Here is a 72089-nt window from a genome sequence, read left to right as displayed (position 1 = left end):
GAGGGGCCGGTGCAGGCGCATTCTGGGAGAAGACACAGAAGAGGATCGCGCCGGCTTCAGCTGCCCACAAGAGATGGAAACGCTGTGGAAGAAATTTTATAAGTGAGTATTTCTTCTTGCAGGTAAGTGTGAACCGGGACAGATCAGAGGCTATCCATTGTGTAATGTACTAGCCCTGACTGTCCCGGGGGTATGTTCATTGAAAAAATGATTCTGTGCCCGGAATTCTGCTTTAATGACCAGGCCCTATTTTGAGATTCGGCTGTGCGTTACTTTAATAGACAATTGCGCGGTTGTGTGACGCTGTACTCAAATAAAATTGACGTCCTTTTTTTTTCCCTACATATAGACCTTTCTTTTGGTGGTATTTGATCACCTGTGTGTTTTTTTTTTTTTTTTGGCTCTATAAATAAGAGTGACAATTTTGAAGAAAATTACAATATTTTTTACATTCTGTTATATGAAATTGCCCAAAAAAAAATGTAAAAATCAAATTTTTTTTTAAACATTTTAGGCCAATTTGTTTTCTGCTACATATTTTTGGTATTATTTGCACAAAAGTCATTGCGTCTACTAACTACGGAAAGATTTATGTAATTTTTTTTTTTTTTTTTTTTTTGCGGGATTGCGGCGGACAGATCAGACCCCTAACTGACATTTTTGAGACTTTTGGGGGTACCAGTGACATTACTACAGTAATCAGTGCTAAAAATATGCACTGTTACTGTAAAAATGACACTGGCAGGGAATGGGTTAACAGTATGTGTGATAAAGGGGTTAAATGTGTCCCTAGGGGCATGATTCTAACTGTCAGGGGGCGTGGCTTGTGAAGTAATCAGAGACATGCGATCCTATATAGCAGGATCACAAAGCCTCTGTGAATACTTCAGGGAGAATGACAGACGGCTGTGTTTACATCAGCCGTCTGTCCTTCTCTCTCTGCTGCGGGAGATCGTCGGTCACACGCATTGGCTCCCCAGCTACCGAGCGGGAGTACGCCGCCGGCAGCGCGCGCTCGCCCCCTAGAGTCTCCTGAGCGAGCGATGTAGTATAACGTCGCTTTGCCCAGGAGCGTCTGCCTGCCACAGTAAAAATGCGGTGGGCGGTCGTTAAGTGGTTAACCAGTGCTCGTGCGGACACTGATAGAAGTCACAAAACTGCTATGAAAATGTATATAGCAGTTTAGATTTGCTAAAATAATTGCATATCTGTGTACTGTGGGAGGCCAGGTATAGTAAATGCAGGGTCCTGGGTTTAGTAACACTAGCTGTCGGTGTGCTGATCCAGGCGATTCACAGCGTGGCTTAGGGCTCTTTCACACGGCCGCTCCGCTGCGGGACTTTTTTTTTTTTTTCACGGAGCGGATGACATTTGTGTCATCCGCTCCGTATGTCCGCATATCATCCCATCCGTTTGCGGATGATATACGGACATAATGTAAGTCTATGGGCATTGCGGATGACACCGCTGACATCCGATTTTTCCTTCCTTTCCGTTTTTTGAACGGAGGAAAAATAGGGTTCTGTTGCGTTCCAAAAAACGGAACAGAAAGGAAGAAAATCTGATGTCAGCGGATGGTATTCCACTGACATCTGTAATTCCATTGACTTACATTATGTCCGCAAATCATCTGCAAAAAAATAGGATGATTTGCGGACATACGGAGCGGCCGTGTGAAAGAGCCCTTAATGCCTGTACAATTGGTGCCTCTCCTAGACATGCAAAGATCACCTACCTTCCGTCCCTCCTTGGTTTTGTCTGAGAAGTAAGGTTGGAATAGTCTGTGTGGTGCGTCATCTCTGAGAATGAGACTTGTAGCGTTAGAATGGAACTTTCAGATCCGTGTAATAACTGGTACTCTGACCTTGACAGTCCTCCCCTGTGAAGTTACTGTCTGGTAAAGCAAAACTACTGAAGATGCCAGCGGTATTCCTCTGTAAACGTTCACGGCTTCTGACTTTGTTTTACATTTTTTAGCTGTGTTCTTTTATCCAGTAACCTAGAGTTGTCTCTGTATAATTTAAACAGAATTTTTACTCTTACAAACTTCTTCATTCATTTAACTTCCGGCCGGTGTCTGGTTTTTAGTAACTTACTCTTTTTTTGCCTTTGAGCTGTGGTATGACTAATGACTTACTGCATTCACTAGTGTGTGCGTGCTGTTAGCTGGCTGCTTTATGGAACAGCGTCTTGGTAGCTTGGCAACAGGGTAGAAGGCGTGATGTCATAGTACCTTGGAAACAATGCTTTATAAATCCTTACAATCGTTAGACATCCGACTGTAGTTCTAACTAGTAATTGCATATTTTTGTTTTTATGTCTGAGAATGCCATTCAGGCTTGATCTTGCTGACAGTGTTCCCGTTTTCCTGTTTTTACCTCAGTTCTGGCAAGATTTTTGCATGCTCTGCTGTTTTATTGCAAAAATCTTTTAGTCCTCATAGAAAAAAAAATGGCTTTCTGGTAATAGGCATCAAAGGCTGAGTTATGACGCTTCAGATTCTATTTTTATACTTGATTGGGACAAGACAAACCCAATATGGCTATAAAATCCTGCAGAATCCTAAACCTTGAAATCCTTGCGTATGATTACTGAAAGAACATGTTCCTAGATTTTCTCCAAGTAAAAAGAAAATGGCTGAAGAGAACCTGTACTGTGTGGTTCCTAGACAAAATACAGGTTTACTTCACCAATACTCTTCTGAAGAGCCCATTCACACTGCGGCGACTTGTCAGCCTGACAAGTCGCGGTCGGTCGCTCGCCATTGAGTAGTACAGGACCCGTTCTAATAGGAGCGACACAAGTCGCTCCGACTTAGAAAAAGGGTCCTGTACTACATCGGGGCGACCTCAGAGCGACTTGCATAGACTTCCATTATGTGAAGTCCTTGCATAGACTTCCATTATGTGAAGTCCCTGCAAGTCGTGCCGAAGTCGCAGTGCATGTGACTTCACAGGTCGCCCCCCAAAGTCATGTCTCCTCAGTGTGAACCGGTGTAACGTTAGAATTCCATTCCCCGTGAAGAAACCATACCCTCGTCACTTCTGGTCTGAAACAGCTGAGCAGCGCAGCAGTGCGCATGCTCAGAGCCCCGGATACGCAATTGAACATCAAAGAATCAGAGAAGTGCGCATGCTCGGTGGGCATGAAATTATCACGGCACTGTGTCTTATACTTGCGGCGGGTACATTAAAACACTTCGGCTGCAACATCAATCATCTCCTCTGCTATCGCTGTAACTTCCCTCATCTCCGGTAATAAATATAAAAGCGGCGGCGGGTGTATGAGATGTACATGACGGCGATTGCAGCTCCGTGATCCGCTTTTATATTTATTACCGTAGATGAGGGAAGTGACAGGGGGAAGAGCGGAGATTTATGTTGCAGAGGAGATGTTTTAATGTAAGCGCCGCAAGTTTAACTACCGTGAGAAATCCATACCCTCCGTAGGTGCACCGGAAGTGACGAGGGTATGGATTTCTCACGGGTATGGTTTTTTCACGGAACACCGGCTCTAAAGCACAGCTTTACTCAAACAAAAAAATAGTGGGCAGGCTTATTTTGTCATACTTACCTAGGTGGATGCAGCATCATTCCAATTAGTATCTGTCCCCCGCTTGCTCTAACACAGAACCGAGCCATCAGAAACCACCGATCGCTTGGGTCTCAGAGCTTCCTGAGCAGAGAGCTGGTGATAGTCAGTGCAGCAGAAAAATTACATAGATTGCAAAAGTTTATAACTGAAACTAAAAAAAAGAGACTTTAGTTTTTAAAAATGTATTTTTTAAAGGCAAAAAAAAAAAACCCATTAGTGAATGAATACCATTAAAAGAGAGCTCTAGCTGTCTCAAAAGATAAAAAATTTTATATGGGTATGTTGGTGCATGACACAATTTATCATTTTAAAGTGTGACAGCACTGAAAGCTTAACCACTTCCCAACCGTTGTATAGTAAAATGAGGGGCGCAAAGTGGTTGTCCCATTCCCAGCCAGGTGTCGTATGACGTCCAGTGGGATAGGCAGTTCTGCGCGGCAATCACTGGTGCGGTGTGTCACTCTTGACACACCGCATCTCCTATCCCAGTAAAGAGCCTATGACGTAGGCCAGGAATTCCCAAACTACGGCCCTGCAGTTGTTCAGGAACTATAATTCCCATCATGCCTAGTCATGTCTGTGAATGTCAGAGTTTTACAATGCCTTGTGGGATGTGTAGTTCTGCAACAGCTGGAGGGCTGAAGTTTGGGAATCCCTGATGTAGGCTAGTATTTACCATGTCATCAGCTGGTCACATAGTAAATGGGAAGTGCCGTTGATCAGCTTTCCTCAGTTCGCACCTAACAGGTGCGAGTAGATTAGAGCCAATCGGCGGCTCTCATGACGGGGGGGGGGGGGGGGTGTCTGTGCTGGTAATCAGAGCATTAATTATCAGTGCAGACTCTTGGGGGATGCCACCAGGGCTTGCCCACCCATGGCCACCAGGGATGCTAATCAGTGCTCAGTGAACTTGTTAGTGCTCTCCCCATCAGTGCTGCATATTAGTGCCTGCCAGTGCGGCCTCGTCAGTGCAGGAAAAAACATATTTATTTACAAAATTTTATAACCTAAACAAACTTTTTTTTTTTTTTTTCAAACTTTTCGGTCTTTTTTTATTTGTTTAGCAAAAAAAGAAAAAACCTTGCGGTGATCAAATACCAACAAAAAGCTCAATTTTTGTGGGGGGGAAAAATGACATAAATTTGGTTTAGGTACAGTGTTGCATGACCGTGCAATTGTCATTCAAAAGAAACAGTGCTGAAAACTGACCTGGGTGGGAAGGGGGTGTAACTGCCCTGTATGGAAGTGGTTAAAATTGACCTGGGCGGGAAGGGGGTATAACTGCCCTGTATGGAAGTGGTTAAAATTGACCTCGGCTGGAAGGGGAGTGTAACTGCCCTGTATGGAAGTGGTTAAAATTGACCTCGGCTGGAAGGGGGTGTAACTGCCCTGTATGGAAGTGGTTAAAATTGACCTCGGCTGGAAGGGGGTGTAACTGCCCTGTATGCAAGTGGTTAAAATTGACCTGGGCAGGAAGGGGGTGACAGTGCCCTGTTGGTTACTGTAACCATTAAGATGCATGTGATCATCCCATTTGTAAAAGAAAAACCGTTTTTAGTTAAGTAAATTCTATCATTAGGCATAGTAAATACCAACTTGCGTACAAGTCCCCCTGGTTCTCTTCTGTAAATAAGAAGTTTCACCGCTGCAGTGTAGATCCACCTCTGCCCCTGGATAGTTGTCAGGGCCCCACTTATGAACCCAGTGGGGAAGTGTCCATGTCACCAGGTCGGTCTGTGGGCCTGCGTACATGCTGCAGTAAAGAAGCACAAAGACTTGGAACCCTGTATGTTTAACTACAGATTTTGGTATGGATTTGAGATCCTTTGAACAGAGCTATAAATAAGCCTCAACAGTTCATTTTCTATTTGTTTTTTTACAAGTTTTTTTTTTTTTTTCATTGCCTACAATCTAAAGTCACAGAACTGCAACATTTTGTGAATTTTAAAAGGAAAACTATTTTTGTGGGATGTGGAGAATAGAACAGACAATTGTCTGTTCCAAGTAGATAACAGCCCTGTTCTTTGATTATCTGACTTGCTGAAGGGATGCTTGTGTTGACTAAAAGTAACTTGTGGATCTGCATATTTTAAGAATGTTTTTTCCTTTCTAGTACCAATAATAGTATACGTTCCACTTTCAGACATTCTTCTAAATCTCCCTGCTCTGAACTACGTTCTGCATTCAGATTGTGCTTCAGAGGCTGACAGGCCGTGAGGAAGTAATGCAATGATTACAATGTCACAAACCTTTCTTTTTCGTTTTGGATAGAGTAAGGGAGGGTTAAAACAACTGCCATTTTTTTGCCATCTGTTTCCCATTGGGGGGGACTTCCCTTCAATTCCTGTATGTAGCCACAACTGGAAGTGGGAGGAAAGGAAGTCACCAAAACAAGTGTCCCCATTGGACCCCCGCTAATACTCTACAAATCAACCTAGGATTTGGGGTTTTCTTTGACAATCATTTTCGATAACTCTAAGCAGGATGACTAGAGGGTGAATCCCCCTGATAGAGCCCTGACAGCAAAAAAAAAACCCTAACGGGTGCTCTAATCACTCTCCATTCTACCCAAAACTTAACAATTTGCCTTTAGTGGCACTTTAATACAAGCTGAGTTCTGTTCAGCTTTTTGTGTGATCTGTCCAGCACCAAGTGGCCTCTGTAATAAGAGTACAGCCTAAGCTGTGCGGATCACAGGAGTGCAGTTAATTCTGCACTCCTGTGACGCGGGTTGAAGTTAGAGCCAGTCCAGGCTCAAAAGATCGCAACCATAAGGCACCTGGCTCAGCCTCTCAGAGCCAGAGCTGGCTGCTCCTGCCCCTGCACAGTCCAGCAATCCAGTGAGCGAGGGGTGCAGAGCATAGAGTGGGTGAATGACAATGGGTGTTTGATCACTCAGTTTTTGGTGTTAGAGCCGGCGGGGGATGGAGGCAGCATTGGGCCTATGCTAAATCCACCTATGTAAATGTTTCCAATAAAAGCATCCCATTCATCTTTTAAGGGCTTGTTCACACCAGCAGCTGCATTTTTTTTGCTGTGGCTGCTAGTGCTGTGAAAGGAGTGGTTGGCGCTGGTCTGTTTTTTATTTTATTTATTTATTTTTTTTGCTCCATTCAGAGAGCAAATACTCGGGTCGGGATTTGAGGTCTTAAAAGGAAATGCATAACGAACGTAATTGTGGCTTTGTAAGTACCCTGAAAATTCAGTGAATGAAAACAAAGCTTCCTTTGGCTAAGGTGTGCATATCATGTCACAATCTCCACCTCTTCCATCAGAGGAAGCTTTGTCTGTATTCATAGAATGCAAAGCTCCCTATGAATGCCTGAGCAGTGCTCAGCCTGACTGCCTTGTTCTGTGAGAACAGGAAATCCCAGTCCTGCTGCCAGATCATAGCACCACATACTGTCACTGAGGTTGCATGCAGTTTATACAGCGTACACAGCCACTGCATCTGTTAGCAAAGTTAATGGTTGAGACCAGCTTGATCCAAACTGTAAAAAAAAAAAAGCTGGAGATCTGTTTTAAATTCTTCATGAGATGTTGCAAGAGCTTAAGTTGGCAAAGCCTAGGCACTCTTTGGTGTCTGCCAAACCTGCCCACACCTGGCTTTGATCACAGTTCAGACTCGTGCACACGAACAAATAGTCGTATGACCATGGAGCATAAACTACGTCTGTATTTGCAGCGCATGGAAGCCTTAAGGATTGGGCACTAAGACACTTTGGACACTTCTAACAATATAGCCCAAAGCACTGTAGTAACAGAATATGCCAGGGGTCCTCAAACTATGGCCCTCCAGTTGTTCAGGAACTACAATTCCCATCATGCCCATGTCATGTCTGTGAATGTCAGTTTTACAATGCCTCATGAGATGTGTAGTTCGGCAACATCTGGAGGGCCATAGTTTGAAGATCCCTGGAATATGCAGTAAGCGAGTATACCCCAGTAAGTGTCAGTGTTTGCATTTTGCCCACATATGGGCATAACTTCCTCAATGCTAAAGTTTTACACTCAGGAAATTACACCTGTACCTGTGCGCATAAAAACTCAGGTATTGGTTTTTACAGGTGTAGACCTGCGTACATGGTATTGTCCACACCGATTTTCTGTCAGCTTTACTTGGTCTTAACTGTAATGTGTCTTGCAGGGTTTCTATTTTTCAGTGATGTTGCACTGACCTTAAATTGACCACCCGGCTGGAAGTACATTTCTGGAAGGACACGGAGTAGACTGGTATTTTTGCTTGTGCTTGGTAGAGGTGTTTGAATACTGCTGCACCCATGTGTTTTGTGCATGCTTTCTTCACCGTACATTTTACTACGGGTCAGCTGGATCATGTACGCCGTCCAGCCTGTTCCAGGTTAGGGGTGTGCTCCGGGCACAGGATTTTGGATCCAGGTAACTGGCCGCCAATGCTATGTGATCACATGATCACAATGTCAACAAACCTGTTAATGAATTTCCTGTTTAATGATGATGTGATTTGCCCAAAGCTATCACGTGGTACCTGGGCTATTCACAGCACCCTGTACCATGTGATAAGCTGTAGATGATCACTATTATCACAGCTGTCAATGTAACCTGTTCATGACAGTTGAAGACATTGCTGTTAAAATGATTATCATTGTAACATCAGTGTGTGCATGTGGGGGGGGGGGGGGGGGGGTTGAGATACCATGATCACCCCCGATAACACCTGCCCCCAGTAGTACACTGAACTACTGAGTATGTTAAGTTTAACAAAACATGTAACTGGTCTGGCAGTGATCAGGGATACTGACAGCATGTCATGATGCTGTACTGCACTGGTGATAGTGAAATTAATGATTTTAATCCTTCATTTTTCAAAAAAATGACCATGCCTCAGTATTTGTGCTGTCCTGGCATTTTAGGGGCCTCAAGAAAGAGGCCACCAGTGGTCCATTTTGAACTTGTATTTAACCTAGTTTGTAGACACTAACTTTCACACAAACCAATTAATATATACTTATTGGGTCTTTTTTTGTACCAAAGACCTGCAGCAGACAATATTTTGGCCTAAATTTTATAAAGACATTTTTTTTCTCTTGTAACAAAGTAGAATATACAGGTGCATCTCATAAATATTCAAGTAGCATCAAAAAGTTAATTTTATTTCAGTGTCTGAATTCAAAAAGTGAAACTTGTATATATTTTATATAGATGCGTTACACACAGAATGAGATATTTTAGGCATTTTTTTTTAATTTTGATGGCTAATGCTTACAGCTAGTAAAAACCCAAAATTTGGTTTCTCCGAAAACCAGATTACATTAGACCAGTGGTCCACAACTCATGTCCTCAGGACCCACGAACAGGCCAGATTTTAGGTATTACCTTGGGGAGATGCAGACTAGAGTACTGCAATCACTGAGCAGCAAATTATATCACCTGGGATGTATTTCAGTTATCTTGCAAACCTGGCCTGTTGGTCCTGAGGACAGGAGTTGAGAACCACTGCATTAGACCAATAAGGAAAAAAAAGGATTTTTAATACAGAAATGTCTTACAGGAAAAAAAAGGATTAATAAAGAAATGTCTTACAGAAAAGTGTCCATGTACAGTATAGTATGCACTCAATACTTGGTTGGGGCTCCTTGTACGTGAATTGATGCAGCGTGGTATGGAGTCTATCAGCGTGTGGCACTGCTGAGTTGTTATGGAAGCCCAAGTTGTTTAGTGGCTTTCAGCTCATCTGCATTATTGGGTCTGGTGTCATCTTCCTCTTTCTAAGTACGTTGATACCATGATCATTAAACCAGGTATTGGTACTTCTGGTAGAGTGGGCAGGTGCCGGTGCCAAGTCCTGCTGGAAAATGAAATCCACATCTCCATAAAGCTGGTCAGCAGAGGGAAGCATGAAGTACTCTAGAATTTCCTGGTAGAGGGTTGCGCTGACTTTGGACATAAAACACAGTGGACCAACACCAGCAGAAGACATGGCTCCCTAAAGCATCACGGACTGTGACAAATGTTGCATTTAATTTAGAAATCAAGATCCCAGAGTCTGGAGGAAGAGTGGAGAGGTGCAGAATCCAAGTTGCATGAGGTCCAGTATGAAGTTTCCACTCGGTGATCAATTGGGGAGCCATGTCATCTTATGGTGTAGGTCCACTGTGTTTGATCAAACTTGCCTGACCTAAACCCCATATAGAATCTGTTGGGTGTTGTCCAGAGGAAGATGAGACACACCAGACCCAACAATGCAAAATTTTCTTTGTGTAAAGTATTGCATGATGGCACAATTACCAGTTAGAAGAGCAGTGCTGAAAAGCAAAAAAATGACCTGGTCATGAAGGGGTTAAAATCTTCCGGCGCTGAGGTGGTTAGGGTGGTGACAAAAATTGGTAAGGTAACAGTTGTGTGTAGTATAGTGTCCTCCCCTCACCCATCTAAACATCATGCAAATGTAATATCAGATTGGTTCATCTGTTTTGAAATGTGGAAACTAGCTATTCAACTTCCTGTACGCAATGTTTTCTAGCATGTTGGTGTTCAGCCAAATGATTGAATTAGAATCTCTTCTCCGTTTGTATCACAAGTGGTACTGTGGTTTGGCCCGATGAGGCTTTGTTACTATTCCAGAGGCTTGATGAAATTTGCATGGCAGTTGTCTGTGCTCTGTTCTGAATAGAATTTTTACACTACTGAGAGTGGACCTTTGTCACCACCTAGGCACGTGTTTTCTCCTACTAAATTTAACCACAAAATATTGCTCATTCTTTTTTCCCTGATATTTTGTAGTTGTGTAAACCTTATCTTTAGTATCCCTATAAAGAAAAATGATGCAATAGAAGGCCTCCCCTGCTAACAGGGAGTTGTGCTAATTTTACTTTTATAACATCTGATGAGACCAGGCTTGTGGTCTGCATCTGGAAAAGCTTGTCCTTGATATAGGACAGAATTGAAACCTGAGAATCTTTATCTCCTTTGTTAGGGCAAGGATATTCTTTCAAATCCAGATGGCAGTATGTAACTTTTTAACCACTTCAGTACTGGACACTTGTCTTTAACCCCCTTCATGCTCAGACCAAGTTTCAGCTTTCAGCTCTGTTAGTACCGGTTCACATTTGTGCGATGCGGGAACGCTGCGAATATGCAGCTTTCCCGCATCGCATCCGCACCTCTGGCAGTTCCCACTGCCATATGCGATACGCAGGGGGTGTCAATTAAGTTAACGAAACCCCCGGTTGCCATCGCATATCGCAGTGCGATCTGCAAGTTCGCACAGAATCGGATCGCACTAGTGTGAACCACTATGGGATCGGATTCTGCTGCGGATGAAAAAAAGCCTCGTATGTTTGCAGATGCGGTGCGTATTCAGCCATACAGAGTGGCTGAAATTCGCACCGCACATGAGATCGCATGTAATTTAGGAGCAGTGCGCTCCGAATTACATGCGATCTCGGCAATCCCACAAATGTGAACCGCCACTCAAACTTTGAAGGCCAATTACTTAGTCATGCAACACTGTACCCAACTTTTTTTTGCTATATAAATGAAAAAGAGAACCTTTTTTTTTTTTTTTATTTATTTTTTTCTGTTATAACATTTTTGCAAACTTTCTTTAAAAATATAAGCCAAAATTCTGCAACATTTCCTTGGTAAAATAACCCAAATCGGTGTATATTTTTTGTCTACAAATTATGGTATATATTTGAAAATTGATCAATCCTGATGACCTAATTTTTTGAGGCCCTAAAATGCCAGGACTGTACAAATACCCCCTAATTCACTAATAGCTTCATCTCTTCTGTGAAGGCGGTCTACAAGGTTTGGAAATGTTTGCTTATTCTTCCAGAAGCATTTGTGAGGTCAGGCACGGATGTGGTTGAGAAGGCCTGGCTCGCTTCTCCGATCTAATTTATCCCAAAGGTGTTTGTATCGGGTTGAGGTCAGGACTCTGGGGTGGAGGAACTTAAAGCGGAGTTCCACCCTAAAATAAAACTTACCTCAATCTTCATGCCCGGGGTCACCTGAAAAACAAATGGATAATCGCAATTTTTTTTTTTTTAACCTACCTTGTTTAGAAGAAAATATACTTGCCTTACTTCCTCTTCCTCCCCTCGGGGGGCCACGGCGATTCGTCACTTCCTGGCTTGCAATGATTCCTGGGAGCTGAACGTCATCGTTCCCAGGAATCAATGCACCTGCACCGGCCCCGACGTCAGTTCCGGTGCAGGTGCCATCATACCTTGCTAAACAGCTTCTGGGCATGCTGTGCAGGGGATAACGCTGTGGCACCGGAAGTGACGGCGGGGCCGGTGCAGTGCAACGCGGGACCGAAGAAGACGGAAGAGAATGCAGAAGAGGATCACGCTGGCTTTAAGCTGCCCACACCTGAGATGGCAGCGCTGGACAATACTTTTTCAAGGTAAGTATTTCTTCTAAAAGGTAAGTGTAACCCGGGACAGATCAGAGGCTAGCCATTGTGTAATGCACTAGCCCTGACTGTCCTGGCGGTATTTTTATTAAAAAAAGTATTCCCAGGGTGGAACTCCGCTTTAACTTGCTTGCACAAACTTTCTCATCCATGTCTTTATGGAACTTGCTTCGTGCACACTGCAGTCATGTTGGAACAGGAAGGGGCCATCCCCAACTGTTGCCACAAAGTTGGGAGCATGAAATTATGTATTGGTATGCTGACGCCTTAAAGAGTTCCCGTTACTGAAAGTAAGTGGCCAAGAAAATGCCTAGAAAAACAACCCCACTCCATAATCTCCCCCCCCCCTTCACCATGATTTGGACCAGTGCACAAAGCAAGGTCTATAAATGAATAAGCGAGTTTGGGGTGGAGGAACTTGACAGGCCTGCACAGTCCTGGCCTCAACCTAATAGAACATCTTAGGGATAGATTGGAGCAGAGACTGTGAGAAAGGCCTTCTTGGCCAACATCAGTTAGCCATTTTCCCTCCCCGGTGTCATGTGACTTGTTAGTGTTACAAGGTCTCAGGTGTGAATGGGGAAAGGTGTGGTAAATATGGTGTTATCGCTCTCTCGCTCTCATGGTCACTGCATGTTCAACTCGGCACCTAAGGCAAATCTGAGGATCTGAAAAAATTGTTCTACATAAGGATGGTCTAGGTCAGTGATGGCGAACCTTGGCATCCCAGATGTTTGGGAACTACATTTCCCATGATGCTCAACTATACTGAAGAGTGCATGAGCATCATGGGAAATTAGTTCCCAAACATCGGGGGTGCCAAGGTTCGCCATCACTGGTCTAGGTTATAAGAAGGTTGCCAAGACCCTGAAACTGAGCTGCAGCACGTCTTATCTAATAAGGCATTTGACTACTCCTGTGTCTTATTAGGTGTGATTTAAAGGTCTGGTCTTACCCTATTTTTCATTGTATAGCCTATATGTCTACTCTTGAAATGTGCTGGATCATTAGTTTTCCTCTTGATAAAGGAATACACTAATGTCAGTTTATTCTTCACGAAGGTCAATGCGTTCTTCATCACTAAGCAGGTTTCACTGAGCACTGCAAATTCTGTGGACTTATTAGGAGGTATTTACTAGTAATTAGTGACTGTTTAAAGACTGGCTGTTTGGATGCCCTAATATATTGCTGCGATCTGCAGTTAGCAAATTTATTTTTAGACAAACTATGTTCACATGATAGTGTAGAGAATGTGCACCATTGTCTGTCCCCTTGTAGTACTGAATTTCACCAATATTCTAAAGAAACCACAAAAATGTCAGAAATTTGAATGCTTTTAGGGCTGAAACAACTAATCGACATAATTGATCATGAAAATTGTGAAACTTAAGTTAAACTTTTCACCAGTATTGTGCATTAGAAAATGATTATATCCAGATTCTAGCAGTGATGAGATTAAAGGGGGGCAACATGAGGAATTGAATACTCCCATTTAAGAAATTAAAGTAAAAAAAAAAGACTTTACAAACATGTTTTACTTCCTTCTGTACAGTTGGTTTTGCACAGAGCAGCCCAGGTCCTCCTCAGGTCCCTCTTTGCTGCTCCTGGCCCCTCTCTCCTGTCCAATGTCCCCACAGCAAACAGCTTGCTATGGGGGCAGCCAAGCTGCAGCTCTGTGTCCATTCAGATACAGAGCTGCTGTTTGACCCCGCCCCCTCTCCTGATTGGCTTACTGACTTTTGACAGCAGCAGGTGCTGCTGGTGTCTCAGCCAATTAAGAGGGAGAGTTCCAAGTGGCCGAGGGACTCCTGAACATTGCTGAATAGAGGGGAGCAGGGTAAGTATTAGGGAGTGCTGGGGAAGCTGCTACACACAAGGCTTTGTATCTTAATGCATAGAATGATTTCAGATAAATCTTCTGCCTTTACAATTTCTCTTTTTAGTCAAGGCTCATTTTGCAGAGAAGCCCTTTGCCAAGGAGGTAAACCCTTGGAATTGGTAGAGGAGTAACCACAAGAAATATCCTACCTTGGCAAAACTAGCGAAATCCTACTTGTGTATTCCAGGCATCTCCTCACCATCCGAGTACAGGCGGTCCCCGGGTTACAAACATTCGACTGACAAAGGACTCCTACTTAAAAAAAAAAAAAAAAAAAAAAAAAAAACGAAGGGAGACAACAGGAAGTGAGAGGAAATCTACCCCTAGGAGGGTAAATTCACTCCTGGAAGAGTTATCAGGAAGAAGGTGACTCCACTGAAGCTTTATCACCAATCCTTGTTTCCAAAAATTTTCAAAATCCCATTGTCACAGGGACAGAAAGGGAGGTGACATAGACAGCAAAACAAACCTTACAGAGGTGTATCCAAAATCTTATTGTCACAGGGACAGAAAAGGAGGTGACATCTTCTGAACAGGGACATAGACAGCAAAACCTTACAGAGGTGTTAACCCTTCCCTATACTATCCAAAAAACGTAAAAATGGTTTTGGTTGGAGCTACTTAAAAATGTACCCGTTCTGACTTACAAATTCAACTTAAGAACAAACCTACAGACCCTATCTTTGTAATCAGGGATTGCCTGTACCTCTTAGAGCTGGTTCACATACAGGCAACCCGACTTGCCGGGGCGACCTGTGAAGTCGCGGTGCACAGCATGCACTGCGACCTCGGAGCGACATGCACGGACTTCATATCATTGAAGTCAATGCAGGTCGCCCCAAAGTATTACAGGACCCTTTTTCTAAGTCGGAGCGACTTGCGTCGCTCCTATTAGAACGGGTACTGTGCTAATCTATGGCAGGTGACCAAGTCGCATGACAAGTCGCCCCAGTGTGAACCGGCTCTTAGCTGTAGGCAACATAGTTTGTGTTTAAAAAGAAAAACCAAAAATCTTAGCCCCCAAGCATGTGGACATTCTTACATTCCAATGCAAAGTTTCTAGGGCAGTGATAGTCTACTACGTTTCAGACTGTCTGGGTCATGTGTGGGTTTGTCTATTTTTTGGAAAAAAAAAAAAATACTTACCTGCTCTTTGCAGTTGGTTTTGCACAGAGCAACCCAGATCCCCTCCTCCTCGGGTCGGTCTCTGGCTCTCCTGGCCCTCCCTCCCTGTTGAGTGCCCCCACAGCATGCAGCTTGCTATGGCTTCACCCGAGCAGAGTGTCCACCCGAGCTCCCTGTGTCCATTCAGACATGGAGCTGTGACCTGGCCCCACCCACTCTCCTGCTTGGATGAATGATTTTGATAGCAGCTGAAACCAATTGTGCCACGCTGCTGTCTCCACTAATGAGGGGGGTCCCAGGCAGCTGAGACACTCCTGCAACATTGGATAAATTTGGGCTCAGGTAAGTAGTAAGGGGGCTTCTGCACACATGTTTTTTAATCCTAATGCAGGGCTTGACAAATTTGCTTTAAATATAGGAGCCAGTTTTTTTATTTTTTTTTTTACGAAGATCACTGTCCTGTGTACAGAGCGCTGTGTTTTTGTAAACACAGGACTCTGTAATGTGATTGCCTACAGCTAATAAGCAGGTCTCAGCCATAAACCATTGGCCGGGACCTGCTTACAGAATCCCGCTGTAGCTAGGGTTGCCCCCTTTAAACCAGGACACATATTACACAGGTTCTGTGGCTGACATAATGCAGATAAGGCACTTTAATTAGCACCTTAATCAGCCACAGTACCTTGTGTTCGGGATTAAAGGGATGAGGTGGCAACTCTAGCTGTAGCCAGTGTCAGGGCGGAACAGGGAGTAACCACATGTGTGCTCCTAACTTGGAACAGGCTGGATGATGCACATGTACGTTACCCAGCCTGCTCGTGCCACCCGCCCTTCCATTCCACAACCTCCTCCTCTAAGACTGGGAGAGACCAGGCTCCCAGGAAGGACATATACACAGGGGGGTCAGCAGGAACTACAGTAGCATTGAGGATGGAGAGGAGCTCTGACAGCTGCCCAGAATAGGCGTCTCGCCTCACCCTGACAACATTGAGGAGCCTGGGTGAGGAGGGGGTCAGGTGAGGGGAGCACTGAATGGAGCCGACACCAAGCTACACTGGGCGGCACACCTCTCCCTGGGATGGCGCCACGTAACAGCCCTGGGAAGACACAAACGCAGCCACCACCAGCAACGACTGAGGTCAGCCACAGACAGGGCTCTGAGCTACAAAATATATGGCTGAAATCCCATCGCATTCGCACCAAAATGGTACAGGACCCTTTTTTTTTTTTTTTTTTTTTTTTTGGTTTGCACTGGAATCGGATTGCATGGGTGTTCACATCTATGCAATCTGATTCCTGCAGCATTTCAGTTCCTACTGCGATCTGCAAACCAATCTGGGGTGGTCATTAACTATACATTACCCCCAGTGATTCGCAGATCTCAGTGTAAACCATTGTGCGTTTCTGGTGCCATGCGGGAACTGGCACTGATTCGCAGGGTTTCCCGCATCGCACCAGTGTGAAATGGGACTAAATCCAAATCGGTCAATTAATTATGATTAAATTGATTATGAACATTGTCATCTCTTGGTCATTGGTATTTGTCTGCTGCTTCACTGAGCGTTTACACTAATTTCTATAGTGTGAAATCACAATTTCTCTCGTCCAGTCAGAACATTTTTGCTTTCATTGAGAAAATGCAAAGTGTGTTCTAAATGGTGCCTGTGCCAAGTAGATGACCCCCCCCCCCCCCCCCCTTCCCCCTATGTTCCATTCAGAAGCTAGCAATAATTGCTGTAGTAATGGCGCCCAAGTCCTTGTTCACACTGCTGCAGCTTTTGTATCAGATACCCCTGCGTGACTTCATCGGGGCTTGCATAGCACTTCGTTAACAGTAGTCAATGCAAGTCGTGTTGCAGTTGTACCAAAGAAGTGTAGGAACCTTTTTCAAAGTCAGTATGACTTGTCACGTGGATAAAAATGCTTCCATTGCTGTTAATGTGACGCTACTTGTCATGCGACTTTGAATTCAAGTCACATTACATGTCGTGGCAGTGTTTATCAGGGCTAATAAAGCAATTTACAGTTTCCACGAGGATCCTACAAGTGTGGCACATACTTTGGTCTAAGCTGGAACAATGTAAAAACTTCTGATTCCACTTAAGTGCAGATCAGCTAAATATTAGGCATTGTTTTGCAATTTAGGTTTTTACTGAATTGCTGCATTTTCTCAGCTATCTTCCTCCTCTTGCCTGCCTTTTCTGATCTCATCTGCTGTGTATCTGCATTATTTTCTTTGGTGGGATGTCTAGGGATAACATGTCATAAAAATAAACAAAATTGCTGTTTACTTTGAAGTCCAGTAATTTCCAAGATGATGCCCAAATGTATTGCAATTTTTTTGCCTCTGAAGTCTAAACGATGCTCTTTCTACAGTTAAATCAGCTGCGGTATGGAGTGTGAGACCAGCCCTCATGACTAAGCAATTCAATGTACTGTAGAACGTCATCACATTAGGGAATCTCTTACTGTATGTGTCCTCATTCTCTTCCTGGCTGCGTAATCTGTGCTAGTTACGCCACAGGTTTCTGAATAAAACATAAATGGTTTGCTTGCTTCCCCTGAAAATCCTGCATGTAACAGTGTATGACGCCACAAAACTTTATTGCCCTGACCTGAAGTTGTGTGAACTGCTACAGCTGTCACATTAAAGTGCTGGCCCTCATTTTTCTTCAGCGTTTCAATCGCTTCCTGTGTCAGCAAATGTAAAAACTTCCATTGTCTGCTTACACATTAAATTACCCCTGAGGGCTCCACTCCATGAGATTTTAACTACTTTTAATTTCAGGAAATTGAGCACTCCAGTTGTTTCATTTCCAGCACAAAGATTCCCAGCAGGTTAAGTTTTTTAGGCCCCTTTAACACAAATGGATGATTAATTTCATCAGTTCGTCACATTTTTCTCAGTCAACGTCTGTGGGTTTGGTCCCTTTGGTCGTCTGTGGGTTTGGTCCCTTTGGTCGTCTGTGGGTTTTGGTCCCTTTGGTCGTCTGTGGGTTTTGGTCCCTTTGGTCGTCTGTGGGTTTTGGTCCCTTTGGTCGTCTGTGGGTTTTGGTCCCTTTGGTCGTCTGTGGGTTTTGGTCCCTTTGGTCGTCTGTGGGTTTGGTCCCTTTGGTCGTCTGTGGGTTTGGTCCCTTTTTTTGGTCGTCTGTGGTTGGGATGTTGACGGAAGGGGATGAAAATGAGTGATCATCCATTTACATCCGTTTTTCCATAGGAATCCATTGATGTCCGTTTTTTTCATCTGGCAACAGATGGACTAAAAACGGACAAACGGTCTATATGTGTGAAAAGAGCCTTATGTGTAATTGAGCCAAAGGGCTAGACTATAAGAATGTAATCACTTGTAAATGTGATATTAACCTGTTGACTGTTGTCAAACTGCTGTCATGATATGGTTATATCTGCCCTCTCCGGCAGTTCAGGTCTCCAGTGGTTTCAACATTGATATCTCTCAAGTTATTCTACTTGCTATAAGTGGTATCTAACTTGAGCTTTACAGTAAACATTCAAATGTTCAGGAGCTCCGTGTAATTAGTGCACAACTTTAGAAGAATTCTATTAAAATCCTTAAGAGTAACTCCACTTTAAAAAAAAAAAACATTCCCCTCTGGGTGATCAATGTGCATTGCAGGGAAATATAACAAACTTTATTGTAGATTCCTGTCTGTTTTTGAAGAAATCGATGTTTGAGTCCACGTGCAAAGTGAATGGGAGAGGTAATCAGTCAGCTGCTGCCCTTGAGGGTTAGAATGGGGAAGTGGCATGGTCTGAATGCCTTTGCATTTAAAAAAAAAAAAAAATATATATATATATATATATATATATATATATATATATATATATATATATATATATATATATATATATATATATATATGGGAGTATTCCAGTAGAAATCACACACTTGTGGCAGGGATGCCCAAAATCTGACTTGCATCCTAGTACAGACTTCTGGGAAAATCCGAGAGCCACTTGCAGAAGCAGGAAATTGCATTTCTCGGTGGAGTTCCATACACCATTTGTTTATGAAACACTACAGCTTGCCAAATTGCATTTTACAGAAAAATACAGTGTTCTAGATTGAAAAGGGAAAGGAAAACTTCTACCTGCCCTTGCGCACTGCACAGCCTGCAAGGAGAGCAGGGGCAGGACCGAGCTGTGAGTGTCTGCGGACAGAATGCAGTTCATGATAGTTTCCACAAATGCCCCCCATATTGAGCGGCTGTGTTTGCTAATTTTTTTTTTTAACCAAGAAAAGGAAGTTTGCACTTTTTTTTTTTACCTTGCTAGGAGGTAAACTAATAAGGCCTTATGCACGCTAGCTATCAGAAAACGTGTTTGCCTGCACCAACATTTTTTTCTTTTAACAGCTGTTGCTAATAAATATATAATTGTATACTCCCGCTATTAATATACAACATTCCAGGTTTATGCAATATAAAATACTCGTAAGTGCTACCATGTGCAGTGCATATCAATACAATAGCAAAAACGTGCCTTTTGCTTATCCATGCTTTATTTTGTGTAAAACTGAGATGTATTTTGCATATGAGGGCAGAACATTCCAATGGGAATTAAACAAGGCCTTTTACTAGGGCAGCCCATATCCCTACCCCCCCCCCCCCCCCCCATGTCTGCTTAATGGGCCTTTCTAAACAGTCCCATTTGACTGACATCTAAAATCTGGTAAATTAGGAGGTTGTATAATTTAGATATGTAATCACTTTCCTCAGGACTATGGGCTTTGGTTAGGATCAGTAATTCAACTATCGCTCCACATGCCCATTTTCTGCCAACACAATGTATTTGTAAATGGCATAGACCCAGATAGAGCATATAGTTACAGATGTAAATGTCTGATCCTCACACCTATATGAGCGTTTTTTTGGAGCATCCCATTTCAAAATAGTTGCTATTAGAGTTGGATCACACTCATGGTAATTGCTTTTCACAAAAGTTTGAAGTGTCTGTGGGAACAGTTTTTGCCCATGCAGCCAAAAGAACATTTTGGAGGTCAGGTATTGATGGCTTGCAATGGATGGTATAATTCATTTTAGGGCTCTGCAGGCCAGTAATGTTGACACCAGACTCATTCAAACTATTCTTTATGGGCCTGATTGTGTGTGTAGAATGGGAAGCTGTGCCTCTGTACAGAAGATTCCAGTAATAAAGACCAGTCATTGCTGATCTCTACTTGTGCAGGGTAATTTTGGTATTTTCTCTACCCTTTCTTGTAGTTTTCTGCAGGCAGCCTGTAGTGGGTGATAACCTGCTGGGTCCTTTCCCACAGCTCTTCTCTCGGCACAGACTACTTTTTTATAAGGAAATCTCATTTGCAAAAGCATTTTGTGCAGACAAAGTGGCTTTATCTTGTTGTTGTGCAATCTACTTCAGCGAGAGGTTTTGGTTCCGGAAGTCCCCCTTAAGCTACCACTTTGGGGTGTGTGTACACTCACTGGTCACTTTTATTTGGGTACACCTTGCTAGTACCGGGTTGGACCCCCTTTTGCCTTCAGAACTGCCTAATTCTTTGTGGCATAGATTCAACAAGGTGTTGGAAACATTCCTTTGTCTATATTGACATGATAGCACCACGCAGTTGCTACAGATTTGTCAGATGCACATCCATGATGCAAATTTTGTGTTCTACCACATCCTAAGAGTGCTCTATTGGATTGACATCTGGTGACTGTGGAAGTTATTGGAGTACAGTGAACTCATTGTCAAGATACCAGTTTGAGATGATTTAAACTTTGTGACATTGTACATTATCCTTCTGAAATTGGCCATCCGAAGAGGGATCATAAAAGGATGGACTTGGTCGGCAGCCAAACTTGGGTAGGACGATGCTCAGTTGGTACGAAGTGGCCCAAGGTGTGCCAAGAAAATATTCTCCTACACCATTACACCACCAGCCTGAACCATTAATACAAGGTACGATGGATCCATGCTTTCATTTTTACACCAAATTTTGACCCTACCATCTGAATGTTGCAGCTGAAATTAAGACTTCTCCGACCAGGCAACATTTTTCAATTTTTCCAATCTCCTATTGTCCAATTGTTGGTGAGCCTGTGCAAACTGTAGCCTCAGTTTCCTGTTCTCAGCTGGCAGGAGTGGCACTAGTGTGGTCGTCTTCTGCTGTAGCCTTCTGCTTCAAGGTTTGATGACTTGTGCATTCAGATATGGTATTCTGCATACCTTGGTTGTAGGGAGTGGTTATTTGAGTTACTATTGCCTTTCTATGATCTCAAACCAGTCTGCGCATTCTCCTCTGACCTCAACCAGGAATTTTCATTCACACAACATAAACTGGATATTTTCTTTTTCTGACCAACTCTGTAAACCGTAGAGATGGTTTGTGCGTTAAAAAAAAAAAAAAAAAAAAAAAAAAAAATCCCAGTAGATCAGTTTTTGAAAGACTCGGACCAGCCCATCAGACAACAACCATGCCACGTTCGAAGTCGCTTAAATCCTAATTCTGATCCTCGGTTTGAATTTCAGCAAGTCTTCACCACATCTAGATTCCTAAATGCATTGAGTTTCTGCCATGTGTTTGGCAAGTTGTTTCCAAGTAATTGAACAGGTGTTACTAATAAAGTGGCGAGTGAGTGTTTAAATTTTCTTAGACCAGACCTCAACCTTGCCCCTAAATAGTTACCCTAAACCTAGCTCTTAAGCGTAACATTGAACTTCACTATAAGCCTTATACAACCTTAATTTTTTTTTTTTTTTTCGATCTTCCAATTGCTGTCAGAATCGCAAACGTGGCTTCAGGCTAAGTTCTGGTTCACACATACGCGATGTGGGATCCCTGCAAAAATCCACTGCGGGTTCCTGCATTGTACTCAACTCGCAGGCAGTTCATACTGCCATAATACAAAGTAACTACACCCCCAGATCAGTTTGCATATCGCAGTGTGAACCGTCAGTTTTGGACATGAATCAGATTGCATAGGTGTGAACACCAATGCGATCCAATTCTGGTGCAGACCAAAAAAGGGTCCTGTGCGAGTTTGGTCCAAATGCGATGCAAATTCAGCCATACTATCTTTATGGCTGAATTCACATTGCACAGACATCGTATGTGATTTGCAGAGCAGTGCGCTACAAATCACATGCGATGTCTGTCGTCACAGGGGTGTGAACCAGCTCTAAAGCCTAGTACACACGATCAGAAAATCAGACAAAAAATGCGGATTGTGAAGAGATCATATGATCTGATCGTTGGTACACAGCTTTCAAGAGCCAATCATGAGTTTGTCTGAAATTATCCGAATGAACAAACAGAAGTTGCTTGTACGATGCCAAGATTGTAAGATTTTCATGTAATTTGTACAGTTTTCATCCCAAAAAATCGGAAGAACAAGATTATGCATGCTCTGAAACTAAAGGATACATTACATCACTTTTGGAAGTTGTATTCTGTCGGAGAACTTTCGTAGGTTGAGTAAACTGTTTTCGATATGAGACTAGCATGTAAAAAGACGATCATTCATCCGATGTTCTCATGTGTACAGGCCTTAACAAATCCTGTTACTGGGTAAGATAGTTCCCATATGGGTTCCAACTTTGTATGTACAGTTGTCTATAAAGTGTTGTGGGTTTTATTTATATATATATATATATATATATATATATATATATATATATATATATATATATATATATATATATATATATATATATATATAAATTTTAAGATGTGGACCAAGAAAGCAATAAGTGAATGCATTTATTTTTTCATGTTCAGATTACCTGTTGGGCATTGCAGAAAAGCACAATTGTTGCCCAGATCGATAAAGGAAATATAATCCTGTTTTAAAAAGTGTGCAAACCCTGAGTTTTTTTAATTGTGTATTGCCCCTTTTAGGGTCCATGTACACGGGACGCTGGAAATGGCCGTTTAGGAGCAGTTGGGCGTTTTTTTTTTTTTTTTTTTTTTTTTTTTTCAGAAGCCCCTGAACCCATCTGCATGTTATCTTATCTGTCCATGTACACCAGGTCGTTGACAATCATTTGCAGGCAGTTGTGTTCAGGGACTTTTTTTAGAACGCAATTATTTGCGTTCGAACGTGTGTTTCCCGACGTTTCAAACGCGTCCGAACGCGATGACCCGCGTTTAGCGTTCGCGTTTTTCCATTTTAAAGGAGAATAATTTTTTTTGACCTAGGAACGGTTCTAAACGTAAACGCGGGTACAAATGCGACCGAACGGATGTTTCAAACGTCCTAAAAATTCCAGCATTCAAAGGGACTTTTAACAACGTCCCGTGTACATGGAGCCTTAGGCTCCATTCACACCTGGGCGTTTTTTAGTGTTTTTCAGTTCCAAAAACGTTCCAAAACGCCCAACAAGTAAAACCCCATTCATTTAAATGGCCGTTGTTCACATCTGAGCGTTTTGCAAAACGCCTGTAGCTGAAAAAAGTACATGAGCTTCTTTTTGGGCTGATTACCAGCGTTTTTGATAGATGTCAATGAAAAACGCCTGAAAAAATCGCGGTTCTACGCTCAAGTGTGAATGCAGCCTTAGTGTGAATGGGGCTCTTTATTTGCTCCTGTGGTAAAGCTGTCAGTTCTTGGCAAAAAGCCACCAGGTAGTATTCTGTGGTTGTCAAGCATCAACCGCTTAGTGGCTTAAGGATGTCGGTAAAATGTGGTGGCTGCTCCAGTCCTTTCGCCTAAAAGAATGACTGACTGGTTCCTATTAGGGCTGCAACTAACTATTTTCATAATCGATTAGTTGGTCAATTGTGTCCATTAATCTAATGCGAACCTTAGTGTGGTGGATAATTTAGTTAATATGTAGAGTTTAAAAAAAGACAATTCTTAAATATCTATGCAGTGGTGTGTATGTGTATATATCTCTCGAACTATATGGTTAGGGAGCAAAATCTCTAATCCACTCTGAGAATACAAAAGAGATACTGTATATACTATTAGAGGTTGAATCTGGTAGATATCATCGGACTCAAATTTTTTTTATTTAAAGAAAAAAAATTAGACTGTTTTGATGATTTTCAGACAGAACTGTAAGGGTCCTTTCACACGGCCGCTCCGTGTGTCCGCAAATCATCCAATCCGTTTGCGGATGATTTGCGGACATAATGTAAGTGAATGGCACTGCGGGTGTCAGCGGAATACCACCCGCTGACACCCGATTTTCCTCCATTCAGTTCTGTTCCGTTTTTACAAATGGAACAGAACCCATTTTTTCTTCCGTGTAAAACACGGAAAGGAAGGAAAATCGGATGTCAGCGGTGTTATCCGCTGACATCCGCAGTGCCATAGACATACATTATGTCCGCATATCATCCGCAAACGGACGGGATGATATGCGGGCACACGGAGCGGATGACAGAAATGTCATCCGCTCCGTGGAAGAAAAAAAAAAAAAGTCCCGCAGCGGACCTTTCACACGGAGCGGCCGTGTGAAAGGAGCCTAATATGTATGACACTCCCTTGTTGGCCTGATAAAAACTCCCTGTGCCTGCTGTCACTTATGCTGACCATATAAAAACCATGTCTTCCTTCAAAAACAAATTTTCATTTTAAAAACGTTCATTCGATTTTCTAACCATTAGTGAGTCAAATTGACATTTGTTTTTGACCAGTGACAAGAAACTTGGAAGGAGCAGAATATAAATCTTCTTGTTCAAAGAAGACCGTGTATGTGATTTTCGTTCAGAAATGACATTTTAAGACCATGTTAAAAGCAAGTGAAATTTTTAAACGACCTACTTTCATTCAGCGAACATACAAAGAATTTTCATAATGAATATTCTTGTGCAAAAATCGGTGTATGGCCAGCATATGGCTTGGTTCACCTCTGTGCAGTTTGCTTTTGATCTGTTTATGCAGTGCATTTTGTGCATGTGATTTTTGCTGCAATTTGCGTTTTGGATTATTAATACCTTTTTTGGCAATTTGTTGTTGGGCAGATTATTGCATTTTTTAAACAAATTTTATACTTGCTGGCTCTGTGCAACTTATCCTCTTCTTGGGTCCCTATAGCAAGGTAAAAAACTTCTGTCTTTAGGACCACTCACTTCCTGCCCAGGACTACATGTCCCATGAGGCATTGCTCCTCTCACATTCACAAGTTCTCAGCCACTTACTGACATGTATGGGTGGTGTACTGAGCTGTATATGTGCTGCACTGTGTCTTCTGACATATGTGGATGGTGTGCTTCACTGTATTTCCAGATATGTAAACTAATAATGCATTCTGTATGCAGGCTTAACTAATTGGCTGACCAACTAATCAATTAAAATGGTTGACAAACTATTCATCAATTTGTTTCGGTCCTAGTTCCTATGTTTAGGATCATTGTCATACCGTAAAGCCCAAGTGCTTCCCTGGCTGATAAATGCAGAATTTCCTCGGTTTGCTGGTATGTTGCACCTATCTTGCCATCAGTTTTTTAAATGAATTCCCTGTACCTCTGTAGCTTACATACTCAAAACTGCAGAAATCCACCTCCATGCTTCACAGTAGGAAGGGTGGTGTTCTTCCCATAGGCCTTGTTGACTAAAACAGTGTTTCTCTTACATCCTCCGACAGTCGCCGCCCATTCAGTCTTCACTTATGGGGTATTGACTTCATCTCCACAGGAGTTTCTAGGCATAAGACTTGTAAAAGAACAATAAATCTACATAGTCACACCCATGGGGGCTCTCCTTGTCCAATACCCCCTGCAATAGCCATCCCAAATCAGTTTCTCTTCTGCCTAGCTTCAGGAGTGGATAGGCTTCCCTGTGCTGCGGCTACAGTCTCAGCCTTTCTTTTTCTTCTATGATTTATTTTCAAAAGCTGTCTTTTTTTCTTTACATTGCTAGCTGTTTTATCAGCACTAGTTAGTGGATCTTCGGATGAAGACGGCGTCTGCGGAGCCGGGAATCGGACTGACCGTCCTGGTTCTCCAGGACAGAAGGTCAGATGGAATCCCTGCCCGCCATCGAGCGTTTCGCAGGCTATGTGTTTGCCCTGGCCTCACAAACGACCCATCCCTGTCCATCAGGGATGCAGCCATGTGAGGTGGCTACCTCACTGGACACAGCATAGGTTCGTCCGTGCACTACTAGTGTCCTGCGTTTTTGGCTGACGGCACTCCCCTGCCATCTGAGGGTGGGCGGTTTCCCGCTTGATATGAGGCACCCAACGCCATCGGGTACAGGTAAGTACATTCTGTGTGGGGCCTCTGTCTGGGGTCAGCAGTCCATGTGTGTCTGTGGTGTCCCCGGTGTCTGTGCGCTTTGGGCTCCCCAGTCCCTGCGGGGGTTTTTATTCACAGCAGCGCTGTGTGGGGTTTTGGGGGTCCCTCTCCTAAGGTCACTTTAGGGTGCTTGGGGATGCTGACACGTGCGGGGTTAAAAACCGCCGGTTCGCCATTTTAAGTGTGGGCAGCATGTCTGGCTTCACTGTGGGCGCTCATACAGCATGCTATGTAGTGTGTTTTTTGCGCCTTGCGGCGCCATCTTGTGTGTGGCAGACGATCGTTCCGAGCACATGTCGGCGGCCATCTTGCCGAAGCCTCCAATTAGTTTCCATAGGCATCCATTTTCCCTTAGCCTGCAGCCTAGTCCAGCCTCCAGCGGTGACATCACTTCCTCCTTTCTCACAGGAGCGACCGAAGAAGCTGGTAACACTTTGTGGGGTTCTGTCCTGCTGTTCTTTTTCCTGTCCTGCCTTGTGCAATCTTCCTGGTCAGTTTTGTCCCTGCTGGGGGTTCTGTGTGTCAGTCTTATAGCGGTGTGCTGTGGGGGTCCGCAGCGCACTTAAAGGGCCAGTTTAAAAAAAAAAAACTTTTCTTTTCTGTTATGGAATCCCAGGACAGCAAATTCTCTCCAGCTTTGGGGGATTCAGGGTCCTCTGAATCCTCCGCCGTCACTAATTTGGCTGCTGTTGCAACTTTGGTGTCAAAAATGGATGTGCTGCTGGGAAAAGGCCTATGATTTCCTTTTCTTCTGATTCTGAATGTGACTTGGTTGCTGTAGGTAGCGTGGCCCTTTCAGGGTCTCGCTCTTCTCAGGACCCGCAAGAGTCTGAGGGGGAGGCGGAGGTTGCAGGGGTGGATGATTCCCCCCCCCCCTCCCCCGGGTCACCAGAGGAATGCGCAGCTATGGCTAAGTTGATCCTAGCAGTAAAGGAAACACTACTTTTGGAGGATGAGCCCACCCCTCCGGGCGTTGTTTCCTCTTTTGGTACACACAGTACCCGCAAGACGGTGCAGGTTTTCCCTTGCCCCGCAGAGTTTACCATAAGGTGAATGAGCTATGGCATAATTTAAAACACACCTTCGTGGTGCCTAAGAAGTTTCAACTTCTCTACCCTTTTGCAGCTACTACGGCTGCACGCTGGTGTGTGCCTCCTCAAGTGGATCACACGGTGGCCAGGTTGAACAAAGCTACCCTGCTACCCACTGAGGACTCCCCGGTGTTTAGGGATCCTACTGATAGGAGACTGGAGTCTCTTGCCCGTCATTCCTACATGGTGGCGGGTTCCATGCTCAAGCCTATTTTTGCCTCTGTGATATTGGCTCAGGCTGTGGTGGATTGGACCAGGGTGCTCAAACGCACCCTCGTGGCCGACTCTGCCCCTCCCACTACAGTGGAAATGGTGGAGCAGATTCATCGTGGGGTCATGTATTTGTGCGATGCGGCTCTGAATGAGGCCCCCTTGGCGATACGCCTGTCCAGTGTCTCTGTGGTTAACCGTCGCTTAATCTGGTTAAAATGCTGGTCGGCTGACCAAAAATCCAGGAAGACGGTGGCTGACATCCCCTATGCGGGGTCTCGCCTTTTTGGGGAATCCTTGGACGAATTGGTTAAAGGAGTCACGGGGGGTAAGAGCACTCTGCTGCCCCAGAATCCTAAGGGCAAGTTTTTCCACGGTAAGCGGGGCCCATCCTTTAAACCTACTCAAGGGTCCTTTCGTGCCTTCAAGGCGCAGAACAAGGGTAAACCCTTCAAGGGCCAAGGTGGCCAGAAAAAGCCCTGGTTTGGCAAACAAAAATCCAGCCAGGCCGGTGAGGCGGCTCATTCCGCCTCTGCCTGAAGGGGCGCCCTCACCCGTTACAGGGGTGGGGGGACGTTTGCGCGGTTTCCACCAACCTCTCCTCCTCCGAATCACGGACAGGTGGGTTCAGGAAATCATTCAGTCAGGGTACAAGATCTAATTTCTTTCACGGCCGGCGAACAGATTCTTTCCCTCAAATCTTCATTTGACCCCAGGGCGGTTACAGGACTCGCATCAGGCGGTGCAGGATCTTCTCGCTCAGGGGGTGATTGTCCCGGTGCCTCATCGGGACAGGTTTCGGGGTTTCTATTCAAATCTGTTCACTGTGCCCAGAAAGTGCGTCCGATTCTGGACTTAAATCGCTGAACCGCTTCATGCGCGTTCGAAATTTCGAATGGAATCGCTCCGCTCAGTGGTGGCCTCCCTGAATCCGGGAGAGTTCCTGGCCTCCATAGACCTGAAGGATGCCTATCTACACATCCCCATTTTTGAGGGTCATCAGAGGTACCTCCAATTCGCTATCGCGGAGGATCATTACCAGTTTGTGGCGTTACCTTTCGGTCTCGCTTCAGCTCCAGGGGTCTTTACCAAAGTGTTGGCGCCTGTTCTGGGCCTGTTGCGGGCACAGGGCATTGCGGTCTTGGGATATCTGGACGATCTCCTGTTAAGATCGAGTGCCAGTCAGAGCCTGCTGCGTGATCTGTCCACTACGGTCCAGACGCTTCAGGAGTTCGGTTGGACGATCAACATTCAGAAGTCGACCTTGTCGCCTTCGGTTCGTCTCCAGTATCTGGGAATGGTTCTGGACTCTGCTTAAGCAAAGGTGTTCTTGCCGGAGGACAAGCTCCGGACCCTACAGAACGAGGTCAGGTCCCTCAGGGACAACGAATCCTCGTCACTCCGGACCTGTATGCGGTCCCTGGGATTGATGGTGTCGGCCTTCGAGGCGATACCATTTGCACAGTTTCACACGCGAGCTCTCCAAGCAGAGATCCTCGCCAGGTGGGACAAACTACCTCAGTCCTTGGACCTGAGGGTGTCTCTGAGTCACCAGACCAGAATGGATCTATTGTGACTTTAGTCCCAGGCTGTGTCGGATGGGAAATCCTTCCGGCCAATTCTGTGGACGGTGATCACCATGGATGCCAGCCTGTCGGGCTGGGGTGGCATTCTGGGCAACCTGTCTGCCCAGGGCACTTGGTCGGTGGAGGAATCCTCCCTTCCGATAAACATTTTGGAATTGAGAGCTATAAGGCTGTGCCTGCTCCATTGGTCGGATCGTCTTCAGGGCCATCCTGTACGGGTGCAGACGCACAATGCCACTGCGGTAGCTTACATCAACCACCAAGGGGGCACTAGGAGTGCCCGGGCGGCCCAGGAAGTGACTGGTATTCTGTCTTGGGCCGAGACTCATGTCCCGGCGATATCAGCAGTTCACATTCCGGGTGTGGAGAATTGGCAGGCTGACTATCTGAGCCGCCAGACCCTGGACCAGGGGGAATGGTCCCTACACCCGGAGGTGTTTCAAATGCTGTGTTGCGAAGTGGGGATCCCCGGATGTGGATCTGTAAGCGTGTCGGCCAAACCACAAGGTGGAAAGGTTCGTGGCAAGAACACGCAATCCTCTGGCAGACGCCTTGGATGCGTGGATGCGTTGGTGCCTTGGCGTCAGTATCGCCTGATATGCCTTTCCGCCGATTCAGTTGTTGTCCAGGTTCCTTCGCAGGTTGGCCTCAGAACAATCGCTGGTGATTCTGGTGGTGCCGGACTGGCCTCGCCGGTCCTGGTACGCGGACATCGTTCACCTGGCCGTGGAGCCTCCGTGGCGGCTGCCAATGCGAGAAGATCTGCTGTCCCAGGGGCCGATCTTCCATCCTGCTTTAGTCGCGGGCTTTAACAGCCTGGCTGTTGAAAGCCAGGTCCTGAGAGACAGAGGTCTCTCCTCAGAGGTCATTCCTACTTTGATCAAGGCTAGAAAAGCCTCTTCTGGTAAGATTTATTACTGTACATGGAAAGCTTATTTTGCCTGGGGAGTCCATGGGGTTTCTCTCCTCGTTCCTACTCGGTGGCGAGTGTTGGCTTTCCTCCAAACTGATGTGGACCAGCGTCTTGCGTTGGCCACGATTAAGGGCCAGGTCTCTGCACTGGCTGTTCTTTTCCAGCGCCCTGTGGCATCTAATTCCTTGATTCGCACCTTTATTCAAGGTGTGCGTCACCTGGCTCCTCCTAGAAGGGAGCCCTTGCCTCCATGGGACTTGAACTTGGTTCTGTCCGTGTTGCAGCGTTCCCCTTTTGAAAACATCAGGGAACTTTCGTTTTTCATTACCCATGCTATCTAAGAAGGTTGCATTCCTGGTAGCGATCACTTCTGCTCGCAGAGTGTCAGAGTTGGCGGCGTTGTCTTGCCAGTCCCCTTACCTGGTGGTTCATAGGGATAAGGTGGTCTTGCGACCTAATCTGTCCTTTTTGCCAAAGGTGGTTTCGGAATTCCACCTGAATGAGGACATTGTTTTGCCTTCGCTTTGTGCGAATCCTAAGCATCCGAGAGGTTGCCTTACGTTCCTTGGATGTTGTTCGGGCGATCAGGGTTTACCTGTCATCGACTGAATCCTTTCGAAAATCGGATTCTTTGTCCTTCCTGAGGGACCTCAGAAGGGTATGGCTGCGTCTGCAGCAACCTTTGCCAAATGGATCAGACAGACCATTGTACAGGCCTATTCGTCGGGTTCCTCCCTTCCCTGTCAAGGCGCACTCTTACCAGGTCGGTGAGTGCGTCCTGGGCCTATCGGCATCAGGCTTCGGTGACCCAGGTGTGCAAGGCTGCGACTTGGTCATCGGTGCACACTTTCTCTAATTTCTACAAAATTGATGTTGTGGCATCAGCTGATGCATCCTTTGGCCGCAAAGTTCTCTGTGCGGCAGTTCCATAGGGAACCCTGGGTTTGTACGGGTCCCTAGCTGTTGGGGGTGTTTTTCCCCTTGGTTATTTGTTTCCTGGGTTGTTGCTCATGTTGAGCCCTTTTTTGTTACCCAGAAGGTTACCTTCTTGTACATGTAAGGTTCCTTTCTCGGATGTGGGTACTGCGTTGCTTTTCTGGTGGTTGCGTTGCCCACCCCTCATGTCTACACTGCTTTGGGACATCCCCATAAGTGAAGACTGTGTGAATGGGCGGTGACTGTCGGAGGACGTAAGAAAACGGAATTTTTGTAAAATCTTACCGTAAAATTCCTTTCTCTTGAGTCCTCCGACAGTCGCCGCCCCCGCCCCTCTTTTTGGGGTCTTTTTTTATACACTTTCACTGCTTGCGACCAAACTGATTTGGGATGGCTATTGCATGGGGGGTATTGGACTAGGACAGCCCCCATGGGTGTGACTATGTAGATTTATTCTTTTACAAGTCTTCTGCCTAGAAACTCCTGTGGAGATGAAGTCAATACCCCATAAGTGAAGACTGTGTGAATGGGCGGCGACTGTCAGAGGACTCAGAGAAAGGAATTTTACGGTAAGATTTTACAAAAATTCCGTTTTTGTGCTTGTAACCATGAAGTCAAGTTTGGTCGTCTTATAAATTATTCCAGAAGTTTTGTAGCATTTGTGCACTCTTGGGTATATTCTAAGCAGGTTGTTTGGGCTGTCAGTGCTGCAAAATGGCTAACCTTTTACAAATTCTGATGGGGTATGTGAACTTATGAATAAAACCATAAAGCTATAACAGGGTATTGCTTCCTTATCTGCTTGCCGAGGATTACAAACTGACTTGCTAATTAAACAGTTTTTTTGTATAATGTAACTTTTTTTTTTTTCTCTCCCCTCTTTTAAGGATTTTTAAAGACAAGAGCTTGAAGCTGCAACCATGCCACCTGCTGTTGGCGGTCCAGTGGGCTACACTCCCCCGGAAGGAGGCTGGGGTTGGGCAGTTGTTGTTGGAGCCTTTATATCGATTGGTTTTTCGTATGCCTTCCCCAAATCAATCACTGTCTTTTTTAAAGATATAGAAGTAATATTTGGTGCAACAAGCAGTGAAGTTTCCTGGATTTCTTCAATCATGTTGGCAGTCATGTATGCAGGAGGTAAGAAGGAATTTTTATTTCTTTTCTGTGGTCTTTGTAAAAATGTTTAACTGCTAATGCCACAGATCCTGTGATCCAAGGTACTAATTCTAATGCTGGCTTTAGGCCCCTTTCACACAGGGGAGTCCGTCGGCGGACTCCGTTTTTCTCAGCGGGGGATCGATCCGCCGATCCCCCGCTGTGCAGGCGGATGGCAGCTCTGTCTCCACGCTGTGTGCGGAGGCAGAGCTGTCAGGTCCCCACTGTTCTCAGGCGGTCCGTTCTCATCCGATCCACTGGATGGATGGAAAATAGGGTTTCCGTCCGTCCAGATTTGAAGAATCTGATCAGATGTCAGCGGACATGTCTCTGCTGACATCCGATGCCCCATAGAGATGCATGGGGCATCCGTTCAAATCCGCCCAAAAAACGGACAGGCGGATCTGAAGGGGCCTTAGGCTACATTCACACTGGCAGTTTAGATTGTTGCGAATTGCCACCACAGGAATGTTCAGATTCCTACTACTGTTCTTAGCAGCTGCTTGCCACGTTCACTATAATGGCAGGTTGCTGCAGGTTTTGTGGCTCTCTGCACAGCCAGCGATTTACCTGTGATAATCGCTGGCTGTGAATACCTGCTATATATGCTGTTAAGCTGCCCATAGATGTAAAGAATTTTCATTCAAACTTCTAAGGAAAAGCCTTGGCAAATTCCCAGAACATTCAACTTTCGTTCAAAAGATTTTGTTTGCTTTTAAAGAAGTTCACCTTTTGTAACGTGTTGCACTGCCCCCCGATCCCTTCGGACAGCTAGCTGGGGATCTTCCCCCGCCCAGCTGCGTCATCCTTTGTGTTCTGTGAATGGGAAAACTACAAGGTCCGTCACCTATGCCGCTGTTGGCTTATGCAGGTGCATCCCAAAAAAAAAAAAAATTAGAGCATTAAAGTTTTTTTTTTTTTTTTTTTTTTTTTTTTTTTAATTAGTAAATTCAAAAAGTGAAACTCCTATGTTTTGTATAGATGCATTACAAAGTGATATAGTTCAAGCATTTCTTTCTTTTTTTGATGATTATGGCTTAACCACTTAAGCCCCGGAAAATTTTACCCCCTACCTGACCAGGGCCTATTTTGCGATTCGGCACTGCGTGATTTTAACGAACAATTGCGCGGTCGTGCCACGCTGTACCTAAACGAACTTGACGTCCGTGTTTGTTTTTTTTTTTTTTTTTTCCCCACAAACCGCTTTCTTTTGGTGGTATTTGATCACCTGTGCAATTTTTTGATCATGCGCTATAAACAAAAAAAGAGCGTCAATTTTGCAAAAATAACAATATTTTTAAAGGAAATTCCCCAAAAAAATGTAAAAATAAAATTTTTTTTTTTGGCCAATTTGTTTTTATGCTACATATGTTTGGTAAAAATAATTGCAAATAGAGTATTTCGATTGGTTAACGCAAAAGTTATTGCGTTTACGAACTAAGGGAAAGATTTTTTTTTTAAACGAGTAATGGCGGCGATTTTTTTTTTTTTTTTTTTTGCGGGATTGCGGCGGACAGATCGAACCCTTGACTGACATTTTTGACACTTTTGGGGTTACCAGTGACATTACTACAGTAATCAGTGCTATACATGTGCACTGCTGTTACTGTAAAAATTACACTGGCAGTGAAGGGGTTAACTTTGAGAGGGAGGGGTTAAGTGTGTCCCTAGGGGAGTGCTTCTAACTGTGATTGGATGTGGCTTGAGGTGTAAGAACAGATCAACATTAGCCGCCTGCCTTTCTCCTGCGACAGTCGCGAGTGCCCGGCAGACATCGGGTCCACCGGGCACGCGGGGGGGGGGCTGTTCCGTGAGCGAGCCTCGTGCGGTGTGCGCTCGCTCCCTAGAGCCTCACAGGCTAGCGACGTATCCCTACGTCGCTTTGCCTGCGAGGGGCTGACCACCGCAGTAAATAGTCGTGCAGCGGTCGGCAAGTGGTTAAATCTAGTTGAAAGCCAAAATTCAGTATCTCAGAAAATTAGAATTTCATAGGACCAATAAAATGAATTTTTTAATACAGGAATGTTGGCTTACTGAAAACTGTCCATGTATAGTATGCACGCAATATTTGGCTGGGGCTCTTTTAGCTCAAATTACTGCAGCAATGTGGTGTGGGATGGAAGCGATCAGCCTGTGCCACTGCTGAGGTGTTATGGAAGCGCACAAATTGCTTTAATATTTGCCTTCAGCTCGTCTGCATGGAGTCTGGTGTCACTCATCCTCTTGACAATACCCCACAGATTCTCTATGGGGTTTAGGTCAGATGAGTTTGCTGGCAAGTCAAGCACAGTGATAGCATGATCATTAAACCAGGTATTGGTGCTTTTGGCAGTTTGGGCAAATGCCAAGTCCTGCTGGAAAATCAGCATCTCCATAAAGCTGGCCAGCGGAGGGAAGCATGAAGTGCTCTAGAATTTTCTGGTAGAGGGCAGCGCTGACTTTGGATTTGATAAAACAGTGGGCCAAACGCCAGCAGATGACTATGTATGGCCAGCATTCAAAGGATGTCTGCTTAAATCCTCTGAAGATGTATATATAATTTTATTTATTTTATACCCAAATTGTTGCTTTTACAGGTTTAAGTTGAAAATCTAGTTAACAGCTTGTTGCCATCTAAACACCATTTCTCTAAGCTAACCTTTAGAAACAATTGAATTTATTTAACTGCCAGCACAAATTGCTCTCCATTTCATTGTCAGCCAGAGACTTAATGATCTCTGATGTTAAAGCCCTGCAGTGAAGGAACATTCTGTGCCAGCACCGCTTATACACTAGATTAACACAATTACTGTACAGATAAACTGCACTTAAAGCAGAAGGGGAAGTTCTGCTTGTTTGCATCCTCCACTGCCTCATTTGACACTTTTTTTGGGGAGGGGGGAGTGGGTAACTGGTTTTGACAGGTACCCTCTACCACTTGCGGTCAGATGCGCCATTTCTCATTCTGGCCGTTCTATAGTTGGGACTTGTCCTCGCGTACCCTTTAAGGGGCAGGCTTCCATTCTTTTCCAAAAAGATCTGGCTTAATTTTACTTGGTAAATTGTATTCAAGGTGTTTTCTTGGATTAGACCTCCATTACAGCACCATGTTCTTCTTTGGTACCTCAATTCGGTTCTCACTGCCCCGCAGAAACCATACCCCACCGGGGTACTGAGTTTGGATGACCACCTGCTAGGTAGCTGCCTATCACATTTCAGACTTGTAGGAGTCTGTGAAAAAGCCACGCCACAATATTCACAAGGATAGTCTTCCACCCTAATTTTTTCTAAAGTGCTGTTTAGGGATGATCGAACTTTTCAAAAGTTTGGTTCGACCAGAACACCCGAACTTCCCGATGTTCGGCCCGGATTTCAGAACCCCATTGAAATCAATGGGACCCGAACTTCGGTAATCAAAAAACAATTTTGAAGCATTTAACACAAAAAAGTTCTTAAATTGTAATTTTTCATAGAGAGCAAATTATTGAAAAGAATTTCTTTGGATTTAGTGTCTGGGGCGTCTAAAAAGTGTACCTGTGTAGTTTCAGCTCTAGCATGTCCAGAACCAGAAAAAAAGTTTTTGTATTAGAATTGCAATGGAACAGGATAGTGGCTCCGCTATTTTCACACCTTGCCGGTTTTGTAGCAGGCGTTTTTTTTTGGGCATTTTTTGGGGGTCTTTGGAGGCAGGCATAACATCAGAACTTCTGTGTAGGGGTATATATACACACACGTATGTGTATATATACACATATATAGGTGTGAAAGTAGCAGAAACCAATGCTTGCGCTAATGAAATAATTAACACCCATATGGCTTCTCTGCTATAACACCTATATAGGTGTATAAATACATACAAGTGTGTGTATATATATACCCCTATACAGAAGTTCAGATGTTATGCCTGCCTCCAAAGATGCCCAAAAAATGCCCAAAAAAACGCCCAGGTGTGGTGTTGCAGGTGTTTTTTTGGGGGTCTTTGGAGGCAGGCATAACATCTGAACTTCTGTATAGGGGTATATATACACACACTTGTATGTATTTATACACCTATATAGGTGTTATAGCAGAGAAGCCATATGGTTGTTATTTCATTAGCGCAAGCATAGGTTTCTGCTACTTTCACACCTATATATGTATGTGTGTATATATACATACGTGTGTGTGTATATGTGTGTGTATGTGTGTGAGTGTGTGTATATATACCCCTACACAGAAGTACAGATGTTATGCCTGCCTCCAAAGACGCCCAAAAAAACGCCCAGGTGTGTTTTTTTTGCAGCAGGCTTTTGTTGGGGGTCTTTGGAGGCAGGCAAAACATCTGAAATTCTGTGTAGGGGTATATATACACACACGCTTATATGTATTTATACATACACACATATAGGTGTTATAGCAGAGAAGCCATATGGGTGTCAATTATTTCATTAGCGCAAGCATAGGTTTCTGCTACTTTCACACCTATATATGTGTATATATACATACGTGTATGTATGTAATATACAATATACCCCTACACAGAACTTCAGATGTCATGCCTGACTCCAAACATGTCCTCAAAAAAGCCCTATAAACGCCTGCAACAAAAAGCCGGGTGACAGGGGCGAAGCCACTATCCGGTTCTATAAGTGTTCTAAGAGAAACTATCTTTTCTCTATAGCGGTCACCCTGAAATGGATGGGTTTTGTCACCCTGCCATAGCAGTCAGTCAGTTAACCCTACACTACACTACGGTCCCCTTACACTTAAAGCGGAGTTCCAGGCACAAACTTTTTTTCAATAAACATACCCCCAGGACAGTCAGGGCTAGTACATTCCACAATGGCTAGCCTCTGATCTGTCCCGGTTCGCACTTACCTGCAAGAAGAAATATTCACAAAATTTCTTCTCCAGCGTTGCCATCTCTCTTGTGGGCAGCTGGAGCCGGCGCGATCCTCTTCTGCGTCCTCTTCCATGTCTTCTTCTCCTAGAATGCGCCTGCACCGGCCCCTCTCGTCACTTCCGGTGCGGCGCCGCATTCCTCCACAGCTTCTGGGCATGCCCAGAAGCTGTTTAGCAGGGAATGCGGCGTCGCCCCGGAAGTGACGAGTGGGGCCGGTGCCGTCGCATTGATTCCTGGGTGCGATGACGTTCAGCTCCCAGCAATCATTGCAAGCCAGGAAGTGATGGCGGAGCTGCGGCGCAGAGGGAGGAAGTGAAGAATAGGTGAGTATATTTTATCTACAATTACAAGGAGTAAACAAAAAAATATACCCAACTATCCAATTCCTTTTCAGGTGAAGGAGACCAAGCGGATGGGCACAAAAAAAAGGTTGATTTTGTGCCCGAAACTCTGCTTTAACACTTTCCCTACAGAAACTAGATTATTAAATCTAACTATAGTGGAAAATGGTACCCTAACTACACTAGATATCCTTTTCCTCACACTAATAATTGCTAAATGACACTTTGAAGCAGAAGTAACAGAACTGCTTCCACTCTCTTCCACAGCCCTGTATTAAAATGGTAGAGATTTGGCGGGGCTATCTTATATACTAGTGGGGCGTATTCACTAATCGGCCTCTGGACCCCCCTAGTCACTCCAATCACATTCCTAGCATTCTCCTGCCCCCTTAATTGGCTTTTACTGATGGTTCTGGTCCAATCAGGGGCTTTTAAAGCCCAGTTCCTGTCCCATTGCATTTTGGTCGGTTCTGGTTGCCGAATTCCAAACTTTTTCAGCAAAAAGTTCGGAATTCAGCCGAACATCGAACAGTCAATGTTCGGGTCGAACCGATGGGTCGACCCGAACCGTTCGATCATCCCTAGTGCTGTTGACCTCTATCTCAACAAAGGCCTCCTTCCTTGTGTCCTGCTGCTAAGAACACCAAATTCATGGCTTGACCACATCCAGATGGTATAGAGCAGAGTACCCAAAAGCTACAGCTTCTGTTGTAAAGACAGACCCCCCCTCCCCTATTTGTTCCTCCCTCTGTGGATCTTGAAGCAGGATATCCCTTGCAAAGTACAATTACTAGGTGGATAAGACAACTCAAGAGTTTGCTTTCAAAAGGATAAAGCAACTCCTGCAACAAGAATTTGCTCACTAGCAAGCCTGTTTCCCAGCTTTGTAGGGCTGCCATCTGATCTTTAAAGTCTCTTCCAAGCTTTACCATGTGGACATCCAATCCTTTGCCGATGCTGCTTTTAGCTGCAAGGTTCTTGCACCAGCACTGAGTTGGATCTATTGACCATTGTTGGATGATGTTACTTATCAATTGCTTGGGGATGTCCTAGTGTCTCGCTCACATGCTTGATATCTATACTGTATAAATAAAAGCATACATTTTATATCTTGAGGTAAAGGCTACCCTCCCCTGTTCATGTGTCGCTCTGCATGGATTGTGAATAGAACTCATAGATTGGGGTAGAGGTAAAGATAATCAGGGGACATGTCCTCAAAAGCTTTGTTAGTATCCAATCCTCTGACGGTACCAATCTACGACAATCAAGCCTGTGTCCTGTAATCTTAAATTGATTTTACCTGTTTAAATTTAGTAGCAGCTACCGAACACTGAAATGGTTATGATGTTGTTGTTAGTATTTTGTGATAGTAGCTTTAACGCAATTTACTTTTTTTTTTTTTTCTTCTTTTAGGCCCTATATCCAGTATATTAGTGAATAAGTTTGGAAGCAGACCGATTATGATATGTGGTGGTCTTCTCTCTGGAATTGGTTTAATTGGTGCCTCTTTTTGTCACACTGTGAGCCAACTCTACTTTTGTATTGGTGTTATTGGAGGTGAGTCTTTTTTTCCGCCTTTATAACGGACATTTGTTCAGGCTTTTATATAAACAAGCATTCTATGAATATGTGGTGCTTTAACTTTCTTGCTGATGCCTTTAATGTTTTTGTAAAGGAAAGGTACACGGGACAGAGTATTAAGAATATCAGATTTACCAAGCAATAGCTTTTCTTACTATTAAAGCTGAACTCTGGGCATGTTAAAAAAAAAAAAAAAATAAATAAAAAAATACTGTTCTGTGACTTATTAATATACCTATAAGGCTCCATGTACACGGGACGTTGTAAATGGCCGTTTAGGAGCAGTTGGGCGTTTTTTTCAGAAGCCCCTGAACCCATCTACATTTTATCTTATCTGTCCATGTACACCAGGTCGTTTAGTCATTTACAGGCAGTTGCGTTCAGGGACTGTTTTTAGAACGCAATTATTTGCCTTCGAACGTGTGTTTCCTGGCGTTTCAAACGCGTCCGAACGCAATGACCCGCGTTTAGCGTTCGCGTTTTTCCATTTTAAAGGGGAATAATTTTTTTGACCTCTAGTCTAGGAACGCTTGTAAACGCGGGTACAAACGTGACCGAACGGACGTTTCAAACGTCCTAAAAATTCCAGTATTCAAAGGGACTTTTAACGTCCCGTGTACATGGACCTGAATACTTTCAAGTCCTGAGTAATTGAACCTTTTGTGACCAGACCAAGTTGACGTTTTGGAATGCACTGGAATTGGCATACCAAAATTATTTTAATGTGATTTTTTAAAGCTCAGGTTTAGGTATGATCTTCGTTACTTTAGTCCACCTTGTACCAATAAGTATGCATATCTTCCACCTGACTAATCCCTGTGGAAGCTGCAAATCGCTGTAATAGTCGACACTGCTACATGATAGCAGAAAGCTTTTGGGTCCAGTGCCGAGTGGCTGCCCATCTGCGTAGTAGTCACTGCTTGCTTGACATTGCTGTCATATCTGGTGACTAAAATGTAGCTGTACCAGTGTAACTATGCAGGGGAAATCCATGCTTTCTGCACCTTTTAAACTGCCTACCCTGTTTTTAATAAATTCAGGGCCAAAGATAAGCTTTTCAGGACCCACTGATCATTCCAGCGATTCCCCCTAGTGATCCTGCCTCTCTACTTCATCAATCTTTAGGTTCTGAAAATAACCAACACTAGCTGTTTTGGTGGTGTCACTCCATCCATGTGACCATGCTTGCTTCTAGTGATGACTGCTAAACCCTCAGGCACATGCTGCTGTGTATATTGTGCCAGTTATGCTAGAGGCAGCAGGAGATCGATAGAGAGCTCTGAGTATTAGGGTTTCATGAAGGTAGGGTTCCCTGTCATGGTCACTTTGCCCTGTATGGGCATGACTGGACAACATGTATGTGCCAAGACTCTGCAATGCACTGTACTAAAAAATCCCCTAAGGGCCAATTCACGCATGTTACTATGTTGCACAAACCTTGGTTCAATGCAGTGCATTTCAATACATTAATACAGTAGTAAGCAATGTATAATGTACATTCCTTGCGCTACAGTGTATATTCCATGTGTTGTAGTGCACTTCGTTTAAAAATGGTCATGTGCATTTTGGCCCACACTTGAAAGCATTGGCTGAATGTTTAAAAATGCCTGTGTGGGGTGTAATGCAGCACAGGTCGAAAGTGACTCTAGCCTGTGTGGGAATATGTAATGTTTGGTGCAAAAAGGGGTAGATTTGGGTGTGGGTGTCTGTGGACAGGCCTTTTACATGTTACCAGTTTAGCGTTGGCGAATTATTGCGATGCCTCATGTGGGTGTGAATACAGTTTACCTATGCTTGCAACTTAAATATGCGTTCAATTCTGTGCACAAGCACAGAGGGATGGGTTGCTTTAAATCTGTTTGTTTAATATCCCTTATTTCTTTTAAAAGGGATGTAAATCCCCCCCCCCCCCCCGCATAATATAAATAAGGATGACCAGTCCTCTTTATGGAGCGATCTGGAGTAAAAAAGACCCTATATCTCCTTTTTACTTTTGCTTTAAAAAAAAAATCTAAGCGAAAAAAATATTTACATCCAGCCTGGACCGCAAGTGACTGTGACGTCGCTCTGGTCCTCCAAGGCCATGTAGCCAATCAGAGGATCTACTCTTTTGATTTTCTGTCTGTGGGAGCAGCCAGCTGCACCGTCAGATCCTTTATTGGACAAATCGGTGGAAATGGTAAACCCGAGAGACACCAGCAAGCAAGCGGCAGAAAGGAGGGGTATGTCCCCTCCTGCTTCTGAAAGTGTTTCAGTGGCTCATGAGCCACTCAGTGCTTTTATCGGCATAAAAAAATTATATACTGGTGTGTGTGTGTGTGTGTGTGTATATGTGTGTAGATATGTGTGTGTGTGTGTGTGTGTGTGTATATATATATATATATTCTTATATCTTGCCACAATCCTGGTAAATCACTTCAAAGCTGCAATGTGTATAGTATACATATTGCGGTCTTGAAGTATTTACCTTTTTAAACCACTTACCGCAAAGTGATGTAGGGGTGCGTCGGGTAACTTTGCGGGGTTATACCGGGATGATGCCTCTAGCTAGAGGCATCATCCCGGTACTGTGGTTTAGTGCCAACGGTTGGCTTTCTGACGGTAGCAACCAATGCGGCTCGAGACGCTTGATCGTTACCCGGGACGTCCCCCCCCTCCTGCCGCCTTCCGTGACTTTTAACGGGCCTCCCATCCCACCAGGAGACGCCGGCACGTCCGCCGGCTGGATGGAGTCCCGATCAAAGTCTGAAACGACATCACTTCCGGGTTACTGTGCGGTAAATTTAAAAAAACGGCTGTATGCAAAAACGCTGTTTTCGACATTTTGCATACATGGAAGTGTAGTGGAGGGATCGAGGGTCTTTTAGACCCTCGATCCCTCCACAAAGAGTACCTGTCACTGCATATTGGTGTGAAAAAAAAAAAGAGCTACACTCTTAACTCTAAACTGGTATCCGTTAAAAAAAATTTAAAGCGTCGCCTATTGAGATTTCTTTTGACCGTAGTTTGTCGCCATTCCACGGGTGCACGCAATTTTAAACTAACATGTTGGGTATCTATTTACTCGACGTGACATCTTTCACAATATACAAAAAAATGGGCTAACTCTGTTTAGTATTTTTTAAATGCAGTGAAATTTATTTTTTTTTTTTTCAAAATTTTTCCCAAAAAATGGCATTTTAAAGACCGCTGCGCAAATAACGCATGACAAAAAATATTGCAATGACCGCCATTTGATTCTCCAGAGTCTTTGCTAAAATATATATGTTTGGGGGTTCTATGTTTGTGGGTTCCAAGTAGTTTTCTAGGAAAAAATACTCATTTTAACTTGTAAACAAAAAGTGTCTGAAATAGGGCTGGGGCTTAAGTGGTTAAACTGCATGCCATCAGTAAACTTTTTTGATCTTCATATGAATGAGGCTCTATTCACATTAATGCATCTGAAGGTGCACAATTTCCAGTGCGACTTTGATCCCGCTTTAAGCTCTGCACCAAAGTAGTGCAGGCACATTTTCAAAATCGCTACGACTTTAAGTTGCACCTATCTAAACAGGGGCCCTTGCAAACAATGGGCTGCAACTTATGTCCAAAGTCAGCTGACAAGTCGTACAATTGTAAATGGGCCTTGAGATGAGAGTAAATACAAGTTAATGATACTTTGTATTTCTACAGAATTGCATTGCTCAAGAACACTGCTTCTTGTTTGATGGCTGCTACTGTCTACAAGGTCCAGTTGTCATTTTAACACCTGGCAATGGAGTGGAACATGGATGCTCCCCTTTTTTTCAGTACCAGGAGTGGCTGATAAGCCAAAAGCTTGTGGCCAAACCCTTTGCTCTCTGGATATACTACAAAAATTCAAAGACCCCAGTAGTTAAAGGATAAGTTCATCTTCAATTTAAAATAAATGCACATCTCTTTGCAAGGAAAAGTGCCTTTTTTTTTTTTTTTCTTTCTAACACTAAAATCTGTGAAGGAATGAACCCATGAACAGCAGTTTGCGGTAGTAATGCCAGGATCCTGCATGGTTTCAGTACACACTATGCCTGTACCTATTATATAGGCAAGCCGTTACTAAATTGCAGGAAGAATTGAACTATGCAAGCGCTCACCAGCAACCTCAGTTAATTGAGAACTTTAAGCCCATTGGCCCATGGTACTTGTAGTTGATTCACAGAAATCTGTGAATGAATGTTGCTGTGTGGGTGTAGCCCCAAATTGGCCACACTGCTTTTAAATTGTGACAGTGGGTGCAGGGAGAAGAGCCTACAGGAAGGGGGTATCGGCAGGGGAGGAGCTGGACAATGTGAAATGTTCTAACCTAATTACGGGTGTAACCTGTTCCAAAGGTGAACTTGGCATTTGATTTGTATGCTTGTCTTTACGGTAAAACGTATTGTCTAACTTTTTTCACCCTCAACCACTATGCTTACTTTTTTTTTTTTTTTCCCAGGTTTTGGTCTCGCTTTTAACTTGAATCCAGCTCTAACGATGATTGGCAAATACTTCTTCAAAAAAAGACCAATTGCTAATGGCTTGTCAATGGCAGGCAGTCCTGTGTTTTTGTCAACTCTTGCACCTTTAAACCAATACTTCTACAGTATCTTTGGTTGGAGAGGAAGCTTTTTGATCCTGGGAGGACTTCTTCTCAATTGTTGCGTTGCAGGCTCCTTGATGCGCCCCATTGGACCAAAGCCTGATGATTTGAAAAAGAAAGTGACAAAGGAAGTATTGGAGGAAGCTGGAAAGTGCGACGACAAGGATGCTAACAAAGACCTTATTGATGGAACAGCAAAAACCAAACCAACTTTCTTTCAGACAATTAACAAGTTTTTGGACTTCTCACTTTTTACTCATAGAGGATTCCTGATCTATCTGTCTGGACACACAATCATGTTCTTTGGACTCTTTGCACCTTTAGTCTTTCTTAGTAACTATGCAAAAAGCAAAAACATTTCTCCAGAGCGCGCTGCCTTTTTGCTTTCCATCCTTGCCTTTGTAGATATGGTTGCAAGGCCTTCTATGGGGATTGTGGCAAATACCAAGCTAGTGAGACCGAAGGTGCAATATTTCTTTGCTGTGGCTGTGCTCCTTAATGGAATATGCCACCTGTTGGCACCTTTATCAGTTGATTATACTGGTTTTGCAATCTATGCTGCATTTTTTGGCTTTGCTTTTGGCTGGCTTAGCTCTGTACTTTTTGAGACCTTAATGGATTTGGTTGGTGCACAGAGATTTTCCAGTGCCGTTGGACTAGTGACAATTGTGGAATGTTGCCCTGTTCTTCTTGGGCCACCCCTCTTAGGTAAGATTTGAGTTTTTTTTTTTTTTTTTTTTTGACGTTTAGAAAATTTTTCAGGCTTTAAAATGTTTTTTTTTTTTTTTTTTTATGATTTGAAAACTATGTCCCAGATGTAACTGTACAACTGCTGTCCTTTTTGAATATGCACTTGTCCACCACCCACAGATCCCAGATTTTGGATGCAAGTTTTTATTTAGTTGAAATTCAATCGCAATAAATATACTAATTCATTAATCCACACATTAAAAAACATCTACATTTGAAAAACTATATCCATGAAAAGTCAGTAAATTAGAGGAAGAATCTAGTAGAGTGATACTCCACCTAAAGTGCATGAGACCTGAAATAAGGTCATGTACTGGTAAATGGATAATTCTACACAGGTGGTGGGTACAGTTTTTTTTTTTTTTTTTTTTTTTTTTTTTTTTTTTCACTTTATAGTTAAAAACTAAAACCCACCATAGTAAATATAAACTGTTAACACGGGTGCCCCCCCCCCCTTACTTGGTTGGGTGGCCAGTATGTTTGGTATTTTTTTTCTTTTCAATAGCACAGGCTGTCCTGCATTAGTGGCAGTTATTGGTTGGGAGAAACTTTTTTTAACACTGACAGGGGTGCTTACCATAGTACAACTTTTATGTAAAACCTTTATCCCAGAAGATGTCAAAATGATTTCTATAACTGCCTAAAGGGTAGGTTCACCCTTTCCAGAAAATGGCCTTTGCAGTCAAAGGGCCCCAGCAGATATTAGACCTCTTTGCAACTTCATAAAATCATTTATTTTATTGCTTTACTTGTAGACCATTTGGGTTCCCTCAGAAGCATGGCTATTCCCTATCTAGCAACTCCCCACGGCCTCATTGCTAGGGCTGTTGGTTTTCGTTTCTGCAATGCTGGGAATGGGCATCCAATGCTTTTCAGGTCATGGCAAAAAGTTGTTAGCAACCTTCACATCCTAAGAGTTTGGTGGGTTTCTAAAAGGATCCAAAGGGCCTACAAGTAAAATGTACGCTGCACAGACTTTTATCTACCCAGGCTCCATGACTGCATAGGCTATTTTTTTGAAAAAAGGGCTACTTATCCTTTTTAAGGTGTTGGCTAGAGTTTGGCTTCAAATTTGTTAATGCATCTAGATCTGCTAGTACAATTTAGTAGTCTCCTCTCCCCAGGTCAACAGTGTTGCTGTCCAAAGTTTTTTTTGTTGCTCCTCCATTCACTGTAGACACCCTAAGAGGATGTCTGGATGTGTCTGGCTGGATCACCAGGTGGAAATATAAGGGAAAGCCTAAAATAACAGATGCATCCACAGCATGCAAGGATTATTAAAATATAAAGTTTGGGGTTTAATACTAGTCACAGGCACTCTAGTGTGCAGACTATGCCTATCCTTTCCACCCACTCCCTATTCATAGAAGCCGTATTATAGCTTCTATGAAAAGCTGAATTTATGCAATGGAGATGAGTTAAAGAGGAAGTAAACCCTCCTCTGCAACTTTTACCTATAGGTAAGCCTATATTAAGGCTTACCTATAGATACTGTAAATATTGCCTAAACATGTGCCGTTTAGGAGATATTTACTTTGCATGCAGCCAGCTAAATCACTGGCGCATGCGCGCTGAAGGAACGGCCGCTCATGCTGTTCCTTCAGAGCCCTGTGCCGTAACCGTCGGCTCCCACGCGCATGTGTGGGAGTGACGTTATTGCGGCTCCAGCTAATCAGATTGCCGGATGCCGCAAACCCGGAAGAAGGGCAACACAACATGGTCACCCGTGAGTGGTCGGGCTTCGTTCTAAGGTAAGTATTTCATAATGAGCTAGTATGCGATGCATACTAGCTCATTATGGGTCTGTCTTACAGGTGTTCGTTTTTAAAAAAAAAAATCTGAGGTTTACAACCTCTTTAAAGGTATATTGGTTTCTTTGAATGAGCGTAGAAAGTGCAAAACTTTGCATTGTGGGAATGGTTCCTTGTGCTGAGGGGTGTGTTTTTTTTTTTTTTTTTTTTTTTTGAGTGGAAATAAACTCCCATAGATTTTTACCTATAGGTAAGCCTAAGAGGCTTACCTATAGGATACAGTAAATATCTCCTAAATGTACACAGGTAAGGAGATCTTTACTTTGGAAGTGTCCATGGATGTCACTGGCGAATGCGCACTGGATTCTGAATGGACCATGCTGTTCATGAAGTACTCCGTGCCATAGGATTGACGTCATTGCAGCCCAGCCATTCATACTGCCAAAAGCCCGCAAACCCGGAAGGGAGTGAGTGAAGATGGAGGTGCCTACTTGGAGGGCTTTGTTTTCAGGCAAGTCTGTCATAATGTGCAGTGCATGCTAGCACATTTTTACCTAAATTGCCTGGGTCTCCTTTTTTATTTATTTTTTTTCTCTGCAGTTTATGACTAAGTGAATGAAGTTTTTCAAAAATCGAAATATCCACACAGACCTGTTTTCTTGCACTGTTTGCATGTTAAATCTAAATTACCTTTTTTGCATGATAGTTTTATATATTTCCCAAGTTTTCCTAGGTCTGTAAAGTGTTTATTTTTTTTATTTTTCAGGCAAATTAAATGACATTTATGGAGACTACAAGTATACTTACCAAGCTTGTGGGATAGTACTCATCGTAGCTGCAATTTACCTGATTATTGGGATGACTATCCATTACAGACTTCTTGCAAAAGAGCAGAAAGCAGAGGACAAAAAGAGGAGCCAAGAAGCAAATGGCGCCGAAGCAGAACACAAAATCAACAATGAACTCTCAGTCCTTCCTCAAAATTCAGATGATGTTGTAAAAGAAGAGGAAAGTAACATATAGGACAATTTTTTTCTTTTTTTTTTCCCCCTCCTCAAGAGTGCTGGGTGGTAGCCATCAACAAGGGTGACACTGATACTTCACACTAGCCCGGTATTAGCATAGAATTCTATTTTTAAATTCTTATTTGAAGACCATGGTTTTATTTTCTTACACACAAACCTTTCATCAGACAGAAACTAAACGTTGCTTATTTTTATTTTTTATTTTAATTCTTCAGTTCTATGAATGTTAAAACATGTGCCTTATTCACATGATCTGTTCAGGCTCCCCTTTTAAACTCGTCAGTTTGGCTGCTTTTTATTCATGTAGTTTTATGTTTGCTGACTGCTGCAGCAAGCAGCAGCCACCTATTTGAAGGTTTTACACAACAGGAACAAGTGGACCGTACATACCCCATCTATACGCAACGCTTGGATTCTGTCTTCCAAGGACTTCACAGGATAAGATTTAGATGCTGCTACAATACATCAAACATTGGAATTAACCCGTAAGGGTGTAAACCCTTTTTTTTTTTCCCCACCAATCTTGCTCCTCTATGGGTCCAAAGGACATGTTTCAAGCTTTTGAATATAGTGGAAAAGGCTGATCTATTAGGATATTTTTTTTAAAGCTTCTGTAATGTGGATTTATTAAATCTGTGCAGATGTGGTGCGCACTTCAGTATTAAATTCACTGCCAAAAAAGGCTGTGGATATATTTTTAAAGCTCTTCCAGCATTCGAAAGGGGTCAGCTCCTTATCTCATACATAATTTCCTGAAGTTAGGCACGCTGAACACTTTAGTTGCTTCGTCCATAGTTAAAGCTACTTTAAGGTCTATGTAAACTTTAACATTGAAATTTTCTTAGTTGCTCCCTTTTGCTCTTTTGAAAGTGGTTTGTTACTTCTGTTCAGTAAGTGGAAAAAATACCTGTTGATTTTACAAGAAATCATGTGAGCTGACAACTTCTGTGCACCAAGAGGGGTTGTGGAGATGAGAGTGGGGCGATAGGAAAGGGTCTATGTTCTTTGTAATCCATCAGAAGTTGGGTAAGAGCAGTTCTGAAGTTTAGAGCCATTTTGTCATGTCCTAGAAAGGCAAGAGTGTATTATATTTCTGGCATACCAACAGTTATTTTTCTGTACTTGCAGTGTATTTAAAGGGATAAAACATGGGGAAATGTGGTATCCAAAATTTCCAATTTTTCTATTTGATTAGTTCATTTTTTATGTGCAAAATCCTATTTAAATACAGGGGAGGTTTTTAGAATCTGAGGCTTGGTTCATGAATTTGCACCTGAATCAGACCCAAACGCGCACAGGACCCGTTTCAAATTCGTGCCGCAGACCCGCCGGACATGTGTGAACCGGCTCTATTGAAAGCCAGTCTTGAAAGCCAGTCACTCACATGTTATGCGAATTGGATGCGGTGTAAAATGCGTTAATGTCTCGTATATGTGAAACCCAGCCTAAAATTTTTGTTTTGCGGTCTGTGCCCCCGTTGGTGCAGGGGGGGGGGGGGGGGGGCTTGTGAAGGAGCAACAATCCCTTGAATGGTCTGCGGTCGGTGCCCACACTGGAGACATTCCATCCTGTGGAATCTTCACAGTGGCTATTCAAATGGCAGTAAAAAGACTAAGACCATTTCCTTTGCCATCTGAAATGTAAAAACAAAAAAAACTGAGCTATATAACTGGCCATACATGGGCTAAATGGGAGAATCCATTGATTTTTTTTTCCATCCACATGAACTACATGGATTGTGAAATATCCACTACCTGGCGCTGTTTATTTTTTTAAATGTGTTTTTATAAAGCCTGGTGGTGCTTGCAGGGCCCACTCATGGCTAAAATTGTCTGGTTTAGTGGAACTTGCCTGAAATGGAGTAGTCTATGGCTAGCATAACTATGTTAAGTGGTATTGGAAGCCAGTAATGGTGGTCTGCCTGGTTGAGTTGAGTTTCATACTTTCATTAATGACCATGTCGATCTGCTCTTCGATCTTTCAATACACACTGTTTAAATGGAAAAACTTGCGAATGCCCTGGTTATTTGACCAACAAGTTGTGATTGATCTTTTAAGATGTAAATCAGGTCAGTTGTATTGGCAGTGTCACTGTAAGTTTGACACTTTGTCAACAAACTCGGGCAAGGTTTCAGTCAAATTCTGCCCTTGGATTGTTACACCTAAGCTAGTCACCACCTGTAGAAGTGCTGTTTTAGGACTATTGGCTAGCATGATTCCCTACCTCCACTATATAGCACACCTAACACATTTTTTAAAGGGTTAGAACCTCAAAGGTTTCTATTAGTTTGTGTCATTAGGGATAACTCCTACAACTCTATTTTTGGACATCCTTTAACTCACCGGATTTTACTAGGACAGGAAATGAGGAGAAACAACCCAGAAAGCAATAAAAATCTAATGGGGAGTTCCCAATTCCCGTTTGCTGTATTGAAAGTAAAAAAAAAAGTAGTTGCGGTATCTCTCTATTTGGCCTGCAAGGTTGTACTATTGCTACCTCTAAATTAGCAATTTGCTGGTCTTGTTTGTCATTTTTTTTTTTTTTTTTTTAATATGCCTCCATATGAAATGAAGCCTTATCTGCCTTGATCTGCAGAGGTAAACCACTTTAGGGTTTGATGTACACAAAGCCTACTTTGACTCCTGGCTGCGGGAAATCGTGACAAAATTGCACCGTGTTCATATCCTGAATGCGATTCTTCCGTGTTCAGGAGAGGGAGGTTGAAGCTCCCCTAACCGCAGCAGCTTCTAAACTCTGCTTAAAGCCTGTGTGTGTACGTGGACACAGGCTTTTATGGAGTTGAATTTAGGAGCTTTGGACAAAAACAATGCCAAGAGCTCCTAAACTCAAGTTCAGGAGCTGTGTTCATGGAGCCTTAGAGCCGGTTCACACTGGGGTGAACCAGATCGCCTGACAGGTCGCCTGCCATAGAGAAGCTGTGGACCCGTTCTAATAGGAGCGACACAAGTCGCTCCGACTTGGAAAAAGGGTCCGGAGCTTTTTTGGGGTGACCCGGAGCAACCTGCATTGACTTCAATTATATCAAGTCCGTGCCGGCCGCTCCGAGGTCGCGGTTCGAGCTGTGCACCACGACTTCACAGGTCGCCCGGCAAAGTCGGCTCGCCCCAGTGTGAACGGGGTCTTACTGCCAGAGCAGCAGACTGCTGGCAACAAAATTAATGAAACGTTCAAGTTTGAGATGGGCCCACATGAAGGTTGTTGTACTGTGTATGTAACTTGTTTTCAAATAAAAAATGTTACGTTTTTATTTAAATTTTTGATTTTGTTTTTATTTCCTACAGTGAAAACAAAACTACACTTTGTAAAAGGCGAGGTCCACGCATGTGCAGGTCAGGCACAAGTGCATAATTGCGAGGGGGTTTAGCTCAAAAGTATGTTCAGCCTTTAGGCTACCTTTTAGGCCTAAGACCTATGCCTTGCAGCTAACATAAAGCACTCTATGTAATACATTGTGGCACGATTAAAGTAGAACTATAGGCAAAACTTATTTTCTCTCGTTCATTGACGGACGCAGTTCCTGATGCATATCAGTAGGGTTATACTGCCCCTACAGGAGTAGGACCCAACAGAAAAAAACGTTCTGGCTACGCTTATGGGCAGTCCCAGAGGGTACACCTTCTCTCTTCATGCATAGGATGTCGGTTTTAATCTGTCTAGTCAGGAGTAAGGACCTAGTTCCCTGCTGGCATCTCTGGTCCTGGCAAAGTTTTTTTTTTTTTTTTTTTTTTTTTTTTTTTTTTTTTCTCTAGTTTTTTTTTTTAGTTGGCTTTCTCCAAAATTTTTTTTCCTGTGAGATCTACAAGCAACTGTGCTGGATCTGGGCAACGGGCTGGATGTATAGATCCAGTGGTTACCCCAACCGGCCAACGAGCACGTGCAGACCTTAGCTCCATGCAGGGTCAGACACGACATAGTCCCACTGGATGGGGACTGGCCCTGTGAGTATAGAATCTCGCCAGGTCGCACACGCCAGGGCCTAGGCCTGAGTCGCGGTATTTCCTATTTGGCTGACAGCCCCCCCCCTGTCAGGAGGTGGTGCCTACCTGTGTTCCTGATATGGTGAGTAAATCCCCCACCCCAAGCGGATTTTGGGGTGGACGCGGGCCTCTCCCTGGGATGGTCAGACCCTCACAATTCCGGGTTCCCTTCTGTCCTGTTCAACGCCTCTTCTACCCCCCCCCCCTCCAAAGGGGGTGCGACACCCACTCTGCCTAAAGCGAGGAAAGCGACTTCTAGGAAGATTTATCATCATCATGTGAAAGTCTTATATTGCGTGGTGTAAGTCTCTTTAGGCTCCCTCTCGGTGGCCCGGATCTTGGCTTTCCTTCAACGGGGAGTTGATCAGAAGTTGACCTTGAGCACTATCAAGGGTCAGGTTTCAGCTTTGGCAATTTTTTTCTTCTGCGACACTTGGTACCTTGTCACCACCTTGGGACCTTGATTGGTGCTGTCGGTTTTTCAAAAACTTCCTTTTGAAAGTATTTGGGAGATTCCCTGCCTACCTTTTCCCAGAAGGTGGTTGGTGGCTATCACTTCTGTGTGCAGGGTGTCGGCACTGGCGATATTGTCCTGTCCTCCCTATGTTTGTTCATAGAGACAAAGTGCTACTTTGTCCGGATCAGTCCTTCAGAAGGTGGCCCCTTAATGACCAGGCCCTATTTTGCGATTCAGCACTGTTTAACAGACAATTGTGCGGTTGTGTGACGCTGTACCCAAACTAAATTTACGTCTTCTCCCCCCCCCACAAATAGAGCTTTTCTTTTGGTGGTATTTGCTCACCTGTGCAACTTTTTTTTTTTTTTGCGGTATAAACAATTTTTGAAGAAACTATTTTTTACATTCTTTTATGACCTTCTCAAAAAAAATAAAAATCGAAATTTTTTAACAATTCAGGTCAATTTGTTTTCTGCTACATATTTTTGGTAAACAAAAATCCCCAATAAGCATGTTTTGATTGGTTTGCGCAAAAGTTATTACGCAAGTTATTACGTGTACTAACTACTGGAAAGATTTGTGTTTTTTTTTTTTTTTTTTTTTGCGGGACTGCGACATTGCGATGAACAGATCGGACTCCTAACTGACATTTTTGACACTTTTGGGGGTACCAGTGACATTACTAAAGTAATCGGTGCTAAAAAATATGCACTGTTACTGTAGTAATGCCATTGGCAGGGAAGGGGTTAATACTTTTGTTGGTCGAGGGGTTAAATGTAAGCCTAAGGGAGTGATTCTAACTGTGGGAGGGTTGGGCTTGTGAGATGATCATAGAGACATGCGATCCTATATAGCAGGATCACATAGTCTCTGTGATCAGTGCAGGGAGAAGGACAGACGGCTGTGTTTACATAAGCCGACCGTCCTTCTCTGTCATCGGGGAGAGATCGAGGGCGTCAGGCCACAATTGGAGCCGTCTGACACATGCACTAGCTTCCCGGCTGACGAACGGGGGCGCTCGCCCCCTAGCCCCTCCCCAGAGCGAGCGCCGTACATGTACGGCGATTTGCCTGTGGGAGCCAGCCTGCCGCAGCTGGTCGGACAGTGGTTAAATGTGGACATTGTATTACCATCTTTGTGTCCTAAGCCCAAACAGCCTAAGGAATGTGCACTGCATACTCTAGATGTAGTTCGGACAGTCAGATTCGCTCTCTGTACTTGCGGATAGCCCAAGAAAAGGGCTGCCTGCGTCTGCTGCGACTATTTCCATTTGGATCAGACAGTGATGCAGGCTTATTCAATTAAGGGTCAGGTGCTACCTTTCCCTGTTTTGGCGCATTCTACTCATGCACTTAGTGCTTCCCGGGCTTTTTGGCATCGGGCATCTGTGCTTCAGGTTGCAAGGCAGCTACCTGATCATCTGTTCACACCTTTACCAAATTTTATAAGGTGGATGTGCTGGCATCTGCACATGCCTCTTTTAACTGCAGTTTTGCAGGCTGCTGTTTAGAAGGCTTTTTGGCCTTCCTTGAGGGTGTTCACTGTTTTCAGGTGGGCTTCATCTTACTGTTCTGATGAGTCCTATGTTGCCTGGTTGGCTAAGTTTTAGCCTTGGACTTGGTTTTTTTTTTTTTTCTGCTGTTCCCATCCCCTTATTTTTTGGCACGTCCCTACTTATATGCATCAGGAACTGCATTCGTCAATGAACAATAGAGAACTGGATTTTTGACTTACCGTAAAATCCTTTTCTCTGAAGTTCATTGACGGGACGCAGTACCCGCCCTTCCTAGTTTGCATTGGGTTGGTATTACTTCTCTGACTCTGCTTTGATATTAAACTGACATCCTATGCAGGAAGAGAGGGTGTACCCTCCAGGACTGCCCATAGGCTTAGCCAGAACCTTTTTTTTGTCTAGTGTCCTACTCCTGTAGGGGGCAGTATAACCCTGATGTGTATCTGGAACTACCTCTGTCAATGAACTTAAAAAGAAAAGCATTTTACGGTAAGTCAAAAATCCACTTTTTCCTTTTCACTTTGCATAGAGCAATTTTTATTTATTTCAAGTACTTGTATAGCGCTGTAAATTTACGCAGCGCTTTACATATACATTACACATTCACATCAGTCCCTGCCCTCAAGGAGCGTACAATCTAAGGTCCCTAACTCACATTCATACATGCATAGTAGGGCCAATTTTCCCAAATCGTCTTTCAGGACAGGCACCTTGAGAGAACCTGGCTCCTCCCTTCTGAGGAAACGCCGCCCCAATTTCTTGGATATCAGCCCCCTGCCAGCATGCTGCCTCAGTTCTGGTGTTTCCTCCGGAGGGGAGACACCATCCAAGGGACCGAGCTGAGCAGCCAGGGGGGCTGAGGCTAACAATCCAGAGGGAGCCAGGCTCTCTCAAGGCGGTACAGCAGACTGGGTCGGACTCACTAACCTGCAAAGGTACCGCATGAGGTCACCCCAGGTCCAGCTCGGGGGAGTAGAGGACTGGGGGGCCCGCTTTCCACGCTTGGCGAGAGCGTTCCCGACGGAGGCTACCCGCCCCCGCTTTTCGCGGCAGGTTTTTTGAATGGAGTTCACCGGGTCGGACGACGGGTGACGTCATGTCCGGCGGGGGTGGGTACTTCCGCCGGCAAAGGTCGCGATTTCCGGTTCCGGGTCGTGCATAAGGAGAGCGGGCCGGACGAATTTGGCTGGTGCATTTACAGGCTGGGGAGACAGCCGAAAACAGCGGCGAGCCACACCGGGAAGATGTCTGAGGCACAGGCCACAGCGATTGCTCCCGGGGATGCCAGCACCAGCCTCCAAAAGGTAAGGAGTCCTGGGGAGGGCTCTCCTTACCTTTTCCCTCCCAAAACTCCACTGGTTTTCCCCTTACCTGGTGTGGCCCTTGGGGGGAAGGAGGGACAGTAGGGGGTACACCGAGACCTGGTGAAGGTGGTCCTTAGCAACACTCCCTAGGTGGTCTTCTTTTTCAGCTGGGGTTAAAATGTTAACACTATCCTTATGTATTTCAGGGTAGATCCCTGGACAGCTCTAAACCGCATGATTCTAAAAAGAGATGCCCATCGTGCAAAACCACGATGAGAAGTTCCTGGCCCAAAGCACTCTGTAAAGAGTGCCTAGACAACCTAGTTAGGGAACATGAGGAGGAAAGGAATAAGGACCTAGCTACCTCCATCAAGGAGCTCTCAAGCACCGTTCACTCTTTTAAGGATTTATTCTCAAAAATCCAAATACCTCAGGGTTCCCCCCAGCTGACACAGGAGCCAACCCCACCCCTACCAGTGATGCCCTCAACTAGCAGGGAGGCACTGGGGGGTTTACAAACACAAGAGGAATGTGACAGTATCCCCCCTGTTTCACAGGGGGAGTCGGATACGGAAGGTTTGGATTGTGAATCCACGACAACTTCCAGATACAAGCTGACCCTTAAAGAGGTGGAAAAGCTCCTGGGAGCTATTCATACCACCCTGGGGATTCAGAAAGAGAAAGACCCTCTCTCTTCATGACCAGATGTACGCCGGGTTAAGCGAACATAAGAAAAGAACCTTTCCGGTACATGAAGTTCTCATAGAAGCAGTCAAAAAAGAATGGCAGGACCCAGAGAGAGCCCTTCTTTTCCAAGGCCCTGAAAAGGAGATATCCTTTTGACGAAGGTGAAACTTCAGTTTGGAATAAAACTCCCAAACTGGACGCAGCCTTTTCTCGGGTATCAAGAAATACGGATCTGGCCTTCGAGGACATGGGTTCCCTACCCGATCCTATGGACAAAAGGATGGATTCCCTGCTAAAGAAAACTTGGGACTCCACTCTGGGCAATCTAAAACCCGCAATGGCCATGACGGTGGTCGCGCGCAATTTAGAGTACTGGTTAACACAGATTAAGGCCCACATCGAGGCAGATACCCTTAAGGAGACATACCTGTCTTCCTTCCCCGTACTCCTCCAGAGTGTGGCCTATATTGCGGACGCTTCAGCAGAGTCAGTTCGCATGTCAGCAAGATCCTCAGCCCTAGCCAATTCAGCAAGAAGAGCTCTCTGGCTGAAAACATGGCAGGGAGACGTAGGATCAAAGGCAAAACTCTGCGGTATACCTTTCACAGGGGATCTTTTGTTCGGCCCGAGCTTGAAAAGTGCTTAGACCGAACAGCGGACCGCAAGAAGTCCTTTCCGGTCAAACAAGCACGAAAGGAATTTTCTAAAAAGAAACCTTATTCACAAAAGAACTTCTCTGTCCCTAAAAGATTTGAGGGACAAAGGAAACCATGGGTCCAAAGGGGTAGGGGCCGAGGAGGAGCTATTTTTCGCCCTCCTGAACCCCCCAAGAAATCACAGTGACACACTCACCACAGTGGGAGGAAGATTGGGGACCTTCCTCACACAGTGGGAGGAGATCACCTCCAGCCAGTATATACTACAGATCATACGAAGGGGATACCGGCTGGAGTTCTCAACTACCCCAACCCACAGGATGTTTGTAACCGAGCTTCCAAAATCCGAAAGGAAGGCTTCGGCCTTACTATCCTCCTTAGAGGACCTAGAAAGACAGTCATATGCAAGGTTCCTCCAGGACAACTAGGAAAAGGGCTTTACTCCCATATTTTCGTGGTACCCAAAACTTCAGGGAAATTCAGACTCATCCTAAATTTAAAGATCCTGAACCTCTCGATAACATACAAAAGATTCAGGATGGAGTCAATTTTTTCAATAAAAACCATTCTCCCCCCAGATTGCTTTATGGCCTCCATAGACCTAAGGGATGCTTACCTTCACATTCCGATCTCAGAAGAGAGCCAGAAGTTCCTCAGACTAGCCATAAAAACGAAGGAAGGCGAAAAACACTTCCAATTCCAGGCTCTTCCTTTCGGGCTATCCTCTTCCCCCCGCATATTCACAAAGGTCCTGGCAGAGGCCTTGGCACCAATGCGGCTCAGAGGAATATCGATAATTGCATATCTGGACGACCTGCTCCTGTTTGCATCTTCACAGGAACAATTGTCCAGGGACCTAGTGGAGGCAAGACAGTTCCTAGAAAGCCTAGGGTGGCTATTGAACCTAGAAAAATCCAACTTAGTCCCATCCCAGAGAGTCGCATTTCTGGGTTACGAGTTGGACTCCACACTACAACAAGTATTTCTGCCCTGGACAAAAAGCCAGAAGATAGACACGGCAGTCAGCCTTCTACAGAACAACCAAAACCTCTCGATAAGGCAGGCCATGTCAACTCTGGGGTTACTTACAGCCACACTTCCAGCAGTTCCCTGGGCAGGACTTCACTTCCGCCCTTTACAACTATTCATACTAGAAATCTGGGACCACACACAACAATCTCTAGACGCTGTAGTGCAGATCCCAACACAGGTAAAAAGTTCCCTGTGGTGGTGGAGGAAAATGGCAAATCTGTCTCAGGGTCTCTCCTGGACTCAGACTCCATCAGCAATCCTCACCACGGATGCAAGCGGCACAGGTTGGGGGGCACATCTCGGCTCCATGCCAGTACAGGGGCACTGGGAAAGCAGGGAGTCGGGGCACTCCTCCAACTGGAAGGAGTTGAGAGCGGTGGAACTGGCTCTAAAGGCCTTTCACACGGAACTGCAGGGGCACAGGGTACAGGTCCGTTCGGACAACGCCACGGTGGTGGCTTATATAAACCGGCAGGGGGGAACAAGGAGCAAACCCCTATGGGACCTGACGGAGAAAATACTTCAATGGGCCGAGGCCAATGTACTTGCTCTCTCAGCGGTTCACTTAAAGGGGGAACTGAACCAAGTGGCCGACTTCCTGAGCAGGAAGACTCTCAGAGAGGGCGACTGGACCCTCAATCAAGAGGTCTTCAGGGCCATCACCCAGAGTTGGGGTGTGCCGCAGATAGACCTATTCGCCTCTCGGGAGAATGCGAAAACAGGGACCTTCTTCTCCCTGAGCAGATGGGACGGAGCACTAGCAATAGATGCTCTCGCACAAGCCTGGACTTTCCCCTTGTGCTATGCTTTTCCCCCGCCAGTACTAATACCGGCAGTTCTGAAGAAATTTCGAGAAGAGGACACCGTCCTAATTCTCATAGCACCACACTGGCCCAAAAGACCATGGTTCTCAGTGCTGAAGAAGCTAGCGGTAGAACCCCCCTGGTTTCTACCAGCACGGAAGGACCTTCTGTATCAAGGCCCGGTGTTCTGCCCACAGGTGGAACTCTGGAACCTAGCAGCTTGGGTACTGAGAAGGAACTACTGAAAAGCAAAGGTTTCTCAGAGCAACTAGTAAAAACTCTGCTTACAAGCAGAAAAACAGAAACACAAGAAATTTACCTTAAGACCTGGAAATGCTTCAATCTTTGGTGCAAGAGGAACTCCTTGAGGGAAAGTAGTCTGATAACAGTAATGGAATTCCTTCAGGCGGGTGCGGACAAGGGCCTAGCCATCAGTACATTAAAGAGCCAAGTTTCCGCTATAAGCGTGTTCTTAGAAACCTCTTTAGCCAGCAATCCCTGGGTGGTCCGCTTCTTCAAAGCATTAAGCAGACAGAGACCGGTCAAACATCTCCCATTTCCTATGTGGGACTTGTCAGTGGTCCTACAAGCCCTCCTTGAGGATCCCTTTGAACCTATCACGTCCTGTGACATAAAATGTTTGACCCTTAAAACAATATTTTTGGTAGCAATCACTACCGCAAGGAGAGTCAGTGAGCTAGAGGCACTCTATCAGATCTCCTTTTCTGCAAATTTTTGCAGATCGTATAATTTTCAAAACTGATCCTGCTTTTTTGCCCAAAGTAGTCTCTAAGTTTCATAGGGATCAGGAAATAGTTTTGCCAACCTTTTGTTCAAATCCTGTGAGGGAACAGGAGGAGAAATTTCATAAGTTAGACGTAAGAAGATGCGTTCTCCAGTACATAGCTGGAACAAAGGAATTTAGGAAGTCAGATTCCCTTTTTGTTCTGTTTTCAGGTGCTAATAAAGGCACGAGGGCATCAAGACGCTCATTAGCAAGATGGCTCAGATTAGCCATTAGCCAGGCCTACATCTCCTGCGGGAAAGAAGCGCCTATAGGTATTAGGGCTCACTCCACTAGAGCTATGGCAACTTCTCAAGCGGAAAGAGCTGGTGCTACCCCGGAACAAATCTGTCGGGCTGCAACCTGGTCCAGCTATGGAACATTCACCAAACACTACAGACTGGACCTACTCTCCGCTAAGGATCAGGCCTTTGGCCGTAAGGTCCTCCAGGCGGTAGTCCCACCCTAAAAAAGTGAGTACTCGCTGATCTCTCAAGGTGCCTGTCCTGAAAGACGATTTGGGAAAAATAGAGCTACTTACTGGTAACGTCTTTTCCAGTAGTCTTTCAGGACAGCACTGCTACCCACCCGATAAGGTCTGAACGTAAGACAATCAGAGGTTGAAGGTTAGTAAAATTAACTGTTGTGTCTCCCCAGTGGGCGGAGGTGCTCTCGAAGAACTGAGGCAGCATGCTGGCAGGGGGCTGATATCCAAGAAATTGGGGCGGTGTTTCCTCAGAAGGGAGGAGCCAGGTTCTCTCAAGGTGCCTGTCCTGAAAGACTACGGGAAAAGACGTTACCAGTAAGTAACTCCTATTTTTTATACAGGATCGAATTAACCTACCAGCATGTCTTTGGAGTGTGGGAGGAAACCGGAGTATCCGGAGGAAACCGGAGTATCCGGAGGAAACCCACGCAGGCACAGGGAGAACATGCAAACTCCAGGCAGGTAGTTTCGTGGTTGGGATTCAAACCAGCGACCCTCTTGCTGCTAGGTGAAAGTTCTAACCACTACACCACTGCCACAATGGAGGGTTATAACCCTGATTTTTGCCATCTATGTCCCATTGCGGAGATTTCCCTTCACTTCATGTCCCATTGTCAAAGGAAATCCCTGCGAATTAAAGGAATTCCTTGGTGACCTCTAGGTCACTAAAACTAGTGTTTCCCATTGTAAGATTTCCACTCATATCTTTCTGGGAACAACCCAAAATCTGTAATTTTACTTTAAATGTTAAACAGGACAAATGGAGAGGGTGAATCTCCTTAATGGGCACCGAAAACAATAAAAACTTAGATAGAGTTCAGATGGAATAGAACACTTGCCAAACTTTGTTTGTGCCTTTTAGTTCTACTTTACTTGCATTTAGGTGCCATTCTAAAGTAAGTACCAACAGACTCCCTGCAGTGCACCACAACACAGGTACCTTGTTTTGTGGTGCACTGCAATAAAAAAGATAAAGGCAGAGTTTAAATTGCCATGCAATGACTATCCCTTGTTCTTCCTAAAATGTGTGAAGCTGAGCAATAATATTTTGATCTGTGGACTATAAGGACTTTGGAGGGGCGTTCCAAAAATTTCAAGCTTTGCATAGGTTTACAAAAACTGCTTTAAACCCATTTGCCCATTCAACAAGATATATTTCCTGGCAGAGGTTTCTGGAGAGTTAAATTGGTTGTAAAAGACTCCACAATGATAGGTTCTCCCCTGGGGCAATAGTAATGTGTGTGTTTACAATATAATCCCTCAATACTTTTCGAAGCAGTGCTTCTGTGCAGTCCCATGGTTTTCCCAGGTCTTACTCTAAGTGGAGAGAGTCCAGTGGGAGGGGCTTGCATTCTTCTGGTTTCAGGAGAGGGGGTTTCACAGAAATGACAGGAAGCAGGATCATGGAAAGTTAGTTTATTTATAGGATTTGGCAGGATCAACCAGGTATTGTACTATATGGAAAGGGATAAATATCATTGCCAAAAATTAGCACAAATACAGTGACTGACGAAAGTATTCGGGCCCCTTGAACTTTGCGACCTTTTGCCACATTTCAGGCTTCAAACATAAAGAGATAAAACTGTAATTTTTGTGAAGAATCAACAAGTGGGACACAATCATGAAGTGGAACTAAATTTATTGGATATTTCAAACTTTGTTAACAAACTGAAAAATTGGACGTGCAAAATTATTCACCCCCTTAAGTTAATACTTTGTAGTGCCACCTTTTGCTGCGATTACAGCTGTAAGTCACTTGGGGTATGTCTCTATCAGTTTTGCTCATCGAGAGACTGAAATTTTTGCCCATTCCTCCTTGCAAAAACCCCTTTGAGCTCAGTGAGGTTGGATGGAGAGCGTTTGTGAACAGCAGTTTTCAGTTCTTTCCACAGATTCTCGATTGGATTCAGGTCTGGACTTTGACTTGGCCATTCTAACACCTGGATATGTTTTATTTGTGAACCATTCCATTGTAGATTTTGCTTTGTTTTGTATCATTGTCTTGTTGGAAGACAAATCTCTGTCCCAGTCTCAGGTCTTTTGCAGACTCCATCAGGCTTTCTTCCAGAATGGTCCTGTATTTGGCTCCATCCATCTTCCCATCAATTTTAACCATCTTCCCTGTCCCTGCTGAAGAAAAGCAGGCCCAAACCATGATGCTGCCACCACCATGTTTGACAATGGGGATGGTGTGTTCAGGGTGATGAGCTGTGTTGCTTTTACGCCAAACATAACGTTTTGCATTGCTGCCAAAAAGTTCGATTTTGGTTTCATCTGACCAGAGCACCTTCTTCCACATGTTTGGTGTGTCTCCCAGGTGGCTCGTGGCAAACGACACTTTTTATGGATATCTTTAAGAAATGGCACTCTTCCATAAAGGCCAGATTTGTGCAGTATACAACTGATTGTTGTCCTATGGACAGAGTCTCCCACCTCAGCTGTAGATCTCTGCAGTTCATCCAGAGTGATCATGGGCCTCTTGGCTGCATCTCTGATCAGTCTTCTCCTTGTATGAGCTGAAAGTTTAGAGGGACGGCCAGGTCTTCATAGATTTGCAGTGGTCTGATACTCCCATTTCAATATTATCGCTTGCACAGTGCTCCTTGGGATGTTTAAAGCTTGGGAAATCTTTTTGTATCCAAATCCGGCTTTAAACTTCTCCACAACAGTATCTCGGACCTGCCTGGTGTGTTCCTTGTTCTTCATGATGCTCTCTGTGTTTGTTTTTTTTTTTTTTTTTTTTTCCAAAGCTCTCTGTGTTTTAAACGGACCTCTGAGACTATCACAGTGCAGGTGTATTTATACGGAGACTTGATTACACACAGGTGGATTCTATTTATCATCATTAGTCATTTAGGTCAACATTGGCTCATTCCGAGATCCTCACTAAACTTATGGAGAGAGTTTGCTGCACTGAAAGTAAAGGGGCTGAATAATTTTGCATGCCCAATTTTTCCGTTTTTTTTATTTGTTAAAGTTTGAAATATCCAATAAATTTCATTCCACTTCATGATTGTGTCCCGCTTGATTCTTCACAAAAAATTACAGTTTTATATCTTTGTTTGAAGCCTGAAATGTGGCAAAAGGTCGCAAAGTTCAAGGGGCCGAATACTTTCGCAAGGCACTGTATACAATGAAGGATCTGTCAGTTGATCGTAGGAAGAGTAAAGGCCCGTACACACGTACTGATTGTCGGCCGTAAATATTCGGCCAACGTCCGATCGGCCAATTGTCTGCTTGTTATGATGCTTCCGACAACCGACTGCGACTTTTCGGCCGAACAAAATCTGGTGTGCAGGCTATAAAATTTTTGTAGGCCAACAAAGAACAGCCGATTGTTCGTCAGTCAGTACAGATTTCGGCTGACAAAAAGCAGATGAGCAAGACTGGGCATGCTCAGAGAAGAAAAAACACACGGAAAGTTAACCATCACATGACCTCAATTCTGCAGTTGGTGGTTGTTGGCCGACAAAATACGTGTGCAGTCTTTAGCACTTTTCAACCTACACGACGGCACCGGACAAAAGACGGCTGAACGGTCGGCCGACAATCGGTGCGTGTGTACGGGGCTTAAGTCTATTGCAGGAGGGATCAAAGTTAGGAGATATCGCTTGCAGGAAGGATCAAATTAAGGAAGGGCTGATTTTAGGGAGGGATTGGTTGAAGAGAGAATCCTTGACAGTCTGTTAATCATACCTTGTTAAAGCAATAAAGTTGATCAAAAAAGATCCTGTAGAAAAAAAAAAAATAGATTAACCGCTTAAGGACCTGGCCTATTTCTGTCACTTGTTTACACGCTAATCAGTATTTTTGCTAGAAAATACTTAGAACCCTCAAACGTATATTTTTAGCAGAGACCCTAGAGCAGGGGTCTTCAAACTATTGCCCTCCAGATGTTGCGGAACTACACATCCCATGAGGCGTTGTAAAACTGACATTCAGACATGATGGGAATTGTAGTTCCTGAACCACTGGAGGGCCATAGTTTGAAGACCCCTGCCCTAGAGAATAAAATGGAAATTGTTGCAATACTTCGCTGCATAAATGTTTGACAGTCTTAAAAACTAAATTTTTGGGGGGGAAATATTTTTTTTTGAATGGGGGAAAAAAATAAGAATACAGTAAATTTAGCCCAATTTTTTTCTATAATGTGAAAATGTTAAGCCAAGTAAATGGATACCCAACATGTCCTGCTTCAAAATTGCGCACACTTGTGGAATGGTGATACATACATTGGTACTTAAAAATTGCCAGAGGCGACCCTTTAAACGTTTCTACAGGTTACCAGTTTAAATGGTCTATGGCTAGAATTGCTCTTGCTCGAACGACCGCAGAGATACGTTGCATGTTTGGTTTGAACACAGTTTACATATGTGGGCTCGACTTGCATATGCGTTTTTGCTTCTGCATGTGAGCTTGGAGGGATGCTTTAAAAAAAAACAATTTCTAACTTTTATTTTTATACTGTTTTTTTTTTTTTTTTTTTTTTATTTCCTATTACAAGGAATGTAAACACCCCTTGTAATAGAAATAAGCAGGACAGGTCCTCTTTAATTTGAGATCTGGGGTCAAAAAGACCTCAGATCTCACATCTACACCTAAAAGCAGTAGTAATTTTTCTCTTTTGTTAATTGATGAACACGGCTCCTGATCTTAATCATTGGGTTATACTGCCCCCTACAGGAATAGGACACTAGGGAAGTCTGGCTATGGCAAGTCCCAGGGGATATATTCCCCACCCCCCTCCTATAGGTACTGCATTTTTTTTCTGCCTAGTCGGGAATAAGGCTGGCCATACACTATATATACAATTTTCTTGTTCAACTTTCCTTTAGATTTACCAAAACCATGTAATATAGGGTCAAACCTAAACACTTTCAATTTGTATGCAGTCAGGCAGGCCCTTGCTCTACATAGTTATAGGTAAATCTAAAGGAAATTGAATAAGAAAATTGTATAGTGTATGGCCAGCCTAAGGACCAAGTTCCTTGCTTTGATCTTTAGTCCTGCCAATTTTTTTTTTTTTCAGATAGAAATTTTTCTCCAAGGTTTTTCCTGTGAAATCTACAATCAACTGCGGGACTGAGTGATGGGTTGGATAATCTAGATCCAGTGGTCACCCCCAGGCTAGCCAGCGAGCATGCGCAAACCTCAGCTCCACGCTAGGTTAGCCGCAACAGCCCCACCAGACGGGGAATGGCATGCGAGTTAACGCCTTGTGAGGTCACATACCACTGGGTCTCAGCCTGAGTTGCATCCCCCCCATTTCGATAAGGAGGATTTTGTTTGGAGTGGTGCCTGCCATGGTTCCTGGTATAGTGAGGAGCGGTCTACCCCTTGTGGGTTTTGGGGTGGACGTGGGCACCTCCTGGGGATGGTAGGACCCCTGGGTTCCTCCTATCCATCAGGCACCCCCTTTCATCTGTCCCCCATCCTAACCCCCCCCCCCCTCTACTGATGCTGTGTGGCTGGGGGCAGGGTGCTATGCTGGCGACTGGAGGGGGCGCAGGTGCCCACGGACAATCGGCTATGCAGGGGTTGTTTGTACCTGGTGGGGGCTCCTGCCAGTGCCCCTGGGCCTGTCTTTGAGGCCTAGGGAGCCTTATGGTGCTGCCATTTTCTTGTAGCCTGTGTGCTTAATGCTTGGCGGCCATTTTGCAGTGGTTTGCCGTTTAAAAGAGCTGCGGCTATGACAGTGGAGCCCTGTGGGTTGCCCCCTACGGGATTTTTTTCTATGCGATACTGCTATATGGAGTCCCTTAAGTGGACTGTTCTACCGGTGGTGGACCCTCCGCTTTCCAGATTTCAACCGTAATCATGGTTGCCTTGTTCAGAGTCCCCGGCCTTTAAGGATCCAGCTGACAGGCAGAGGCTGCGGACCGCAATATGTACACTCTGGCTGGTTCGGCACTGAGGCCGGTATTCACCATTGCGCTGATGTTGCAAACTGACCAAGTGGGCTAAGCTTTTAAGCCATGATCTAGAACATCTCCCCCCCCCCCCCCCCTGCCTTTCCTGAGCTGGCAGACCAGCTGGTCCAGGGGCTGCAGTTTCTGTGATGCCTCTTTTGGATGCGGCTCCCCTAGTGGCTCGGCTCGGTTTCGGCGGTGGTTCTTTTGGCTCAAATGCTGGTCTGTGGACCAGACTTCTAAAAAGGCCTTGACTGATATTCCCTTTTCAAGGAGAGAGCCTGTTTGGTGCTACCCTAGATGACATCTATTTAAGGTCATGCCGGGGGTTAAGAGTACCTTTCTTCTGCAGACTACTAAGGGCAAGGGACCTCGTCATAGACGTGGGCCCTCCTCCTCATTGTGTTTTTTTTTTTTTTTTTTTAAGTCCCTCAGGGTTGATTTACAAGGGCTGGAAGCCTTTCAGCGCTGCCTTTGGAGGATCCAAACGAACCTGGTCTGGCAAGACCTCTTCGCTGGTTTCTGGACCCATGGACTTCCCTGGTACAAAACAAGTGGATCCACAAAGTAATTCGGTCTGGCTACAAGATCAAGTTTTGCTCTTGTCATCCGGTAAGGTTTTCCTTCCCACTTGTGCCTGCCCCCAGGACTGTTTATAGGGTCTGTTTGGGGTTGTACAAGACCTGTTACTCCAAGGGGTGATTGTCCCGGTTTAGACTTTGGAACGTTTTCAGTGTTTTTACTCAAACCTGTTTAAAGTCTGCAGGAAGGAAGGCAAGGTGCCTCCAGTCCTGGACCTCAAGGCAATGAACTGCTTTATGCGGGTGTAGAGGTTCAGAATCGAGTCCATTCGCACGGTGGCTTCACTGCATCAGGGAGATTTTCTTGCCTCTATTGACATCAAGGATGCTTACCTTCACATTTAAATAAGTGCTGGTTGCCAGCGCTTCCTCCACTTTGCTGTGTGAAAGGAGCGTTATCTGTTTGTGGCGTTACCCTTTGGTCTCGCCTCTGCTCCTTGGGTCTTTACAAAAGTGTTAGCCCTGGTGCTGGCATTAGGCCAATGGGGGGATCGTGGTACTAGACTACTGGATGACCTCCTGCGTCTATTGCTCTAGTGGAAAACCTGGACTACCAATCAATGTCTTGGAACTCCGAGCGATCAGACTGTGCTTGGACCATTGGATGGATCTTCTTCTGGGATGTCCAGTGTGCATTCAATCAGCCCAGCCCATGCCATGACTTATTTCAATCACCACGGGGGCACAAGAAGTGTCCTGGAGGTAGCTGGCGTTCTAAAGTTGGGAACAATGGTTCGTTCTAGCCCTCTCTGCCGTACACTTTACCGGGGTGGAAAACTGGCAGGCAGATTACCTCAGTTGGCAGGCTTTGGACCAGGGGGGAGTGGTCCCTTCATCAGTTGTCTCCAGTGGGGGGCATTCTGGAGGTGGATCTGTTTGGCATCCCAGCTCAACAGAAAGGTGCAGAGGTTTGTGGCTCAGTCATGGAATTTTCTGACAGATGCCACAGACGTGTTGGTGGCCCGTTGGGGTTAGTATTGTCTGATTTACGCCTTACCTTCTCTCCAGCTTCTGCGAAGACTTCTATACAGGATCGAGGCAGAAGGGATTCTGGTCATCTTAGTGGCTCCAGACTGGCCTTGCCAGGCTTGGTATGCCGATCTGGTGTGGCTGGCTGCCAACGTTCCTTGGAAGCATGCTGTCAGGGAGGATTTGCTGTCCCAAGGGCCAGTCTTCCATCCTGCTTTACAGTTGCTGGCTTGGCTGAACGCCAGTACAGCCATCCCTGTCCAGAATTCACAAACACCAGGCTCCTTCTCTACCAGAGTTGGAAAGTAGATATGCTTACTTCTGCTGTGCCTAACAGCTTTACATTGTCAAATTTGATTCTAATATGTCTCTCTGGGTCCCTTTGAAAACAAAAGGCTTTATTTGCATAACGTGGTTCAGACCGGCTTTTAATGAAGCTGGTTTACATAAGTCTGGAGTGGCTGTGGTCTGTTTCTGAAAAGGGTCCTGTGCAGGTGCAAATTCCAATACAAAATTTGCACCTGAATCTGAACAAAACTGCACCAGACTTAGGACTGCAAACTGCAGCTGGACATGTGTGAATCAAGCCTTACTGACCAGCTAAGTCTAAAATAAAACAAATTTCCCATTCATGCCCAATAATATTAGGCAATCTGATGATTGGGTCAGTCATGAATAGATTTTCATTCCTCGAAGAATTCTTTCGGAAATCTGTCAAGTGGAAACCTTGTTTATAAAAAGTGAACGGTTTGGTTGACTTTTAGGTGATCCTGCCATCTTGGTTTTTAAAATACAAACTCAAACCCTTCCCTGCTTTCTGCTCTCTAATCAGCCAACATCTGCTAAAGGACAGTCAGATTTTCAGAATGCTTTTTAATCATCTCGTGACCCAGGGAGTGGTTACTCCAGTACCTCTGGAGAACAGATTCAAAGAATACTATTAAAACCTGTTCATAGTACCAAATCTCAACGGGGGTATTCCTATCCTGGACCAAAAATGTTTTCAAATTTCTAAAGTTTTAAATGAAAAAAACCACAAGGTCTGTTATTGCTCATCTGAGATGAGGGGGGAATACTTAGGCATCATCGAAGTCTACAGATGCTATATGGCTATTCCCATTGTCTCACTTTAACTGTGCTTTACAATAGGAGACAAATTCTTCCAGTTTGTCGCACTGTCCTTTTTGTCCTATCTTCTGCCCAGGGTGTTCCTAAAGACACTTGCACCCCTTCTTTTCCTCATAAGAGCTCAGGGCATTCAGGTCACAGGGTATCCAAATGACTTTCTTCTGAAGGACTACTCTTCCACTTATCTGCAAACTTTCACAAGGCAATTTAGATGCTTCAAGCTTTCTGTTGGATTATTGACTTCAGCTTTCAAAAACCTGCTCTCCAACCTTCCCTTTGCTGCAATTACTTGGGTCTCGTTCAAGACCGAGCCCAAGCAAAGATATTTTATCCAGAAAATGCACCAGTCACTCTCAGATCTCATGCTTGGGCCTTGAGGTCAAAGCCATCCCTCCTGTGAAATTCTCTATAAGCTCTGAGCCTTATGGTAACCTCTTTTTTGAGGTCTTCGGTTTGCCCAATTCTATTCAAGGCCTGTCCAACACAACATGACATGAACAAACACAGTCCATCTCTCTACCTCCATATGCTTCAATCTAGCCAAGAAGGGAGCTCCCAAGACTAGTGGATTTCCAACCCAGTCTTGACAATGGAGAGGTCCTTTCATTCACATCAATAAAAAGTGATAAAACATGCCAGCCTGCAGAGGTGGGGAGGTGTGTTCTAATCTCACAGTTCAAGGAACATGTGAGTAAGTGAGCAAAGTTTCCCCTCAACCTCTGAGTGCAGAGTAATAAAAAAAAAAAAAATTGCTGTGCACCACTGGACCCCACCTCTTCAGGAACACCCGATCAGGGAGCAAACAAACACCACAGCTGTTGCCAAAAAAAATGTCATAATTGTTATAAAATTTGGCAAACAGGTAATTTTTCTTCTTCACTGATGTGCACTGATGGCATCTGATAGGCAGCACTTATTGGTGACACTGATGCTGGCTTTGTTGGGACTGCACTGATAATTAGGGACATGTTTGAGCCTTGTCCATTAGTTTCCAAAAACCTCGAAAAATGTTTTTTACCAGGAAAAATTAAAGTTAAAGATGTTGCTCAGATTAAACCTGCCTTACAGCACACTGAGCTTCCCTGGGACTTCAGTTTGGTACTCTCTGCTCTGCAGAGACCACCCTTTTGAGCCCATCAGGGAACATTGAATGACCTCTCCTGCAGGGTGGCCTTCTTAGTCATAGGTGTGCGCACAGGGTGTGCCAGGTGTGCCAGGTGTGCCCAGGCACACCCTAATCACCCTGTGCAGCACAGATTCCCCCTACTGCCCTGGCTCCCCTCCCCCATACCCCCACAGCTCTTCCGGCTTCCCTCCTCTCCTTTACAGCTGGCTGTTGCTCGGGGGAGGTTTTAGGATGAGTGGGGAAAGGGGCCGGTAAATATATAATTTGCCGGCCCCCTCTCTTTCTGAATGAACATCGTGAGTGATCGGTAGTGTGTGTTTGGGCTTTGGTGTGCACACCCCAATGCATTAGGCTGCGCACACCTATGTTCTTAGTGTTTATCACATCTGTCAGACATATCTGAGTTGGCTCTCTTGTATTGAGCCATTTCAGTCTTCACAAGGATTAGGTAGTCTTGCACTTAACCCTATTTATTCCTAAAAGTTGTGTCAGCCTTCCATCCTAATGAAGACCTAATCTATCCATCACCATGCCCCGCTATGTTTTCAAAGGAGATTGCTCTACACCTCATGTGTCAAACACAAGGCCCTCCAGGACATTTTATGTGGCAACCCCCTCATTGTTGCCCTCACCTTGTCTCAGCAGTATGCAGCACAGAGGAAGACAGAACTCCTACAGATCCAGTGCCTCTCTGTGCAGCCACAGCTCCCCCTCATCTCCACCTCCCCTGATCTCAGCATTCAGAAGACTCCAGCCCTCCTCAGATCCTCCTTCAGACTCTGCACTTTCTGCTTCCCAGTGCCGCCCTCAGCTTCATCCTGGCAGCAGCACAAGGTAAGGGGGTGCACTGTGGGGGAAGGTGAGGGACCCTTGACATCTGATGTAAGAGAAGTGGGGTGCTCTGGAATCTAGTCTTACAGATACACCCGACCCTTTGACTGCAAACATAAAGCTGATGTGGCCCTCGGTGAAATTGTGTTGGACACCCCTGCTCTACACTGTCACGGTTTGTGGCCAGAGCCATCAGAGTGTACCTTAAGGCTATAGCTTCCGTCTGGAAGGAGGACTCCCTATTTGTCCCTCCCTAAGGGCCTCTCAAAAGACATCCTGCTTTAAGATCCACCACTGATAGGCGGATATGACAAATTATCTTAAGAGAATACAGACTGCACTAATACATACATGCTAAAGAATCCTGCACTGATACATGCTCACTCCATCAGGCCAGTAGGAATGTATTGGGTAGTCTGACATTAAGCCTCTGTTGCCTAGCTTTGGAAGGCTGCTACTTGGTTTTCTGCTCCATACCTTTTCCAAGCTGTAACAGGTGGACATCCAATCCTCTGCAGATGCAGCTTTTTGGTCACAAGGTTCTTGCAGTAGTATTCCGAATTGGGTCTGTTGCCCCTCCCTATTAATTGCTTGGGGACATCCCAGGGTCTAGGAATGTAAAGCCTGTGTCCTGTACTGTATGATTAATATTGAAGGAATTTTGACTTGCCTGCAAATTCCATAGAGCGAGTAGAAGCCACCCTAAGTGCTGTTAATGCACCCTTTTTCTCCTGCATAGAGGGTGCATTTCAGCAACTCTGTCATATTCTTCCAACACCCTGCTGACTGGCTATGAGAAGTCAGTGGAATTTTCGAGGTGCTATCCAAGGACCAGTCTGCAAACCTCTGATGAGGATGGATTGGGGTATTGCTGCGAAAAGGAGGATAGTTATTGGTGAGGAGAAAATTTTGGGGTTGCTTCAAGGGGGATGTCTCACCCCTCTGCAATAAAAGGTTAAAATTGAGGGATCTATTGTCTCCATCCCAAAGGGAGCAAGATAAAACTTTTTGCATTTCCTGATAATGGTAAGATTCCCCCCTCCAAATCTTGAGGCATAGTTGCAGTGGAAAACAAATGATCTTAGGCTGCCCACCCTTCCACAACACAAGGGGGAAGGTTAGCAAGTGGTAAATGGAAGCAGGAGGAGTGGTAAAATTTTAGGGCCCAGGAGCACCCAAAATATAAATGTACAATTCTGTTGTGTGGGCAGCCTATGACTATAGAATTCTGTGCTTAACTTTAATTTTCTGTGTTACCTGCCCTTCTTTCCTGCCTGCACTTCTCCTGGCATGCAGCCTTTTTTGTATAGGGATAAGAAAAGACAATTCCTTTTGATGGATGTAGCCAAGTTGTATGGCTATCTCTGCTCATGTATGCTTTAGAAAAATTGAGCTTTGGTTAAAAAAAAAAAAAAAAAAAGGGGGACAGGGACAACTGTTCATACAGGAGATATATATATATATATATATATATATATAGGGAGCGGGGGCTAAACAGTGTAAATTTGCTGTCCCCTCAAAATAACTCCACACACAGCCATTAATGTCTAAACCGCTGGTAAAAAAAAAAGTGAGTACAGCCTGTGTAAAATGTCCAAATTGGGCCCACTTAGCCACTTTTTCCTCCCTGTTGTCATGTGACTTATTAGTGTTACAAGGTCTCACGTGTGAATGGGGAGCAGATGCGTTAAATTTGATATTGTTCTTACACTCATACTGGTCACTGGAAGTTAGAAATGGCACCTCATGACAAAGAACCCTCTGAGTATCAAAAAAAAAAAAAAAAAAAGAATGTTGCTCTACATAAAGATGGCCAAGGCTATAAGAATATTGCCAAGATCCTGACAATGAGCTGCAGCACGGTGGCCAAGACCATACAGTGGTTTACCAGGACAAGTTCTAACTCAGAAAAGACTTTGCTATGGTCGACGAAAGAAGTTCCGTTCACGTGCTAAGTGTCATATCCAGTAGTTCTCTTTGGGGAATAGTCGTATGAGTGCTGTCAGCATTGCTGCAGAGGCTGAAGGGGTGGGGGTCAGCCCGTCAGGGCTCAGACCATACGCCGCACACTGCATCAAATTGGTCTGCATAGCTGTTGTCCCAGACGGAAGCCTTTTCTAAAAGATGATCTGCAAGAAAGCCCGCAAATAGTTTGCTGAAGACAAGCAGATTGAGTGGTCCAGTGGTCACCCCAGTCCGGCCAGTGAGCGCGCACAGACCTCAGCTCCGCGTTAGGTCGCCACGACATAGCCCCACTGGATGGGGGCTGGCCTGCAAGTTACATGCCTCACGAGGTCGCATAAGAACAGGTCTTGGGCCGAGTCGCAGCGTTCCTCCTGGCTGACATTTCGATGGAGAGGGGTTCTGTCTGGACCAGTGCCCGTCTGGTTCCTGGTTCCCCTCCTTCCCGCAGGCACCCCCCCCCCTGCCAAGTTCCTCATCCTGCTTCCCCCTCCATGCTGGGGCTGTTTGGGTGGTCTGGCTACTTTCCTGGGATGGAGGCAGGGCGCTAATGGTGATGGGGGCCAGGGGGGTGCGCCGCCGTCGACCGGACGATCAACTGTGTGGGGGGGTTTCCTGGTGGGGGCTCCTGCCAGGGCCCCCGTCTTGCCTGGATCTGTCCTTGAGGCCTAGTCTCCTTCCTGGGTCCCTGTAAGCCTCATGGTGCTGCCATTTTGTTGTAGCCTGTGTGTTTCTATACACAGCAGCCATGTTTGTGTATTCCCCTTGGGCTTTTTTGTTGTGGTTTGCCATTGGAAATAGCGGCGACCATGACAGTGGAGCCCTGTAGGTGCTGATTTCAATT

At 44.6% G+C, this 72089-nt stretch overlaps 1 protein-coding gene across 1 annotated transcript; it reads left to right on the top strand.

Annotated features, from left to right (window-relative positions):
- Positions 1-31846: 31846 nt before the first annotated feature.
- Positions 31847-47390, top strand: SLC16A1 (solute carrier family 16 member 1). The gene is made up of 4 exons (XM_082246771.1): positions 31847-32093; positions 38727-38870; positions 43348-44199; positions 46759-47390. The coding sequence occupies exons 1-4, from the start codon at positions 31877-31879 to the stop codon at positions 47013-47015; spliced, it is 1470 nt and encodes a 489-aa protein (XP_082102897.1). The 5' UTR covers positions 31847-31876; the 3' UTR covers positions 47016-47390.
- Positions 47391-72089: the final 24699 nt, after the last annotated feature.

Source organism: Pelophylax lessonae, assembly GCF_965119305.1.
Source record: "Pelophylax lessonae genome assembly, chromosome: 2".
Taxonomy (NCBI): domain Eukaryota; kingdom Metazoa; phylum Chordata; class Amphibia; order Anura; family Ranidae; genus Pelophylax; species Pelophylax lessonae.
Note: the sequence above shows the minus strand (reverse complement) of the source record. Positions and strands in the feature narration are given on the sequence as shown.

Coding starts and splice junctions, on each gene's coding strand:
- SLC16A1 (XM_082246771.1), top strand. CDS start 31,877: ATGCCACCTGCTGTTGGCGGTCCAGTGGGCTACACTCCCCCGGAAGGA. Junction 32,094..38,726: donor GGCAGTCATGTATGCAGGAG/GTAAGAAGGAAT, acceptor TTCTTCTTTTAG/GCCCTATATCCAGTATATTA. Junction 38,871..43,347: donor TTGTATTGGTGTTATTGGAG/GTGAGTCTTTTT, acceptor TTTTTTTCCCAG/GTTTTGGTCTCGCTTTTAAC.